At 35.6% G+C, this 72,089-nt stretch overlaps 1 protein-coding gene across 1 annotated transcript; it reads left to right on the top strand.

The window, feature by feature from the left end:
• The first annotated feature begins 4,910 nt into the window (after positions 1 to 4,910).
• BHD (folliculin) lies at positions 4,911 to 52,876 on the top strand. Its single transcript, XM_089105947.1, has 9 exons — positions 4,911 to 4,990; positions 6,365 to 6,584; positions 10,572 to 10,721; positions 19,971 to 20,189; positions 23,624 to 23,796; positions 29,605 to 29,833; positions 42,992 to 43,118; positions 45,976 to 46,078; positions 52,479 to 52,876. Exons 2-9 carry the CDS (start codon positions 6,393 to 6,395, stop codon positions 52,570 to 52,572), a joined length of 1,287 nt encoding a protein of 428 aa, XP_088962073.1. The 5' UTR covers positions 4,911 to 4,990; positions 6,365 to 6,392; the 3' UTR covers positions 52,573 to 52,876.
• The last annotated feature ends 19,213 nt before the right edge of the window (positions 52,877 to 72,089 follow it).

Below are 72,089 nucleotides of genomic sequence, written 5' to 3' on the forward strand. Positions count from 1 at the left end.
AAAGAGTTATAGAAAAAGATTATTGTTTATTAAATAATGACTTATTCCATGTTGGACCAGTTTTAGGAAATAACAAGGACTCGCTACATAAGCCCTTTTGTATTAATACTCAACTTGGGTAGCAGGAGTAAATTATTCTTTTATAAGATTCATTAAAAAAAACTTTCCGAAAAATAAGTTTTTCAAAGAAAAGTAAAGGCCATTTTAATCTTAAGCTCAGCAGATACGAACTACCTGTTAAAATTCAAACTCAAAACGACCTGAAATTACTATTAAAGAATAAATGAATCCCAAAACGAACAGAAATTAAATAAACACTCATAGGAAAAAACATATAACAAGTTATTAATCAAGCTTGAAACGAACAAAAATCACTACAAACATGAGTATAGGTATCGCCCCTTTCTCTCACCGTAAAAGTCTAAAACATACTGCGTCATTAGTGCTTTACTGAAAACCAATTTTATTACAAATACTTTCATTTGTACTTAATATTGAAAATAAACATTAAAAAATAGTAAAATTTTGAACTGATGAGCTTTCAGCAATTAATATAATTATACATCAAATAGTCAGTTTAATTTATTAGTTCTTTCTAGAGTTGTTCAAGACGAATATAGTTTCACTGCTAACAAGAGTTTGGATTGAAAATAAAAATAAAATTAGTATTGAAAATAAGCATTGAAAATAAAAATAAAATTAGCATTGAAAATAAGCGTTGAAAATAAAAATAAAATTAGAGTGAAATAAATTCTTGAACTGATGGATCTTTCAACAAGTAATATCATTATATATCAAACGTTCAGTTTGATATTGTATATACTTTCCAAGACTGTTCAAGACGCATATAGTTTTCAGTAAAGTGCCAACGACGCAGTAGGTTTTAGACTATTACAGTGAGAGAAGGAGGCGATACCCAAACTCTTGTTTGTAGTGATTTTTGTTCGATTCAAGCTTGATTTTTGTATTCAACTTAAGTTTCACTCGTTTTGAGATTTACTTATTAATTTAAATTACTACCTACTATATGTTTGCTTGCATTGCTTGCGTATTTAATTTCTGTTTGTTTTGAGTTTCATTTATGCTTCAATAGCAAAATATTTTTTTACGTTTTAAGCTTGATTTTCGTATTCAATCTAAGCATTACTCGCTTTAAAATCTATTTATTCATTTATATTATTACCTGTTGTATGTTTTTTCCTCTGATTGTTTATTTAATTTCTGTTTGTTTTGGGTTTCATTTATTCTTTAATAGTAATTTCTGGTCTTTTTGAGTTGGAATTTCAACAGGTATTTGTATCTGCTGAGCTTAAGATTAAAATGACCTTTATTTTTTTTCAAATTATTATTTTTCGTAAAGTTTTTTTTTTGAAAAAATTATTTTTTGGAATTTTTTTAATTAATTCTTGTTCATTTTTTATTCCGAAAAGTTTCAAGTTTTTAAAAATTACTTATTTCAAAATCAAACTCCTGAAAAAAAAATAATCAAATCTTGATCAAAGTATCAAAACTTGTATCAAAGTAAGAATATCAAAACGAAAAAATTTTGTCCATTTTAAATGAGCCCCTTTTGAAGTTTATACGACGATCCCTTCTATATGAAATGCGCGTGGGAAAAAAATCAATGGAGTGTGGGGGGGGGGAGAATAGCTGCCCTCCGATCACTTTTTACTCTAAAAAGGTGAATTACAACTTTCAGTTTCCTCTTTTAAGTTTATACGATTATCCCTTCCATAACAACCATATATGCCCCCAGGGCAAAACTTACAATGCCTACCCTCGGGCTCTGGGGGGGGCTGTGTCGACACCGGAGTTTTTATTATATGAACTTTATACTATTTTTAACAAAATGTATATCTCAAAATTTTTATCTGATACATTTAGGGCGTGGAGGTGGGGGGGCTAGTTACCCTCCAATCTCTTGTGACTCTTAAAATGTGAACGAGAACTTTCAATTTCCAACCAAATGAACCCTCTCTGAAGTTTATACAAGCTTGCCTTCTACAAAAATGATATATGCCCCCAAAGCAATACTTACAACGCCTGCCTCCGGGCCATGGGGGTTCCGTCGACACAGGAGTTTTTCTTGTCTGAACTTTGAATTATTTTTAATCCAATGGCTATTTTTAAAATTTTATCGGATAGGCTTGGGAAAAAAAGGACAACACTTACAACGCCTACCCACTGGACCCTTGGGGGTTGTGTTGACACTGCAGTTTTGTTGCCTAATTTTGAGCAATTTAAAAAAAACTGGCTATCTCAAACTTTGTATCGGATGAGTTTGGGGTAAAAGGGCATGGGGGGGGGCTTGTTGCCCTTAAATCTCTTGACTCTTAAAAATTGAACTAGAACTTTCAATTTCCAATCAAATGAGCCCTCTATGAAGTTTATGCGAGCATCCCTTTCATAAGAACTATACATGCCCTTAGGGCATAACTCAGACCGTTTTCTTCCAGGCCCTGGGGGGTTGTATGGATACCGAAGTTTTTTTTATCCAACCTTTGAACTCTTTTTTATTAACAAAATGTCTACCTCAAAATTTTCATCAGATGGGTTTGGATAAAGAAGGCGTGGGGGAGGGTAGTCACCCTCGGATCTCTTTTGACTATTAAATAGTGAGCTCGATCTTTCAATTTCAAATCAAATGAGCCTTCTCTGAAGTTTATACGAGTATCCTTTTCATAAGAACCTGGGGGGTTTTATCGACACCCGAGTTTTTGTTATCTAACTTTTGAACAATTTTTAACTTAATGGCTATTTTCAAAATTTTTATCGGATGCAATTGGAAAAAAATGGGCATGGGGGGGCCTAGTTGCCCTCCAATCTCTTTTAAATCTCAAAAACTGAACTAGGACTTTCAATTTCCAATTAAATTAGCCGTCTCTGAAAAGTTTACCAGCATCCCTTCCACAAGAGCCATATATTCCCCCAGGGCATAACTTACAATGCCTACCTTCGGGCCCTGGGGGGCTGTGTCGACCCCCGAGGTTTTCGTTATATGGTCTTTGAACTATTTCTTAGAAAACTGCTATTTAAAAGTTCTTATCAGATATGTTTGAGAAAAAAATGATGAGGAGGGGGATTAGCTGTCCTCCAATCTCTTTTGACTCTTCAAAAGTGAACTAGAACTTTCACTTTCCAATCAAATGAGCCCTCTGTGAAGTATATACAAGCACCCCTTCCAAAAGACCAATATCTGCCCCCCGGGCACAACTTACCATGCCTGCCCTCAGGCCCTGGGGGGTTGTGTCAACACCTGAGTTTTTGTTATATGACCTTTCAACTATTTTTAACAAAATAGCTATTACAAAATTTTTATCGGCTGCATTTGGGAAAAAACGGCGTGGGGGCTGGTTACCCTCTAATATCTTTTGACACTTAAGAAGTGAACTAGAACTTTCAGTTTCCAATCATTTAAGGCCTCTCTAAAGTTTATACGAGCATTCCTTCCATAAGAGCCATATATGCCCCCAGGGCATAACTCATAACCCTGAAGACTTTTGGGGGAGTGTCATGCTCAAAGATATAATTTCCGGAACTTTCAACAACGCTGAACAAAATGGCTATCTCAAAATTTTCATTGGATGTGTTTGGGGAAATGGTGGGCGTGAAAGGGGCGTTAGGGGTGTTAGCCATCCAATCACTTTTGACTACTAAAAAGGGCACTAGCCATTTCAATTTCCGATCCAGTGAGCCCTTTTATAAGCTTCTATAACATTGTTATCTATAATAACCTAATATGCTCCCAGGATGTAACTTATAGCCACTGCCCTAACGGCTGTAGGGGGGTCGTCATTCTCAAAGACCTAATTTCCAGAATTTTCAACGACTTTGAAGAAAATGGCTATCTCAAAATGTTGATTGGATGTGTCTGGGAAAAATTTGGGCGTGAGGGGGGGGGGGGGTAGTTGCCCTCCAATCACTTCCAACTATTGAAAAAGGCACTAGCCCTTTGAATGTCCAATCGAATGAGTCCTTTTTGAAGTTTTGTACGACAAATCTTTCTATAAGAACCTTATAAGCCCCCAGGGCAGAACATGTGGGGGAGTCTCCTCCTCAAAAACATAGTTTCTATACGGAAATCAACTACGCTGAACAAAATGACAATCTCAAAATTTTGATTAGATGTGTTTGGGGAACAGGTGGTCGTGGTAGGGGTGTTAGTTGCCTTCCAATCACTTTTGACCCTAAAAAGTTCACTAGCCCCCTCTGAGGTTTCTAAGACGACCCCTTCCATATGAAGTGCCTCTGGGAAAATAAATAATAATAAAACATTGGAGCCGTATGGCATTTACCATAGGCAACGCTCTAGCGTTGCCTCTGACAAGAAAAGTTTACCTATTCATTGTTGATTTATTCGGAGGTTTAGATAATTCCTTAATAAAACATAGAGAGAGGGATGAGCTGGAATAAGGCTTCCTTGTTAAAATAGGCCTGTAGCAACTTTTTTGTGTTGGTTATAGATCAAAAAAAAGTTTCGCAAAAAGTTTCTATCGGGCTTGTTTCAACTGGACTCACGCTAAGTTGTTAGAATGTTAAACGGATTAGTCAAAACGGATTAGCTGAAGAAATAATAGAACTAGCGGTCTTCTTCTTCTATTTTAGCAGGCTTATATTCATGTTTAAATTTCCAACTTATTCTTTTTCAACTTTGTTTTCGGCTGACTTTCACATAAATGAACCAATGTACAAATAATGAGGATTTCCAATTAGTTTTTAGAATAAGTATTTCATAGTTTCTATATAGAGATTTTCTATCTAGCAGCATAAGGGTTGCAATTTCTTTTGCATCCTTTAAATTTCAGGCTAGTTATGTTGCAGGATAACAATTTGTAATTTGGGCCATTTTTACTAGATTTGACTGAAAGAATATTTTTATAGCGGTACAGCCCAATAAACGCAAAAGTTTTAAATTACAGGCATGCGAGTTTGCTTTCAGTGAAAATCACTAGTATTGTACTTAAGGATTTTTCTCTGAAATTTTATAATGGTAGTTTTCTTTGACCTAATTAGGAGGGAATCCTTCCTATTTGCCTGGTGATATTATGGTTAACCTGTTCTATTATTGGTAGAAGGCTAAGCCTAGACTAAGCTGTTTTTTTTTCTGTAAGTTGTAGGCAGCCTATTAGTGAACTGATAAAAGTTACTTGCATATAAACTGATATTATGTTTTGTACCCTTATAAATGAGAACTACAGCCTAAATATACAAATACATTAAGTTATTATTTTTGGGTAAATTTCTAGTGGGCTTACCTGTGAAATGTTTTTAACCACTTTTCAATAATTTAACTAGTGTTGATAACTTCTTTGTGTTGTTACAAAAATGAAATACTTTTGGGGCCTCTTTAAGGGTCCAAGGTGCAATTAGCCCCATAAGCAATTATTGAATTATGAAAGAGCATAAAAAAGGCTTCAAATGATGTTTTCACTTTCATCTTAGCTAAATTATAAGGCCCACTGCAAATTTTACCTTGTTTTTTTTTTACATGTTTCCTTATTTCCAGTGGGGCTCCTAGGCATATAATACTGGTTGGCTAATTTAAAGATTTGTTGTCTCTCCTAATGGCTGGCTATTGCTCTTTAGGCTATTTAGGCCTACAGAAATTTGCTATTTTTGGTCTACCAAAATTGTTTGAATTTTTTATTTTAATTTATTCCACATTTTTGACCAAAAGGTCCAAAGTATAACCTAACCTTAGTAAAAATTTTAATTAATAAAATGATCATTTAAAATCATCAAAATCATGCTAGAAGTAAAAACAACAATGGGGACTTTTTTTGAACTTGGTCTACCAAAATTGTTTGAAAATTCTTTTTTAAAATTTATTCCACATGTTTGACAAAAAGGTCTAAAGAGTAACTTAACCTTAGTCAAAAATTTTAATTAATAAAATGATCATTTAAAATCATCAAAATCATGCTAAAGAGTAACCTAAGGTTAGGTTACTCTTTAGACCTTTTGGTCAAAAATGTAGAATACATTTTTAAATAAATTTTCAAACAATTTTGGTAGACCAAGTTAAAATTAAGCTAAGTTTTCCTGGGTAGGTTCAAAAAGTGAAGATAGGGTATTTTTAGCCTCTTTTTTGGAGGGGGTTTTTCAGACAAATTTAATGATAAGGGGATTCTTTCCCTGTGCATATGGGTGTTTGATTGTTTATTTTTACTTTTAGCATTATTCTGATGATTTTAAATGATCATTTTATTGAATAAAATTTTTGAATAAGGTTAGGTTACTCTTTAGATCTTTTGGTCCAACATGTAGAAAAAATTTTAAAAAAGAATTTTCTAACAATTTTGGTAGACCAAGTTAAAAAAAAGTCCCCATCCTAGAGTTTAAGCTAAGTGAGCAGTAATTCCAGGGATCAAATTTTTAAGCAACTGCCTCATATGGTGGATACAGATTTTGTTGCATTATGTCACTTTTGTGATGCTCATGGTCCTGCAATTATTTGGTGCACACAAAGAACTGAAGAACATGAAGCCATAACCTATAAAGACCATTTGAGCCATCAAGCTCAGAACAGAGAATTACTGTCAAGCCAGTTTTTTGATTCAAAGGCTCCTAAGTATCCATGTAAGGTAATAAATCCATTATTCATATATTTTCTTAGTCCTTAGACTAAAAAATTAAAGAGTAAGAAAGAAAGTCCTTAGTCAAAAACTACCACAAAGAGTAACAGGAAAAAAAATTGACTGTTACAAAATTTGTGAATTTTTTTAGATTTCCTGTAAATTTCTTTTCAAAACCAAATGGTCAGTTAAATTTTAGTGGTATTTTCCAAAGCTTATCCTATAGCTTGGTGCTCAAAAGGGCTCTCCTCCACCCCCAAATATTTGCTTTTTTTTGTTTCTCTATAGTTGTCACTCAATTTTGAATTTGGGTAAATTTTGTCTATGTTCCTTCCCCACTCACAAAACCTTTTTGCACATGGGCTTGAATAGTTATTTTGCTACCCTGTCAATGTAAGCTTAAGACAGTTTATACTTATTAGTCTTTAATAAAATGGTAGGATTAAAATAAATTTATTCTTGGAAGGAGGAAAAAAGTAATTTTTTATTTGTCTTGTTAATCATCACATATACAAGCAATACCAAGGAAACTAGCTCTACTTGGTGAAAAGAAAAACATTTTTTTTTATATTTCAAAAAACAAATCTGGTTTCATTTTTGGAGAAAGTAAAACCATTGGAGTATTTGACATCTGTGTATTTGTGGGGTCATTCATTTGAAAAATGTCTTATCCAGAAACAAAGCCCTATATACTAATATAATATGATAATATATACTAATATAATAATTTTCTGTAAAAAATACAGATGAATAAAGAAAAAAAATACATATAAACAATTACTATTAAATTTGATCTTTTTTTGCAAAATAACTTTAATTTTATCTTATTTACTATGGAAAGTAAAGCCATTAGGATATTTGACATTTAGGTATTTGTGATATCAGTCTTATGAAAAATATTTTACTACAATTAAGGCCATAATTGCCAATTTTCTGAAATAATTTTCAAGTAAAAATTCACAGATAAATAAATAAAAATACATATATAGGCTACAATTATTAAAAAACAAAAATTAAACAATTTTTTACTCTCTTTTGCAAAACGACTTTCGTTTTATTTGTTCACTATGTAAAATAAAACCAAAAAGGGTATTTGATATCTGGGTATTTGTGTGGTCATTCATGTGAAAATGATTTTTTCCAACATTAAGGCAATTTTCCCAAAGTTGGTGACCTATCTAGATCATTCTTTACATCATGTAAATGGTAGTATGCTAATTAGGTAGACAGAAAAATAAATAATTACACAATTATTGTTAGTTTAATAACAATTAGGTAATAAATTGTTGTTGCTCCTATGAAGATAGTGACAAAGTTAATATATATTTTATTTATAATATATTTCACTGTGCCATGTGTCTGTGTCAGACACATCATTGGTGCCCAATTTGCTGTAAGTCCTAACTTAGTTAGGACTTGTAATTAATTAATTTAATATAATTTTTTTAATGTAATTGATTTATTTTGTTAATTAATTGTAATTAATTTAATGTAATTAATGAAATTTGATTAGGAATTTAAGTCCAAGGCTAATTGCTTGGTTTTGTGCATTTGTTGAACCTTCCTTAAAGGAATTGTCAAATGGCTTTGATGAAATAACCCCTTTCTAGGGATGACTTCACATCAATACGCACTGATGAACAAAGCTGCTTTTAAGTACCCTTTCTTGTGAGTTTCCAGTCTTTGTTGTCAGGATTGTTGTTGCTGTCTGTTGATGTTGTCTTTGTTGTTGTCTTTGATGTCAAGAGATATCAGTCTTTTAAACAGACATATGATAAAAAAAAAGACATAACTATCATCAAAGCTATACCCAGGATTTTTTTTTTGGAGGGGGTTTTTCTCAATATTTTTTTTTTTTTTGGGGGGGGGGTTACACAAAAAACCTCAACAAACGCATACAAAATTTGTTTGTTCCCATTTTGTTACGTTTTTACGAGTCAGACAAACATTGTTTTTTTTTGGGGGGGAGGGGGGGCAAACCCCCTAACACCCCTGGATACAGCCTTGAGTAACATAATAAATAAAGAAACATATATTAAATACTTTAACTAGAAAACTCAACACATATCAGTTAGCTTTGATGGTAGAGCCTGAGCTTGGCAGGCATTTTAAAGTTCCAGCTCCTGGCTAGAACTGCAAAACAGCAGTTGTAGCATAGGTGCATATAGGTCTGTTACTAAAGAAGGGAGGGTACTAAACAAGCAGTCTGGGTGGTAAAAAATCAAAATTCTGGGTTGTTCCTTGACATAACAACCTTTCCCTTTGATGTATCTTAATGCTTATACTACTAATAATACTACTACTAACAATTCACCTCAGTACCAAGTTACATGAGGCCAACACAGCTACGCACACTCCTCCATCCTAATCTATTGAAAGCCTCCCTTTTTACATCCTCCTACTAAGTTCCTATTTCCTTTAAATATTTCTTTATGACGTCCTCCCACCCCAGACGAGGACGACATGCTTTCTGTTTAGCCCTAGACGGTTGGCCAAAAAGAATAATCTTTGGCAATCCGTCAGGTTCATCTGCACAACATGCCACCTCAAACTTTCTTTCATTATAGCCATAGAGAGCAGTATTGAACCACATTTTTTGTACAGCCTATTGTTTGAAATACAGTCAGTCAGCCGGGTACCCAGAACAATCCTTAAGCAACTTCTCTGAAAAACGTCTAACAAATCTTCATCTGCTCCCATGCTTCAGAGCCATATTTGACCACTGTCATCACTGTAGTTTCTAATATTCTAATCTTGGTTTGCAGACTTATCTTACTATACTTCCAAACTTTTTTTTAACTGTGGAAAAGCACCCTGAACCTTGGCTATTCTACTTTTAATATCTTCACTGCTCTGTGCCTACTCTTGCCTACTCTTGTGCAAACATAAATCCAAACCATAAATTGCTGCACTTAAAAAAAGATGTCGTTTGAAGCCTACTCTTGTACAAACATAAATCCAAACCATAAATCGCTGCACTTAAAAAAAGCTGTCGTTTGAAGCCTACTCTTGTACAAACATTAATCTAAACCATAAGTCACTGCACTAAGAAAAAGCTGTCATTAGAAGCCTGCCCTTGGACAACCATAAATTTAAACCATAAATCGCTGCACTTAAAAAAGCTGTCGTTTGAGGCCTACTCTTTTAGAAACATAATTCCTAACCATAAATCGCTGCATTTAAAAAAAGCTGTCATTTTAAGCCTGCCCTGGTACAACCATAAATTGCTTTCATTTGAAACCTAAAAGTAGGTGCATAGCACTATACACTAACTAGCACTAGCAGTGCCAGCACTAGTACCAGCAGTATAGCACTAGCACTATACACTAGGCAAAACGCCTATATAACTGGTAACTATCTAATTAGTAAGGCAATTTTCCTATATTTTAGTAAACAAGAAATTTTGATACAAAAGATTATTTCTCTTATTCTTAACCAGCCAGTCCTAACATTAGCTGGATTGTCTTGAGAATCTGATTTTTTTGATAAGATTTTGTAGAAAAAATGCTAGTGAAGTAGTTATAGAACTCATTGCTTGTCAAGCTAGTGAAAGCCAAAACACACAAGGCCATAAAAGTATGCCAGAAAAAAAAATTGTTGACATCCAAAGACCATACAATGGTATAAACACCAAAGAACACTATTTGGAGCAATCTTCATCCAACTTTGCTTTATCAACAAAATCCACCCTAGATAGGCTTTAGAATACTAGATAGACCTTAAAAGAGCATAAAACAGTAAAACACCAATGTTGCCAACCATACACATTCTGCACATAGGAAATTGAAATTACCTCAATGTAATCTTGTCCACAGTCTAGTGAAAAATGGTTTTGGTGATGTTTTTTTCCTGTTATTTTTATAATTTCTATATTGCAATGTTTTTCTTGTGGAAACACTGATGTGATGAGTCCTTATTTAAATTTTACGAAAATTGTAAGATTTACATATGACAATCCTATTATGAATTTTTATGATCTTATCTTTGTTCTTTCAGGCATGTCTACCCAAACTAAAAGGGAAAGAAGACTGGCTGTCTTCAAAGGCAAGAGCTCAGGATGGTGGTGTTTACTTCTCTGCACAATTACCTTTTGGAATTGGCCAAAAACAAACAAAGGAACTCAGTATTAGATGCCTTAGCAATGATGTAAGCTGTAAAATCACTTCACTTTCTTTATGTATCTAAGTTTTGGGTAAAAAAATGAGCAAAAGCTAGGGTTATGACTATAATAACCAAAAGGGGAAAAACTAGGGTAGGCCAGGGTTGCTATTTTGTTTTTTCCGTTTTTTTTCTAGCTGAATGTTATTGCTCCATTTTCTTCTCTATTTAGCACAAAGTTCTTCTTTTCCTCATTTTTATTGTGAATGAAGGAAATATCCTTTCAAATTAATTCTTCCTCTTTATTTATCTAAATTTTGGCCAAAAAATGAGCAAAAGTTAGGGTTGTGACTACAATAACTGGGGAGAAATTATATAAGGCCAGGGTTGTCATTTTCTTTTTTCTGTTTTGTTTTTTAGCTTAACGCTATTGCTCCATTTTCTTCTCTATTTATCACAAAGTTCCCATAATTTTTATCGTGGATGAAGGAAGCATCCTTTCAAACTAATTCTCTCTCTTTATTGATTTAAAATTTAGCCAAAAATGAGCAAAAGTTAGGGTTGTGACTATAATAACTGAAAGGGGAGAAATTAGATATGGCCAGGGTTGTCATTTCTTTTTTCTGTTTTTTTTCAAATGAATGTAATTTCTTCGTTTTTTTTCTCTGTTTAGCACCAAGTTCCTCTTTTCATTATTTTTATCGTGAATAGAGGAAACATCCTTTCAAATTAATTCTCTCTCTTTATTTATCTAACTTTTGGCCAAAAAATGATAAAGAGTTGGGGTTGTGGCTATATTACCTGAAAGGGGAGAAATTAGATAGGCCTAAGGCCAGGGTTGTCATTTCTTTTTTCTGTTTTTTTCTGCTTAATGCTGTTGCTCCATTTTTTCTCTATTTAGCACAAAGTTCCCTTTTTATCATTTTTATCATAAATAAAGGAAACATCCTTACAAATTAATTCTTTCTCTTTATTCATCTAAATTTTGGCCAAAGAATGAGCAAAAGTTAGGGTTGTGACTGTAATAACTGAAAGGGGAGAAATTAGATAAGGCCAGGGTTGTCATTTGTTTTTGTTTTTTTTTGTTTTTTTTCAGCTCAATGCTATTGCTCCATTTTCTTCTCTATTTGAGCACAGAGTTCCTCTTTTCATCATAATTTTATCTCCAATAAATAGAACGTACTTTCAAATGTTAGAAACACTTTTTGATTCATGAAAGGATCTTAGAAAACTAAATACCCCCCAAAAAACTATTTTAAACGACATCCGGGCATTTTTTTTGTAGGGGGGGGGAATACACTTTATATATAAACATTAAAACAAATGAACAACGGAATATCCATATAATCCGCAGGAAATATAAGCTTGTTTGGAGTCACTAGTTTGGAATCACTATGTTATGTTGGTGTTGCTGATTATTTGATAGAGGATGGGGGTCAGTGGTGTTACTTTGCAATTTCCTTGCCTTTCTATTTTACACAAGTAGGTAACAATAAAACGAAAGAACATACAAAAATACTGTAAAATCCGAATTACAAAGAAAGTTTAAGAAAAATTTATCCGTAATGTAATCATTTAATGACGTGATGTTGTAAGACGTTGTTAAAGTTTAATATGGTAAAGTGTAAACGTCAACGTTTAATAACCTTCCTTAGAACACTGGATAAATTCTGTAGATTACCATAAAAGAGTTATTGCATAAACAATAATGCAAATAATTGAGCAACCTAAAGTTATAATAATGCTATTAGCGTTGAATAAACACGTAATCTTTAACAATTCAATTTCAGTTCAATCCGGTTCTATTAAAACAAATAGAAATAAATTAACATAAATAAACTTCTCTATGGAAAAAACGCACGTTGAGTCCCTTAAAAGAAAAAAGATTCCTCCTAATCACGCTTTACGACTCTCGCCTTACTCTTCAACACAACCACATCCCTCATCCATACAATTCATTATCTAAGAAATTCCACAAACAACAAAAGTACAAAGAACAATAGGGAAATCTTTTTGCAAGACAGTGGAAATAATTTGAATGAATATTTTGGCCCTATGTCCAAGGGCTGTCCTCAGCAAGACAAAAATATATTGAATAAAAAAGACTCACAACAACATGCGACCACTAAAACCAAAAAGTAAAAAATTTTCAAAGCAGTCCTAGCATCCTTACTTCAGCAAAGTTCAACCAGGACTGATAAAAAGTAACGTAAAACCAGGCTATTCAACGAGATGAAAGAAAAATAATTTAAAAAAATGTTCTTATTGCTAATCCACTGTTTTTGGCAGCTAACCTCAAAGTCTTTTTGTGATCTGTTCTATGTTAATGTCTATTGTTTTTTTTAAATATTTTATAATATCATTCTTAATTAAATTTGTGCAAAGAGCATTTAGTGTACATTCCCCTAGGTCGCTATTTATGAAAATATCATTAATCATCTTAAGTTTGATTTCAATTAATTCTTAGACTACCTGCTTTTTGCCTAGGTCATCGTTTTCAATAATAAGGGCGGAAAGAAATTCCACCCTTCCTCCCCGAAAGCATAGCCACCTTAACTTTACAAAATAATAATAAATGAATAAAAAACAAAAATAAACCGATATAATAATGATAATAATTTTTAAAACAAAACAAAAAAAAATGTCAATTATTAATTAACTCTACTATTTGAAATTCAATACGATTTTTTTTCAAGTTATTTTTAAAAGACCCAAGGGTCTTTACATCTCAGCTCTTGTGGAAGTACGTTCCACACTTTCGCCCTCGCCATAACCGAGGCAAAATCCAATCGTACTGTATGTGATCGTCTTACCAAAAGGTTTAAGGCAGATCTCGTGTTCCTAGGATGTTGTTCCGGTACCAACTCGAATAGAGTCTGGAATGCTGAAGGAAGTAATTCGAAAAAATTTTAAAGCTATAACTAAGTATGATAAATGATAAAGTGTTTCACGGGAAAGAAAATTGTCAATATTTCCGATTATTTTCAGGACCCGTTTGTGGATTGAATTAAGCCTTTTCAGGTGGGAGGTAAATGTTGACTGCCAAATTGACGCACAATACTGCAGATGAGGCTTGATAAGTCCATTATAAAGTAAACGAAGGGTTTTTTGAGAGAATGTGTGTTTCAGTTTCCTGATAACCCCAAGATTACGGGAGAGCTTCAGCTCCACAGCGTGGATGTGATGTACGAAGGATAAGTTTTCGTCAAGGAGTACGCCTAGGTACCTGGCATATCCAGTTTTTGGTCGTCTGATCATTCCTCGCGAAGTCGTTATCCCCAATACTTCTGGGCGAAGAGTTCCAATCCTTGAGAAGAAGAGAACTCAAGATTTGTCAACGTTTGTTACGAATCGATTGGCGTCCATCCAAATGTAAGTTTCTTCTAAGATGACCTCAAGTTTACTCTGGAGCGCTGACATGTCGATGTCACAGGAGGCCATTGTAGTGTTATCTGCGAACGCTACAAGTTCATCCGATTCGTTATCGTTGCTCGAAATTTCTTGGTCGCAACATAATTTACAGCACCGTGAAGTCCTGGAGTTAGGGTTCAGAACGTGACTTAGGTGATTCACATAAACCAGGAATAACATTGAGCCTAAAATTGAGCCTTGCGGCACACCGAAGTTGACAATGGTGTCATTCAGCGGATTTTCTCCTATATAAACACGTCGGCTACTAAGGTTTAAACCGGAACCATCGTATAGCCTCTCCTCTAACTCCAATGTGCTCTAGTTTACCTAATAGAATCCCATGATCCATACTGTCAAACTTTTATTTTATGTTAAGCAAAATAGCAGCTGGCACAAGTCCCAGGTCAAGTGATTTATTAATGAATAGGCTCAGTGATGCCAAAGCATCTTCCGTCGAATGTCCGGGTCTGAATTCAAATTGTCGTTGGTTAAGAAATCCCTTAGCTTCCAGAAAAAGAGTAAAGTTGGTACTTCATAGGGTTTTCAAATACTTTGGAAAATACCGAAAGAATAGATATGGGTCGAAATTTGGACGGGTCCTCCTGAGGGCCACCTTTGTGGAGGGGACTATTCTTGCCTTCTTGAGGAGTGATGGAAATACGCCCGTCTCTAAGGAGAGGTTTACCAAATGTGTTAAAGGATGTAGTACGGACGGCAATACTGCTTTCAACACTTTAGTATGGACGCGGTCCAAACCAGAGGCAAATGCTCCCCTCAAACCTTTGACAATCATTGAAAGGTCTGTCGAAGTTGCAGGAATGAATGCCATCGACTTGAAACAAGCTGGGCCCAAAAAGTCCTTGTAGGACTTTCTGGGGGGTAGCACCGTGTTAGCCGTTTTTTCTCCAATTTTGGCGAAGAAGGTACAAAGAGCTTTTGCAACTTGTGCTGGTTCAGTAAAGGTTTCCCCATCAACCGTAATTCTGGATGGTAGTTCAGGCCGTTGATTATTCGGTCGTAACACTGAATTAACTGTCTTCCACACTTTCCTTCCATCCTTCCCACTTTCGGCTAGCCTTTGATTAAAGTAATCCCTTTTAGCTTTTCTGAGAACTGACCGTAAGCATTTCTTATAAATTTCATTGGTCCGCAGGCTATATACACTTGGTAGATTACGATACTTCGCCCTAAGATTACTCTTTGGGTAATCTTTCGATCGATGTATCGAGCGAATGAGGTGTATTGATACACCTGAGTAAACTTTCTGTAACCCACGGGCAAATTGGTGCGTTTTTTTTTATTTTTTTCTTTAAAGAAACATGCCTCATATAGTGCTGTAAATGTAGTGTAAAAAATTTCAAATCCTTCATTCAGATCTTCCTTCTCCATAACGCTATCGCAGGTCATTTTTTTCTAATTCCTCGTTAAGTAACCGTAAGTTTTCTTCACTCAGATCTAAAACCGGAATATTATCTCTAGTTTTTGAAAATGACCTTGTTGCCTTTGATGTTTCGAAAACGGTACATAAGGGGAAGTGGTCCGACGTGTCACTGATGATTACTGAAGCCGAGAGTGGACGTAGCGTAGAGAAAATATTGTCTATTAGTGAATGAGTACTCTCAGTTACTCTCGTTGGGATAGTTGTCGACGGGTAAAGACTAGATCCAGACATAAGAGTGAGAAGTTCATTAGCGGTATTAGTTTGGGGATAGGCTAGGTTGATGTTGAAATCACCCATGATGACCACATCATGTTTCTGTTTTTCAAGCATTTGGAGTGTTTCCAATAAATATTCCATAGACGAAGAAACAGAACCTGACGGTGATCGGTACATTTTTCCAACGAATAACTTCCGTTGTGAAGGAAATGACATATCAAGAAAAAGTGACACAAAAATACCTTCTACATTTCGAGTCAATTGGCCATTAACATAGACTGGGTATTCGCTCTTCGTGTAGATTGCCAATTCTCCTCGTGCTGACTCTTTTCTATGTAAGAAATTCGATGTATACCCAGGGATATCTACCAGGATGTCAGTCTGCCTCGACAGGAATGTTTCACACAGTCCAAGAATGTAAGGTCGTGTTTGTCGGCACTTGGTCATTATGTCTGTCAGTGACAAACATAATCCTTGGCAGTTCAGCTGAACTATACTGAGCTGAGATTCGGAGCTGGGGCATACTCATTAACTGAATATATTTACTTCGAGGAAATTCAATTTCACTAAAAATCGAACAATCATTTTCATTACTAATTACTCTATCAAAATTTTTTTCCAAATTTAAAACGACTTTTCTAACTGTTCTAACTTCTTTGAGCTACTGGCAAGGTAGTGTTGGCCTCGGGGATGAAGAAAAGGAACTCAAAACTTACCCAAATCTCTCTGGGGAATGTGGTCACATCTTGGAGCAAAGCGAAGAGCCGTGAGAAATGCACACACCCGAATGAACTTCATCGAAACTGCAAAAAAAGCTGATGTAAACCACAAGAAACACAGAAAAATGGAAAATGAAACATTTCTGGAAAAACAAATCACTCATTTTGGCAAGCGGCAAAAAAACTAATTCATCAATGACAATCTTGCCCGTTTCCGCTACCTTAGCCCCAATAACAAATAAATAATAATGAAAAAAAAACAACAAAAAATTCTTAATTATTAACTAAAAACTCTTAACTATTTTTATCATATTTTTCCTTCATCTCTTCGACTACAGGAGGCGGAAATATCAACAACAACCAAGAAAAACAAATCACACTAATAACGTTTCAAGTATCAAAGTCGGTATCATCAGGTTCGGCGGACACTGCCAACTTTAGCGGGTCAAAGCAATCGTCTTGAAATTTATTTGATTGTGAATTTTGCGACTTTTTGACCTCTAACCATTGTCTTATTCCTCGCTGGACAACACGAGTTTCTGCAACCTTTTCTGCTTCCGAATAAGAACTTTTTAGCTTGTATCCGAGCGCTAGTAATTCTATTCTTCGTTTACCGAGCTCAGCTGGCAAGTCTGTCGACACACTGAAACCCGTTTTTTTCAGCTTTCGACATTCTTTCATAATAGCAGAGCGTTCAGTGTCAGAGGCTAATAAAGATAGACTCGATAGCTTTCTGCTTATTTGAATTACTTCGAAGGTTCAGCCCAGCTCCAGATTGGGAGGAGCCGTCTTTTTAGAAATACGGTACAATGTACCGATACTCAGCTGATTAGCATCTGCAATTCCAAGTTTAGAGTAAAAAAATGTCACTACAGATTCTCGATGATTTTCTGCTCCTTGCGGAGCTTCAACACCGTGAATAAGAATGCTATTTCTTCGAGCGTACATCTCCGATCGCAGAGCAGTAGTCTTGACATGAACTAGCTCAGTCCTTAGCAGTTTATTCTCTGCTCTCAGTATTTTATTTTCATTTTGAAGCTTTGAAATCAAACTTTGAAGCTCGTCCATACGGCGATCGAAATGGTCTTTCGTCACTGACATATTGCTACCAGTTAATACCGCTCTGCTTAAATCGAACTAGAAAGGCATTTAGTGAGACTTACTCGCAAGGACCTCTTTCATGGGATAAGTCCAGTTATCTCTCGGGGCCCACTTTCTTCAAAATGCAAATTCTAAAAAAACAAACAAAAAAAAAACAAAAAAAAACAGCCTGCAGTATCCTTTCAGTACAACACTGCGTCACTCAAAACACTGCGTCACTGGAAACCTTACTGTTTCTAAGAGTTACTTTTATCCCAGAAAGCTTCAGATTAGAACGCCATTTGGTTCTTTTTCTCTTAGTCAGTTAAAAACAGCACTTTCTATCAGAAATAATTGTTCTTTGTATTAGATGGCGTTAAAACAGAAAATTGTAAGATTTCTGCTTTCAACAAGGAAACTGAATCCAGAAAAGCAGCTTCAAACTCCTGCACAGTCTATTGAAAATATTAGAAAATGTAGGAATCTTCTTTCTGTCCCCCACAACTTATTTCTGGTACATTTAAAATCCTTGATTATTGTTGTCCTGTCTGGGGTCCCCAAGCACAAAACACTGCCTATACGTCAGAAGAACTAGAAGACTTTCAAAAATGTGCTACTAAAATAATTCTTGGACCCAGGTATGAGAGTTACGAGTATGCCCTTGTGGTTATGAGCGTGCCCACTGTGTTCGCCCGAAGACACGACTTGATAATGAGATTCGGGAAATCACTCTTGTCAAGCGAGAAACATTGCTCAATTCTTCCTCCAACCGCACCGACCCCCAAACTCACCAGGCATCAGAACAGACTACAACCCGTCAAGTGCCGAACGAACAGATTTGCAAATTCCTTCGTACCATATTTTGTTAGTGTATTAAATAAGTGATTTATTTTTTCTTAAATGATTGTAAAATGGCATAACTTAGCGTTCAGTTTTGTTTGCTACGAAAGCTGTTTCATTAAACGAATACGAATACGAAAAATCACTATGGATTTTCTATATTTTTAAGGGTTCATAGTTAGATAGATAGATGGCGAGGAACGTTTAATTACATCTATTAGAGTGTGATCCTGTACTAGAGTGTGATCGTGTATCATGTGGAGTCCTAAGAAACGTAATTTATTTTGTCTAATCATTAATTATTTTACTCATATAATTTACATTTTGATAATAAGCCTATCTGTCTGTCTATAAAGCAGATTTTGTTTTAGTTACTTAGCATTATTTAGATACTTGCTATGGTGGCGGAATTTTCAAGCATTCAAGGCTTTTCGGTAATTATTCAAAGCTTTTCGGTAATTATTCAAGGCTTTTCGGTAATTATTCAAGGCTTTTCGGTAATTATTCAAGGCTTTTCGGTAATTTATTTGGAATAAATGAAATATGTCACGCTTTATTTAATAAAGTTTTCACTAGTATGTTTCTCCAATGAAGAGCCAACGACTTTGTCGCTACCAGTTCAAAGTGATGATTATTAAGCTAGAAGCTATAAAAGTTTGATTTAATTCCTAATTATCTAGTTAATATAATTAATAACCTACTAATTATTAGCTTTAACTATTTGATATCTAAGCATTATAATTGTTGGATATTATCATTCTGGATAAATTTTGTACATCTGCCAAGAAAAAAAGGGAGTCATTCTGAAACACAAACTCCTTTCCTGCACTGATAGATTGTCCATCAATGGATGGACAAAAGGTATTGGCTATCAGCACTGTAATGTTTATAACCTAAGCATCAATTGTCTAGTTATTGTCAAAAGTTCGTAATTTTTCAATTGATAATCAATTAATCTTCATTTCTTAATTTAGTTAATAACAATTGAATTAATATAAATGATGATTTGATAATCATTAAATTTAAATATTTTTGCTTATTTATTTAAAATAAATTAGATAAACGCACACAGTCTTTCATGCGGTTGGTTCTTTCTAGGTTTCTCCAGTAAAAGATAAAGCAGTATTTTGCTCCATTGGGGAGTTAGCAGCTATATCCCTAATATTTAAGAATGAGCATCGTGAAGCTAAAGGCTTTAAAATATTTGATTAACACAAGTAATAGTTCAATAATCAATAGAATTAAATATGTATGTTTATTTCGTACAAATAAAAGTTTAAGTAGGAATAAATCCTTTTATTGGGCATTGAAAAACAGTGACAAAAATTCGGGATATTTCGATCACATATGCAGTGACTGTCATCAGCAGAACCATATCAGTAGGATAGAAGAATTTGAGTATTTCTGCTGACGTAACCGAAATATTTAGAATTTTTGTCATTGTTTTCCACTGTCCAATAAAAGGATGTATCCCTGTTTGAACTGTTATTTGTATATCATGGAAAGGCAATGTGGTCTTCGAAAATATTTATTCATTTGAAATAAATTAAATAAAGTCACGTTTCATCTCACATGATTTTTTTTTTCTAGGTTTCTCCAGTCAAAGACAAGCCAGTGTTTTTCTCTGATGGGGAGTTAACAGCTATGTCGTTAACATTTCAAATCAAAGATCGTGAAGCTAGGGGCTATAAAAGACTTTATGGCTTGATTGTTGTGTCTACAAATCAGAAGAATATTATGGATAATGCAGCTATCCTTATTGAGCTACTTGGAACAATAAGAAGAAAGTTAGTTAATTCTGCGGATGTGGTAAGTAGGCCACCAATGCAACGCTTACCATTGCGATTGAATAGGATTCACACACACATACATATATCAGCTCCCATAAACAACAATATTGTACTGAATAGGGCCGAAATTATTTTAGAACCATAAGAACAAATCTGATTAATGCTGCAGATGTGTTAAGTAGGCCAGTGATGATGACAATGCTTACCATTGTTATTGAATAGCATTCGCAGTGACAAACATGTATGAGCTCCCATAAACAACAATATTGTACCGAATAGGGCCGAAATTATTTAGAACCATAAGAACAAATTTGATTGATGCTGCAGATGTGGTAAGTAGGCTAATTATGCTGCAAATGCTTACCATTGCGACTGAATGGGATTAACACCCACGTACGTATATGAGCTCCCATAAACAACAATATAGTAATGAATAGGGCCGAAATTATTTAGAACCATAAGAACAAATTTGATTTATGCTGCAGATGTGGTAAGTAGGCCCATTATGATGAAAATGCTTACCATTGCGATTGAATAGGATTCACACACACATACATATATCAGCTCCCATAAACACCAATTTTGGAATGAATAGGGCCGAAATTATTTAGAACGATAAGAACAAATTTGAATGATGCTGCAGATGTTGTAAGTAGGCCCATGATGATGACAACGCTTACCATTGCGATTGAATAGGATTCGCTCCCACATACATGTATGAGCTCCCATAAACAACAATATTGTACCGAATAGGGCCGAAATTATTTAGAACAATAAGAACAAATTTGATTGATGCTGCAGATGTGGTAAGTAGGCCACTGATGATGAAAACGCTTCAAATTGTTATTGAATAGGATTCGCTCCCACATGTATGAGCTCACATAAACAACAATATTGTACCGTCTCGGGCCGAAATTATTTAGAACAATAAGAACATATCTGATTGAGGCTGCAGATGTTGTAAGTAGGCCACTGATGATGAAAACGCTTACCATTGCTATTTAATAATATTAAGACACACGTACAGATATGGAAAAAATGAAGGAGATATAAGGCTCACAGACAACTTCTGTAAAAAAAACAAACGAAAATGTGAAATATATTAATCACTATTTCAGAAAAAATTTAAAGAGGCGCAAGATTTTACTGTAAAATTTAAAGGGGCAGAGGAAAAGGTTGAGAGCTTGTGAATAAGATGCAAATGATGGTATATATTGTATTATGAACTGGAATGTGTTGAAAGGAATCATCTAATAGTCAGGCCGATTGGGGAAGATATTACATCCTTTATATTTTTTCCCTGTCACATATATTTTTATATATTTTTTCTATCATTTACAATATATTTATTTAGATTTGAACACGGTGTATTGGAGGTTATTATGAACTGGAATGTGTCAAAAAGAATCATCTAATAGTCAGGCCGAGAAGCGAAAAATATTGCATCCTTTATATTTTTTCCCTCTCACATATATTTTTACATATATTTTTTCTATCCTATATAAAATAGTTATTTAGATTTGAAGACGATGGATTGGAGGTGTCGGCTGAAATATACCATAGTTTTCTACTATATAGCTATAATATAGTTATTGAGATTTGAAGACGGTAGGTTGGATGTGTCGGCCGAAATAGCATAGTTTTCTACTATATAGTTATAATATAGCTATTTAGATTTGAAGAGGTTCGATTGGAGGTGTCGGTCGAAATATAGCATAGTTTTCTACTATATAGTTATAATATAGTTGTTTAGATTTGAAGACGGTTGATTTGAGGTGTCGATGGAAATATAGCACAGTTTAGTACTATATAGTCATAATATAGTTATTTAGATTCGAAGACTGTCGATTGAAGGTGTCGACCGAAATGTTTGCATAGTTTTCTATTATTTTTCACTGGCTGACATTGTCCTCATTTTTTTTTCGACTATTCTTCCGACTTTTATCTTTGTGTTCTATTGTTTTTACATTGAAGACGGTGGAACAGAGGTCCCGATCGGAATAGTTGCATAGTTCTCTTGGATTTTTCACTGGCAGTTTTATGCTTGTTTTCTCTTCTTTACGATTTTTCTCGTTTCATTTAGGCTACTACTCGAATTCCTCATTTTTTTTCTTTCGACTATTCTTCCGACTTTTATCTATGTGTTCTATTAGTTCTACGTTTAAGACGGTGGAACAGAGGTCTTGATTGGAATATTTGCATAGTTCGCTTGGATTTTTCACTGGTAGTTTTATGCTTGTTTTCTCTTCTTTATGATGGTTTTTCGTTTCATTTAGGCTACTACTCGAATTCCTCATTTTTTTCTTTCGACTATTCTTCCGACTTTTATCTATTTTTTCTGTTAGTTCTACATTTAAGACGGTGGAACAGAGGTCTCTATCGGAATATTTGCATAGTTCTCTTGGATTTTTCACTGGCAGTCTTATGCTTGTTTTCTCTTCTTTACGATTTTTTTTCGTTTCATATAGGCTACTACCCGAATTCTAGATTTACACCTATTTAACAATTCGTTCTGGAGAGGTCAACTACTTAAATAATTTCCAAGTCGAGATACATAAAGAGAAACTCACAAGATCATTCCTACTGCTCTATTTCTATCTCTCTCTTTGGAAGACACAAAAATTGAACTGACAGATGGTTCCAACGACGCACCTCCTCTTTTCATATGCAAATAAGATTTGCCAAGCTCCGCCTATTATGAAATAAAATTGGCCAATGGACCAATCGTTTTTTTCTGGTTTCGTCATAATTTTTTATTTTACCCCCAAGTGTGACTATGATTCTGACTTTAGTGTCGTGACTAAACAGGTTCGGCTGAAACTGGCTAAATTTGTTTCGAGTCAGCAAAATTACTTCTTATCACAGTTAGTTTACTATACGTAACAACTGCACTGACTAACAAACAACTTTCTAAATGAAAACCTAGGTATAATTTAAAACGAACTTCCTGCTAAGATTTCAGAAAAGATTGAAATCACATACCTATCTAGATATGTGATACCTACCATTGTTATACATACCTATCCATTGTTATACATACCATTGTTATACATACCATTGAATACATACCATTGTTATACATACCTATCCATTGTTATACATACCATTGTTATACATACCTATCCATTGTTATACATACCATTGTATACATACCATTGTTATACATACCTATGTTATACATACCTATCTAGAATCACATACAAATTTTGTAAGCAGGAATATCCTACGGTGCACGATTGATTCAGAAACAAAGATCTTAATTTTCGCCAGATTTCTTTTTTTTTGTCAAGACTTTTGCGCCCAAGTAGGGGATATACGAAGTTGGAAATACTCCGAACCGAGCATCTGCCGAGCTTATACTGTATTTATGCATCTTAGCTTTGCTTTGATATTTTTTTTTTCCACGTTTTATATTTTGATTTTATGTACTCGTATTTTTGTTTTGCTTTCTAGGTATTTTTGCGACAGTCAGATGATAATCTAAAACTCAAAACGTCTGGTAACACGTTATGCTTGCACTGTCCTACGTCCTCTACAATTTCAAATCCACGTTTATCCTACAATGATAGTCAACGTTTGTCCAAGGGTCTCTGCGATGTCCTGGAAGATGAAAGCATATTTGAAAAGTAAGAATGTGTACACATTGCTGTATAATTTTTTTGGGGTGGGAGGGGGTGGGCTGGCTAAGAAAGCCATTAGGACCAAAGGAGTTAGTTGGAAACTCGATATTTCAGAATGGCTACATTTTTAATTATAAAAGGCGTTTTCAGCCTTTTCCAAAAGGCGTTTCCTGATACCTAGAGAAAAACCGATAAATTAACGATTTTGTTATATTGTATTTTTTTTATATTCTATATTTCTATATTCCCATAAATTTTGGATAAAATATCGTCAATAAGTTTTTTTTTTGGGGGGGGAGAGGGGGTATGGAGGGAGGACCAGGCGTCAGCTCTCTTAAGCTTTGGAATAAAATATCGTTAATAATTATTTTTTTAGTGTGGGAATGTCGTATTTGTTCGAACACGATGGCATTTTTTACTTTGTATGCGTTATGGTTTCCTGATAAAGAGCTATCGTCTGCCTTCTCTTGTGATCGCCCGTGATTTGACGACCTTGCTTAATTTTGGGCAAAAAAAGGGGAAATTGTGTCATAATATGGAATATATTTGTGAAAAAAAGCCTAGAGCTCCCATGAGAGTGCCCTCAGATGATCGTGGAGAGAGGCTTTAATCCTTAGCCTATAGTCTAAGAGGACTGCCGATATATTTGGACTTTTCGTGCAATAGTGGTGTAAAGGGGGTACCAGCTCCCCTCTCATTATGAAAAATGTTTTACGTTAAATTTGGAGATGAAACTCCCCGAAAATTTGAAAAATGAAGGACTCAAAAATATACCTTTTCCAAGTTTAATGGCTTTACCCAAAGGACTGTTTAATGATTTCATTTCACAAAATCGGAACTTATTTGGAGATTGCTGTAACGCTACACATGCCAGGAAAGTGAAGAAATGAGTAAAAATACTTAGAAGAAAAAAACGAGCTTAGTGTTCTGTCAGTGAAAATAATGAAGAAATGAAGCAGATATTTTGGAATAGACTTCCGCCAAGCCGTCCTCAGTGCGAAAGAAAAGAAGATTAAAGAAAAACTACCTTGAAGTTAACAAAACGTAAAACGTTGAAACGTTAACTTCAAACGTTTGAAGCTAACCAAAAGACAAAACGACTGCATAGTTTTGCTCGAACGAAGTGTTCGCTGGCGCATTGGAACTTTGGGGAGGGGGCAGATACTGACTCCGGCTCCCAGTTAAAAGTGCGTCTAAGGCTGTAGCCGATAAATCTTTCTAGCATGTTAGTCGATCCTACTTCTAATAATGATAGATAATTCTATCTCTTTAAAGCATCTCACCTCGTCAACAACTTATGGGCAAAATTCCAACTTTCTTCCACTTCTTTTCTAATATTCCCCGTAATTATAGACGTAGTTGTTCCATAATTTCATTCTTAAATTTCTGTTGAAATTGGTCCACGTAGATTATTTTTAAAGTGGAGGGAGGAGCCATAAATTTGAGGGAGGAGAGATATACGTCTTTAAACGACAGGTCCCTTATGTTAATAACCTTTGACTATCCCCTCAGCCACCGTAAATGGTCAATCATTATGGTCAACCACCGTAAATGGCCACCGTAAATGGTTACATTTGCATGTAGGACAAAAAAAGTACGAATTTAAATTTCGTGAAAATTTCTAAAAATACAGCTTAGAAACTAAAACACGTTTTCTTTCTTCTTAATAAAGATAATTAGACTTGTATGGTGTTTGCCACATATGCCACCGCCATATTTGCCACCGCCATATTTAACTACCGCCATATTTGCCACCGAGCTTTGCTCCCCTCGTATCAAGCACTCCGTAATTCATATCTAATGCTTGTGTTTTATGGACTAGCAAACTATATATGAATTTTAAACGTGCTCTGATATTACAGAATAAGGCTATGCGCTTGATTGTTGGTTAAAAATGTAAGTAATGTATTAAAATATTACATATGATAATAATGTAATATAAAATATATAAATTAACGTATAATATAAAAGCATATAAATACATTACAATGCATGAATTATTATATTTGAAAATAGTATAATAATAATAGTAAAAAATAATAAAATAAAATATGATAAATACAATAAAAATATAATAAAGTAATCGCATGTTTTAGGAAGTTAAAAGTATAGGACGGGGGAAAACTCAGTGATTACCAGGCTGCTGTGTTCATATACCACTCGCTTAATGAGTTGTCTGTTTTAGTGTTTTAAGATCATTTAATAATATGAAACAATTCTCTGCATGTTTTTTATACAATGTATGTTACTAAAAATTTTACAAACTTGGTGACAGGGTAAAGGAGGGGCTATCTAGAATGACAGCTACCAGTATCAAATATGTGGGGTAGGATGTGGGGTACCCTCCCAGATACCTAATACCCTCCTAGATAGAGGCAGAGCACCGTCAATTATTTAAAAACGATTATTAAACGATTAAAGCGGGGCTCCCACGACGTCAATATAGTTAATAAATCTGTCCGCAAAGTTAATAAACCGTTTTCCTCGCATAACTTTGTTGACTTTATTGCAGTCGGAAAGAAGTTAAACTTTATTTAACTTTGTCAAGAAAATCCGCAAAGTTCAACCAATAGCAGAAGACTTGTGGAAAATTTCAAATAAACAACATAAAAATTAGTTTCTACAAATATATTCGTGTATACTTGTTTAAATATTTTGCTTGGTAAAAGAAACAAAACATTATTTTCATCTATTATTAAAACGAAAAAATGCTTAAAAAGATATTTTTCTCAGCTCCATGTCTGACTATTTCAGTTACTTTCTTTGAAAAATTGCTGTTAAGTCAAAAAGGTGAAATCCTTGTGTGAGGGGGACAAACTTTATGGTTCGTACTTTCATGACAAACTTTATTAACTTTATTCAGGCCGTGGGAGCCCCGCATAAATGATAAAATTATTTTTGTTAGAAGGGGAACTACAGTTTAGAGACGAAAGAGAATTTGTTTGGTTATTTATTTTTTTATTATCTAATTTGTTTATATTTTGCTAAATACTTCTTTCGTTTTTATTATTGGTTATTCGTGATATAATTTGTTTGTCTTGCCTTTTCAAGTTTTTTGATTTCTTGATATTTTTTTATTTTTTCTGAATATTATTGTTTTAAAGGTTGCATTACCCAGTTCTTTTGAGTCGTAAGATAGCATTCTATTATTAATAAGTTCCCAACCTAAACAAGACTTGGCAGCTTCCTTATTCATCATGAATCTTTCTCCCTGCCTAGCACCTCGTCTTTCCGGCCTGAGAAATAAATTCTATATACCCTAATTTCATGTTTCCCACCCCTGGCAAATCAAAGCGTCTTAATTCGTCGGTCAAATTGTCAGTGCGATAGTTGTTTTTTAGCCTTTTTATAATTGTAGTAGTCTAGTTTCAGTTCATTTTGTGTCTTTTCATTGGCGGCTACTTATAACAATTCAAGTTTTTGTTTATAATTACTAAATCAATTTAAGTGTCGTGTTTCAAAGCAAAGTATGATGCTCGGATCATTTACCGCTTGGCTCAAGCAAAGACTCAAGACTCAGGTGACATAGACAGTGTGCAGGAATTAAGGACTTTATTCTGCCTTTGTCTATTTGTTAAAAAAAAAAAAAAAAAAAAAAAAAAAAAAAAAAAAAACACAGGCAGTAAGAAAGCCCGAACAGTAATTTGGATCTTTTTTAGTTGCCGCGGGTCTTCCTTTAGCACAGAAATAGACATAGTCTAGCTTGCGAGCTTTTATTAAAAATGTGAATAATCGCCCGAGTTCTTAATCTCCAGTGTCTGTCAGATAGCAATGCCGTGAATTTCATTCATATGCCTAGAATCACTCTTTGGTCCGTTAACGTTTGAAAGACTACCCACATGTAGAAATAAGAGTTTTATTTAAGTAGAGGGAAACAGAAGATATTGTTCTAAGGATGATTTACTACTACTACTACTACTACTAGCAATTCACCTCAGCAACAAGCCGCCTGAGGCTAACACAGGCACGCACGCTCCTCCTCCATCCCAGTCTATTCAAAGCTTCTCTCTTTACACCCTCCCAGGATGTTCCCATTTCCCTTAAATCTTTTTTTACGGCAGCCTATAAAACTTAGAAATTTAGTTGTTTTTGTTTTACACGAGGGGGAAAATTCAGTAAATGTTACTATAGAGACATGGGACGGATTTCTAGGAAAGATCTTTATCGTTTAAATCACCTGTAACTAAGCCAAGAATTGTTTATCCCATGCGTAAATAACAAAACAAATCTCGGATTTTACAGTTTTTGGAAAGGGAGCTTGGAAGGGAGTTTAGAAGAGACCTGTTGAAGGAAAAAAGAAAAAAATTAAGTCATAATAGTTACTCAAATATGTACTTAAAATCAGTAAATCAGTGGTTTTTCCAACATTTTTCTTACCAAACGATAAAAAAAGATTAAACGTATCAAAATAATAAACTTTCCACAGTGTTTAGGATATCTTTTTTAAATAAAGGACCACGGGAGGGCTGTGGGTTAAGGTCTTTGGCCCCATTTTGGGTGGGCTTAATAAAATATGTGTTAGATATCTAGTTAATATGTATTTTACTTTTACTGCATTTTGGGTTATTCGACTACTAAGAACTAAATGTTATAGCTAGGATTGGTTTTTATTCGCTTTCAACGTTCGTAAGAAATAACTATATATCAGTAGGGAGGAGGAAATCCTGATTATTTGAAGATTTTCGTAATAACCTACTTTCTGTGATTTATGCAATTAACACTATGTTTTGTGTAATTTTAAATCACGAATCTTTGAATAGAGGTAAATAAAAGCCACTATAATTGTCATAGTTATCAAAATAGTATATCTGCAATATTTTGGAAAAGGCTTGGGGGAGTGAGAGAGGATTTAGTGGAAATTTTCAGAGTATATCTTTCAATAGAGGTAACTGAAAAGCCACTATAAGCGTACAAGTTATCAAAATAGTATATCTACAATATTTTGGAAACAGCTTGAGAGATGTGAGGGGATTTAGTGGAAACTATCTGACTGTTTTAGTACTATCTCCCAAATATTTCGTGAGTGTGAGAAAAGAGGGAAGTTTTGGAAAGAATAAAATTTCAGGATGGTTTAAAAATAAAATAACATAGGAAAAAGCAGATTAAACTAATAGACAAAACCTGCTTAATTTGAGGGAGAAAAGTCACAAAAAAACTGTGACATAACGCTTTTTGAACTGCCTTGCTGATTGCAGCTTTTCCTACCTTTTTAAAGGTATTAAGCCCAATTTTTTTTACGTAATAGAGATTTTCGTAATAATCGACAGAGTCTGCTGAACTTGAGGAACGTAATTTAAAATATAGCTGAACCTATTTGAATCACCCCCTATTGAATACCTTGCAGTTTTGCTACTTGCTTTTATACTTTTGTTCTTTTTTAGGTTATTTATTCAATTTTCGTGAGTTTTTGAGGGACATGGGTTTTGAAAAAAAGAATCTAGCACTTAATATTTTTTCCTTCTATTCAAGGCAATATACCGTATGGGGGTACAGAATGTCGTATGTTTTTCTGAGGGATATAAGCTTAAAAAATCGACTAAATACTATTTTTTCTGTATTTCAGGCCATATGGCCGCGCAGGGGGGGAGGGGGGTATAGAATGTTGTTGTTGTATGGGCGGGGGTATAGAATATATTATGTTATATGTAGAATTTTTCTGAGAGATATAAGTTTTTAAACTTATATCACGTGACGCCTTTTGAATTACAACCCACCCCCCTGCGAAATACCAGATTGTTTGCAGCTTCTGCTATTTAGCTGTTCGCACAAATCATTGATTTATATTTATTTGTGCTTATATATATATTTTTTTAGGTTACATGTGCAGTTTTCATACCTGTTGGATATTTGTCTAGTCAAACCAACATTATCCTGTCACAAGTCAAGTCTGTTCCATCAAGATGACATAGACCAGGTTAAAGAACTTGTAGATCAACTTGGACTTCAAGCCTTTAATAAACTTCTATTTTTTATATTGAAATCTGCTGGACCGAAGGAAAGAATCCTTTTCGATACTGAAAATCGAATTTTCCAACGTTGGCCGGTATGGACATTAGTCCTTTGTCATTTCTAGCTCGTAATTTTTTTCTTTTTTTTGGGGGGGGGGGGATAATAGTTTTAGCCAGAAAAAGGATAGACGAATAAACTACAAACACGGTTACTGCAATCACACAGAAACACGGTACAGCACAGTATGAATATTAAACAGTAGCGAAAGTTCCTATTCTCTCCATTAAAGATTTTTGGGACACATCAGTCACACACCTTTATTTATGACTCCGCCTTCGCCCACGCGCAATGAGAAATTTTCAGCTCATTGCGATGGGATTATGGGAGACCTATTGCTCTGAAGCTATTGCTCTGACGTATTGGAAACTTCCCTTTCCCTGTGCACTGATGTGTACCGTTTCTGAACCAAATTTTCACTACTGTTTAATATGTATAATGTGCGGTACAGATAGATCCCCTTCACGAAAAGACATCCAACACTCTTTACTTAATTAAACATGATTTAAACCGCTGATTTACTATCAAAATGGTTTTTCAGTTCTTAAGTAAAAATATAGGAAAAATGTGAAATTACGTAGTAATACTGATTTTGACTGGTAATATTAAAAATAATATTGAGTGGTAACGCCGAGTTTTGCTAGGTTCGACCATTTTTTATCTTTCGAAAACCGTCGATAATTCTTTTTGACTTCGGCTTGAGGGTCGAAGAATTTGCTTTTTATCATTTCTTTCGGGATGCTAGAAAGATAAGGTGAAAATATAGTAACAATTAGAAAAAAAAATGAAATTTCAGAACTGAAGGTTTGAATGAATAAATAAAGCTACAACAATATAAAATAACCTTTATCTTTTCAAGCGTTGCCCTACGTCAACACCCGGCGTTGGCCTTGGTATTTTTATTTAACCGTTTAAATACGTAGATTTTGTTTAATCAGGAATAACTTATTAGTCAAAAATAAACATATTTAAAATTTAATTAAAATGAATCATAATTAAAAATTTAATAATGAAAACTAATTAAAAATGTAATAAATTTTAAATACGTAGATTTTTTTTTAAGCAGGAATAACTTATTAGTCAACAATAAACATATTGAAAATTTAATGAAAATGAAACATAATGAAAAATGTAATAATTAAACATAATGAAAAATGTAATAAATTTTAAATAATTAGATTTTTTTTTAATCATGAATAAATTATTAGTAAAAAATAAACATCTTTAAAAAATAATTAAAATGAAACATAATGAAAAATTTAATAATTAAAACTTATGAAAAATGTAATACAGTTTAAATTCGTAGATTTTTTTTTAAGCAGAAATAACTTATTAGTCAACAATAAACATAATGAAAATCTAATGAAAATGAAACATAATGAAAAATTTAATAATTAAACATAATGAAAAATGTAATACCGTTTAAATTCGTAGATTTTTTTTAAAGCAGGAAGAACTTATTAGTCAACAATAAACATATTGAAAATTTGGAAATGGGGAAAAACATATTTTGCTGCAATTTTGATTAGTTCATTTTCAGCTTTGGTAAGTTCGTGTAACTGGCCTGAAGAGTGGGGTTTGTCAGTTATGATGCCATTATTTAAGAAGGGGGATAGGTATCATCATAATAATTATCTGGGAATTCATTTAGGGAATAGTTTACCGAAGTTATTTTGTAAGGTGTTAGACTTGGTTCAAGCGGGTTTTAGAGAAGGCTTTGGGACGACTGATCATGTATTTAGTCTACTGCTCTAGGTAGAGACCCTCTAGAGAAGAAGAAATAATTTGTGCCTCCGTTTTGGTAAGTTGGCACTTTTGAACCCCCGTAATGCGAACCCTTCCCCTGAATACTATGTACCTGATAGAAATCGTCCTCCACGAACTGTGTCACAGCCTATTCCCACCTTATCTCCCATTCTCTGTACTACCTCGCGGTATAAGGAATCTTTTATCCCTTTTTTTTTACTGATATAATAAATAGTTGTTAATTTGTACTTAAATTTTATCACTCTTACATGATAAAAGAAACAGCTCGTTTTTCTTTTTATTCTTTTTTTTTGCATTGTTTGCCAATTTTTTAGTTGTTTTGCTTTTTTATGATTTTCTTGTTTTTTTTTATGGACTTCGAAATTTAAATTTGGCCCTTCAGGGCTTGTGATAGTAATTTCTCAAAATAAATATCGATCTATCTAGTTAATAAATATACTAGTTCTAAAAAAAGGAAGGTTATACCGGCATTTATAAATAGTAAAGGAGCTTTCGATAATGTTTGGAGGTTTTTATTAATGGAAAGTTTGTTAGAGATAGGTCTCCCGATCCCATTTGTGTTAGTTTTAGTTCAAATGTATAGGTTTACTAGAGTAGTTGTGAGAGCTGGTAGGCAAGTTTCAAGGGTAGTTAGAGGATATAAAGGTGTTAAACAGGGTTGTACGTTGTCTCCTAAATTATCCGCCCTGTTTATAAGTTCTGTAGTGCCGTTTATGGAAAGAAGGAAACACCGATGGTGAGTTTGGATATTTTATCCATTTGCATGATGCTGATCGCAGACGATATTGTTTTGGTTGGTGATTCACAAAGGAAACTTCAGAAATTACTTGATATTTTAGGTGATTATTTGGATTGGGAAAAGTTAGAACTTAATATGGATTAAACAGTAGTGTTAGTATTCCGTAAATGTGGTAGACTTGAGGAGGATGTTAAACTTAGTTTTAAGGGTAGAAGGGATAGATTAGTGGAAGAATTGTCATATTTAGGTGTTAAGTTTAAGGCAAAATGAATTTTATTTAGTAGCCATATAGAAAGTAGAATCGAAAAAGGTGGGGTATGTTGTAATATGGTATTAAGAAGTTAGCTTAGGGATATTAAAAAGATCTAAGTAGTTAAATAGGTTTTCAGGGCTGAAATATTAGGTGTAATGCACCATGGATCTGAGGTTTGGGGGTATGCAAAGGGAGATAGGCTAGAAACAGTGCAATTAGGATATTATAAGAGGTGGTTAGGGATAAGTAAGAATACAAATAGTTCAGTAGTTAGAGGTGATTTACGTTTGTTTTCTTTAAGAAATCGTAGATTAATTAACATTGTTAGGCTTTGGGAAAAAATTTTAGGGATGCCTAGGTTGCGGGTGATGAAGGTGGCTTATTTAGAAATGTTGAAGGGCAGCTCAGATAGGGGGTATCCGTACCAAATTAAGAGTGTATTTGAGCAGTGTGGACTAAGCCATATGTAGGGGGATGGTTTAGGGATGGAGGATATGGGGGGCCAAGTAAGTGGATTAGTTGAAAGGATTTTACCGGACCAAGAAATTCAGGCATGGCAGGCCCAGCGTTTGCTTTCGAATTTCCAGGGTCTTTATTGTCGGTCGAAGGAGGTTTGGGGTGAAGTTTTATTTTTTAGGTTGGCTTTGAATAAAAATGAAATAAAGTTATTAATTCAAATGAGGGCTCATAGTTTTCCGCTTGGCCAAAGAAGAAAGTTTATCGGGAGGGAAAGGTCAAAGGTTGGTCCTTATTTTTGTCCTGCGTGTGGAGGTTTAGATGAGAGCATATATCACTTGATATATAAATGTGAGGAGCAGAGTTATTGGAAACTTGAAGTGTTTGGTAAGTGGGAAATTTTATTTTGAGTGGTGGGCGAGAGTGTGTGCAGATGAGTGTTTTATGGGTATCAGAAGCTTGGCACGATTCCTTCGTCTTCTGATGAATCATAGAAGTTGATTTCTGTAGGATTATGTTAGGATTTGCGCAATTTTTTTGTAATTGTTCTTTGTTTATATTTTTGCCATGGCCTATGGGCTTTCAGCGCAAATAAGTTCTATTCTATCTTAAAAAATTGACAAAAATTGACAATTCGATTGTTAGTAAAAAAAACTTCCATTCGCAGGTATGCAGTTTTTGGCAGTAGCGCGTTGCAAATTTAAAAACAAGAAACGTGGGTGAAAAATGAGAAAAAAGTAAACTAAAAACACACGGCATTAAACAGCTGCTGATGGTGCAAAATTTTTGACGAACGTGTAGTTATCTTCGGGAATCAACTAATCGTTATCTTTTGATATTTTAAAGATGAATCGCATTGCCAAATTGAAGTATTAGTTATGCTTGTTTGTTTATACGGCTCTACATGGCAACACTGGTGGAAACGTGATGCTGTTGTAAAACCTTCATTACTTAGGTATTTTCGAAGACCACTCTGCCTTTCCATGATGTACAAACAACAGTTTAATTAGGGATAAATCCTTTTATTAGACAGTGAAAAACAATAACAAAAACTCTGAAAAATTCGATTACATATACAGAGACCGTCATCAGCAGATAAACTGACGGTCACTGTATTTTGTGATCGAAATAATCAGATTTTGTTGTCATTGTTTTTCACTGTCTAATAAAAGGATTTATCCCTATTTGAACTGTTATTTAAACTTAATAGTTTTGAAGCAATCAAAAGGAACACTTTAGAAAAACGTGGGTTTCAGGTATGAATAGACCAAGAAGGTCTTTTTTTATAGTGTATTACAGGTAATTACTTGGTAAAAAAAAAAAAAAATGTCTTCCTAATTTAGTAACTGAGATAAATGAGCACTTGAACAAGGTCCCTAACTCATCCATCCAATCATCTAGGACAAAACATTACAACCAACCCAATAATCCGAAAATTAAGTCCAAAATAGAGCAAAATTAGCATTAATAAGTGTAAATCATTGTCCCAAAACCAATCCATAGCACCTTATGTCTACAAAATTTAACATTCCCCAAGTAATCACCACATATCAGGGCTCCTCAGAGGAAAACTCATTGCCTATACAGGTTTCGGCACTTAAATTTCCTTACCCAGGCAAAATGAGCGCGCCATGCCATCGAACCATATGGCATAGCCCTATGTAGTGACACCTGTGGAATATCTATGAACAAAACAATACCCAAATATATAAAAATATTCCCAACAAATTTTCCAATCTTCCTTCAACATCCCTCACCTAGAACTAAATCAAAGTAAAAACATCGCAACTCTGGAAGAATGACCCTTCACCCAATTTAACTCCCATATTTGCATAATCTCAACTGTTAATTAAAGCCTCTTCACTTTCGACATAAATTTCTACAAACTAATTTCTTGTGACCTCCACCATAACTCAGCACCTGCAAATGTCGAATCAAACCCTAAATTCTAAAATTATAGTTTTGGGAAGAGATAAAAATTTTCATCCAATGATAATGTACTTGGTACTTAGGGGACCATGTGTATATGTCAAGGGCTTAGAAATCTAAAACCCTCTTCTGAAAGATCGATATAAAGGTTAGACTGAACTTCGAAACAAAAAATTCAAGTTTGGTGTGAAGTCTACTTCTCCTAGACTGATGTGTCTGGTAGGCATAAAATGGATGCAGTTAGGAGGTCGATTAGTACTTCCCAGGGCAGTAACTTTAGCTTTATATCCATGTAGTTTGGCAATTTTGGTATTTACTACAAGTTAGTCTTCTAGAGAAGGAGGGGATTAGTATAGATAAGAACTGAAAATACTTTACCGTAACCTAATTGGGCTTAGAATTTATTCCTAAAATATCCATTGACCTAGGACAACAGTAACGGCACTTGAAGGCCTCATTTCTCATCTATTTTGATTATAATTTCTGGGAAAACGGATAAATTAAAAATGGTTGTAAACTTCAATTTTTTCTGCCACTCTTATTATAGTCAGGGTTCTTTAATTTTTTTTTATACTCTTCTATAGTCGCGTAATTTAAATCTGAAATAAAACCAATTACTTATACTAATTATGCTTATTACTTACGCTAAATATAAAAAATAAATTACATCCACTTACGGTTTTAATCCCACTTTAGAATACTCCCTACCAATAACCCTACTCATCAACTGATCGTGTCAATTATAGAAATTTTTTTTTTTTTTTCAAAGATATGCCAAATTTTTCAAATTACCGAATATTTGCCATCAAGTCCTATGTCAATATAATAATTTAAGTTTATTTTAATGACCATGCCAAGGTCATTAAATGCTAATTTTCAAATAATATAAATGTGAAGGAAAATAACTTATTTATAAGAATTTGCCACTGAATAAGATGACACTATCCAGCAACTAGCGTTTACGATTGTGGTGTAAATTGCCATTGAGTAAGATTACTATTACCAACTTACTATTATTACTAATAACTCACCGCAGCACCAAGCCACCTGAGGCCAACACAGCTACGCACGCTCCTCCTCCATCCCAATCTATTCAAAGCCTCCCTTATTACACCCGCCCACGAAGTTCTGATTTCCTTTAAATCTTTCTTTATAATGACCTCCCAACCCAGACAGAGACGACCTGCTTTCCATTTAACACAAGACGGTTGGCCGAAAAGAACAATCTTCGGCAACTTATCATCCTTCATCCGCATAACGTGCCCCTAGTTACCTTAGCCTCTCTTTTAGTATAGCCCTAGAGAGCGGTATTGAACCACACTTTTCGTATAGTCTATTGTTTGAAATACGGTCAGTCAGTCGGGTACCCAGAAGAATCCTTAAGCAATTTCTCTGGAAAACATTTAGAAAATCTTCATCCGCTTTTCGGAGCGCCCATGCTTTAGAGCCATATTTGACAATTGTCATCACTGTAGCTTCTAATATTCTAATCTTGGTTTGCGGACATATCTTCCTATTCTTCCAAACTTTTTTTAACTGAAAAAACACACTGAGCCTTGGCTATTCTACTTTTAACATCTTCACGGCTCCCACCATCTTTACTAATAATACTACCAAGGTAAGTGAAGCTGCCCTCCTGATCAGTCTTTTCATTACCCAACGTCACCATTTCATCTTCACTTAGTCCTAGCCTTAGTGACTTAAGTCTTATTAACAATAATTTTCAAACCTATTCTAGCACCCTGAACTCACAAAACCTCTAAAACTTTTTTCATTTTGCTCACACTTTCATCTAGGATTCTTAAATCATCAGTACAATCTAAGTCCAGGAGACTTTTTCCTCCCTATTTGATTCCGTGGTCTCCCATTGCATTTTCTGTGCTCCTTAAGACAAAGTCCATCAAAATAATCCATATAAAGGGGGATAGAACACAACCCTGCTTAACTCCTGATTTAATACAAAACCAGCTGCTAACCTTATTACCAACTTACCATTGTAAGTTCCCTTAAATAATAAGACACTATCCAGCAACTAGTTTATGCGATTTTAGCCTACATTGTCATTGAATAAGATTACCATTACCATCTTATTACCAATTTACCAGTTTAGGTTGCCATTGAATAAGAATACCATTACCATCTTATTACCAATTAACCAGTGTAGGTTGCCATTGATTAAGATGACACTATATAGCAACTAGTTTATGCGATTGTTGCGTAAATTGTCATTGAATAAGATTACCATTACCGTCTTATTACCAATTTATCAGTGTAGGTTGCCATTGCATAAGATAACATTATTCAGCAACTAGTTTATGCGATTTTAGCGTAAATTGTCATTGAATAAGATTACCATTACCATCTTATTACCAATTTACCAGTGTAGGTTGCCATTGAATAAGATGGCACTATACAGCAACTAGTTTATGCGATTTTTGCGTAAATTGTCATTGAATAAGATTACCATTACCATCTTATTACCAATTTACCAGTGTAGGTTGCCATTGAATAAGATTACCATTAACATCTTATTACCAATTAACCAGTGTAGGTTGCCATTGATTAAGATGGCACTATATAGCAACTAGTTTATGCGATTGTTGCGTAAATTGTCATTGAATAAGATTACCATTACCATCTTATTACCAATTTACCAGTGTAGGTTGCCATTGCATAAGATAACATTATTCAGCAGCTAGTTTATTCGATTTTAGCGTAAATTGTCATTGAATAAGATTACCATTAACATCTTATTACCAATTTACCAGTGTAGGTTGCCATTGAATAAGATGGCACTATACAGCAACTAGTTTATGCGATTGTCGCGTAAATTGTCATTGAATAAGATTACCATTACCATCTTATTACCAATTTACCAGTTTAGGTTGCCATTGAATAAGAATACCATTACCATCTTATTACCAATTAACCAGTGTAGGTTGCCATTGATTAAGATGACACTATATAGCAACTAGTTTATGCGATTGTTGCGTAAATTGTCATTGAATAAGATTACCATTACCATCTTATTACCAATTTACCAGTGTAGGTTGCCATTGCATAAGATAACATTATTCAGCAACTAGTTTATGCGATTTTAGCGTAAATTGTCATTGAATAAGATTACCATTACCATCTTATTACTAATTTACCAGTGTAGGTTGCCATTGAATAAGATGGCACTATACAGCAACTAGTTTATACGATTTTAGTGTAAATTTGCTGACCAGTCGGTATTAAGGCCCATTTTACTATGGGATGGGCCTTATTTGTTTGATTCAATCGCATTTTCTCTGAATTGTCTTATCGGCTGAAAACCTCTACAACAAATTTCGATTGGCTCAAAGTAGGGGTAGTTAATTCTCGGTATTAGTAAAATAACTTTGTGAATCGATTTTTAGAGACTTGCTAAACTTGTCAATTTTGTCTACTTTACTGCTTTTTTTTCTACTTTATTTTTGTCTACTTTACGCTTTTTGAACTTGTCAAAAATTTGTCTACTTTATCCTCCGTCACAATAGTAACTCATGCCTGGTTTGCTACCAAGCCGAGGTAAGTCATTCCAATGTTAAGCGTCCAGTCCGAGAATTTGTTTAAGGGTATATGGTATAATGTATAATAACTACATAGCGTAAATACAGTTAGACTGGTTTCTATTTGAAAGGTTTTAAAAATGTGAAATGTCAAGGTTTTTTAAATGGGAAGGGACTAAATAAATTTTATGGACCCACTTACAAATTTGCTAATGAATTAGCTAACCTTGCCAAGCAAATCCTTAGTATAATTTTACATATTAGTACTCAATAATATCTGCAAATCGTACTCATCAAATATTCGTGCAAATTTTAAAATAATCAGTATATTTAGATATTGCCAAATTGTCAAAAAGTTGCCAAATCTGTCCTCTCTCGCCATAATAACTAGCATAATTCAACGAGCAAGCTAAGATGATTTATAATTTATTCTTCAATTGTTGCTATAAAAGAAAAAGAAAATAGGTATAGTTTTAATTTAGTTTATATTAATTTGAATTTTTAATTCAGTATTTGTTTGTTCTGATTAATTCATATTTTAAGATTGTGTTTATAATAGGCTGCCGTGTCACATTTCCTGGGTCAGGCGAGAGGGGGGGGAGTCCCCACCTCGCTGTATTGTTTTCATTCAGTATAACTATATTGTATATTGAAATATGTATATGTATAAACAAGGCCGTACCCTGGATTTTTTTTCGGGGGGGGGGGGAGGGGTACTCAAATATTATTCTTCGGGGGGGGGGGTTACACAAAAAAACGCATAAAAATTTGTTTGTATCCATTTTTGTTATGTGTTTATGAGTCAGACAAACATTTGGGGGGGGGGGCAAACCCCCCTGACCACCACCCCACTGGGTACGGCCTTGTGTATACATATGTATATTGATAGCTGTATTGTTTTCATTCCTTTGCTCAAGGAATGTTGACGTTTCCCTGAGATCGCTCTAGAGCTATTTTTTTCCTGTTTTTGGCTATTTTTACACCCCCCCCATTTTTTTCTACATAAGTTGTGTGTTTTTCTTTTTAAAATGCTCCAAGTTGTTTTTCTCAAACGTTTTTTAGTCATTGAGAATTCAGAATTATATATTAATAAGATAAGATTATATATTAATAAGATTAGAATAAGATTGCTTGGATTTTGTGAAGCAAAAGTTCCCTAAATCAGGTATAATAATCCAAGGAGACTTCAACATTCATCATGGTCACTGGCTGAAAAGTCGTATGACTGATGCGGAGGGCTTAGCTCTGCTAGACCTGAGTCTTGCTTACGCCCTAGAACAACTTATTGAATTTGACACTTACATCGGCCCTCATAGGTCATCCAGGCTTGATATTGTCTTTTCTGATCATTCGCATTCCTTTAGTGTTGAAAGCTATTCTTTTGCCAACGACCATGTGGCACTTGTAGATCGTGGAAATCTCAAAATATCTCCACATGTAAAGCACGAGCGGATCATCAGGCAGTATCACCGCACAGACTGGGATGGTCTGCGAAACTTCTTATCGGCAAAGCCTGGGAGTAAATTTTTAAAAGAAGTTCCACATAAAGCAGCGGTACTTTACGAAAAAGCGGTAACAGATGCTATTGAGCAATTCATCCCATCAAAAACAGTAAAAGTCTCATCTCGAGTTAAGCCATGGTTCAATGCTGGCTGTAGAAAGACAATCAGGGCCAGAAAGAAGGCTCACAAGAAATGGCGTTCAACTGAACCTGACGAGGACCGGGCTGCTTTTATTAGCGCTTGAAACGAGTCTATTAAAGCTTTACGTCAAGCTAGATCTGATTACAAGCACAAGTTTGTAGACAAACTGAAAAGTGCCCCTGCAAAGTGGTCGTGAAGGGTCGTCAAAGAAGCCCTACCGTCATCTAAGTCAACATCAATTCCCTCCCTTCATGTTGAAGGGACAATCATCCAGTCAGGCCAGGAAAAGGCAGATGCTCTTGCACAAGCTTTTTCAAAGGTCTCCCAACTTGACGAGGACGGAGTCTCCCCTCCCCCCTTTCCGCCACGAACAGATGCAAAAATCACCAGCGTTAACATAACTATTAGGAAGGTGCTCTGAACGGTAAGCCAGCTGAATGTCACCAAAGCTTCCGGACCTGACAAGATTCCCAATCTCATCCTTAAAAGATGTGCCCTTGAACTTGCTGGTCCTCTCCGCTCTCTCTATAGAAAATACTTTGCAGCGGGATTATTCCCGAAAGCCTTGAAAACTGCTCATGGGGTCCCTGTTCCAAAGGCAGAGTCTGACCTTACTAATGTAGGATAATATCGTCCAATAAGTCTGCTAACATGCGTAGGTAAAGTTTATGAAAGCATCATTATTAAGACCCTTACGAATACCTTGAGTATCTGTTGTTGACAGACACGCAATACGGTTTTCCCAGAAAACGGTCTAAGTTAGACTCTCTGATTGCACACTATCAAGAGTGGGTTGAGCTCCTTTCTCAGGGGAACAATATTTTTCTTGTCTCCTTTGACATTGCAAAAGCCTTTGATCAAGTATGGCACGAGGGACTTCTTTGTAAACTGAAAGGCTATGGAATTCACGGTCGACTATTTAACGTGCTTGCTGACTTTCTTCATCAACGATCGTTTCAAGTTGTCCTCGATGGCTTCATATCAAGAGAACACTCAGTTTTATCAGGAGTACCACAAGGAAGTTTTCTTGGGCCAACTCTTTTCTTGGGGTTCATAAACGACCTAGGGGACAACCTTGTGAAAAAACCTCACCACTTTCCGGATGACACAACAACAAAAACATCAATTGCAAGACGAAGATCCCAGTGAGCCCCACAAGGAGCTTCAGCCTGACCTTTGGAAAATTGAGGCGTGGGCAGATGCATAGCTTGTAAGTTTTAACACATCGAAAACGAAAAGGCTTCTAATTTCTAAGGCACGTAATATGGGGGCTCATCCTGATTTCGTCTTCAAAGGAGAGGTAATAACGTGAGTTAATAACTCTTCGGATCTCTCATGGACCAAGCATCTCAGAAAAATTAGATCCTCTTGCAAAGAGAAGTTAGGAGTTATTTTAAGATGCAAAAATCTTCTCCCTGATGAATTCTATTCTGCCAATTTTCAATCCGTGCATCAGACCTGTAATGGAATATGCATGTCCTCTCTTCGCTGGTGCACCAAAAAGCCACATTGCTCCACTCTGATATATTCAAAATAGAGCAGTGCGTTCAGCAATCTCTGGCAACACGAAAGCTAAAATCCCACAGCTGATCCAGGAACGTTTCGATGTGGCGTCCATGTTGGTTTCCTATAAGTACTTGTATAACCCTCCATCAGAGGAGCTATCGAAGCTCGTTCCTGATAAAGCAAAGCCTTTGCGATCAACTCGCTGAAGTACAGCTTGTCAGAACTAGCTTGAGCAGAGTACTTCCCGCCACCAATATCTGAAAACGAGTTTTGCCCGGCGATCAGTTGCCACATGGAATAGATTTCCGGCAGAGGTAATCCCGAAAACTCCTTCCCTTGACGCGTTCAAGAGAAGGTATAACAAGTACCTCAGTGTTAGAAAATGAGGTAACTACCAGGACTAGTGGCAAATCATCATCTGTGATGGAGCCGTGAAGATTATAATAAAAAAAAAACAAAAAAACGAATGGTTTTGTGTAAATTCGACAATTGGAAAAACACAAGAAAAAACCGACATGAAAAGGCACAAATCAGAAGCCAAAGAGTAAAGCGTCGACATGAGGCTCGATAGTCTGTCGACTCTGTGGTGCTGTTTTTCAAACATCGCTTCAGCTGCTGCTGCACCAAAGTAAAAAAAACAAAACAAGCAATAAAAAAAATTAACCAGGTATCAATGAAGTTAGCATTTCATCATTCAGAGCATTCAATAAAACAGTGAGTAATTCTTCAGCATCCTGTTGACGTCCCATTTCTTTAAAAGCATTAAAGGTCTGCATCAGGCTATACACTATAGATGGCTTAAATGGCAAGCCATGATTGAATTCAGCTGATGGCTGATACAAGATGAATATAAAAATGAATCCACCTAAACTATTGCAAAGAACATAAACGAAATAAGAATTAACAAAAATATTAAAAAAAAACAACACATCTCGATACTTCACCTTCGCAATTAAGCGGAAAGTCAACAATACTCCACGGCGCATGTGTAACCTATCCACAAGTTGGCATGTTGGCATGTGGACATATTTTCGACATGAGGTTCGACAGTCTGTCGACTTAGTAGTGCTGAATTCAAACGTGGTTTCAACTGCTGCTGCACTAAACTAAAAAAAAAGAAAAAAAGACAAGGAATAAGAAAAATTAACCAGGTATCAATGAAGTTAGCAGATTTTACCTTTTTTCAATTTTTTATGGCTGAAACATTTTTTGGTTAGTTACACTATTAAATTTTTTCTTTCTACTACTCTTTCCCTCTTGTACTCTTTTCTTTTTCTTTTTGTCAAAAATTGTGATATTGTTGATATTGTGATATTGTGATAATTGTGATATTGTGATATTGTGATATTGTGAAATTGTTCAATTTCAGGAATTACTGGTCCATAAATTATTGGGCCAAAAACTTGGTCAGTTAAGTAAGAATTACTGGGAAACATCCAGCATTCTTTTAACTACGAAAGGTCTAAAGGAAAGGATGTCAACAATAAAAACTGACGGTAATTATAGCTTTTTTTAGGAGCTTGTTTATTTCTAATTCTTGATTTAACAACCATTTATTACTCCTTTCGAAAAAGTGCATAATTACTAACTAGTAGCTGTTGACCTGTTGGCATAAAAACGCATACTCTCTTATAAGGATCGGAAAGCTACTGACTGACTCTGATTGTATAATGGAAAATAGTCGTTTCAGGTACCCGTTGCTTAAAGCTGCAAAGTTCTCTCAGATTAGTGATTGGCAGGGAGCTACTAACTTTACCACTTATATAAATATTAATAGTGGTATTAATATCATTGTGTTGATGATCAGATTAGCAGTTAAATAGGAAAGTTGTAATTATCATGTATAGCTTTGAGTCAACGGGTCTGAGTAGCCTGACCTCTACAAATCTAAGGCTGAACTTCATTCGATCTGATGCCCATGTTGAATTCTCGTCCTCTGTAAGAATTACTATGGGACGTGATCATCTCTTACAAGGTTGCGGCTACCGCAGCAACCCTGGTAGGAAATTATAATACCATCCGATCACGTCGCATAAAAAAATGTTAAGGGAATAGTTAAAGGACATGATAGGGGGAATATGTTAACAAAAATATTTTTGTATAATATACAACAAAAATATTGTATGGTAAGAGCAATTGCTCAATCTTCATCTTCAATCTTTAATCTTCATCAAGTGATTATTGTAGGTAAGAGCAATTGCTTATGGCAACTGAGATTCGAATCCTAGATAAGGCAAATATTGTATATATAACAAAAATATTTTGTATAACAAAAACATTTTTGCATATAAATATTTCCCAAAAATATTTTGGGAAGCTGTTGTAGTTTGTCTGCAACAATTTTGCAGCTTATCCGTTAACGTCTTGCAGCTTATTAACAAGTTTATCTTGCAGCTTATCCGCAGTTTGTCTAGCCGACAAATGAATGAATAGACGAAGAATAGACTGAGTGAATAGACGAGCCAATTTAAAGCAATAGATAATAGAAAGGGCTGCGTCGGATGATGACAAGTGGCGTATTAGGCGTGGAAAAAGCGCACTCGAAATTGTTAGAAAACAGTCCTTTCAGGCTGAATAAGCAACACACTAGCAATATCAGATGAAGACAGTGCAGGGATTATTGTGTTTATACACTAACGATGATTCGCTCTTTATAATAAGATTAAAGGTTGTTAGATAGTAAGGGATTCGAATCTAATGGGGACAGATTGTGATTTGTAAAACATTATATTCTTTTTTTATTCGTTTTCTCCAAATCACCGACGTGTTTGTCACATAAATTCGTTAAATTTGGTGTTCATTTTCTACCACTTTCAAATTTTATCAGTATATGCACATCTGATGACAGTGAAACAATGCAGCATTAAGATTCTCCCCTCTTCTATAATCCCCCTTGCTTAAGTAAAACAACATAAACGAGTTTTTGGGCACGGAATTTTTTTTTAAACAAATCCCATATTTTATGGGACTTGACGGTGCAGGTAAGAGCAATTGCTTGTGGCAACTAAGGTTCGAATCCTAGATAAGGCAAATTTTTTTCTTAGAAAACACTAAAAACTTTTGATCTTAGAGAAGACTAAAACAATAAATATAAGAAAATAACTTGTTTTCAAAATGGACTAAAACTAGAAAATAATTTATTTTTTGTTGAGAATCTGTGAATATTTATAAGAACGAAAGGTGCAAAGCGGATTCAACCGCACATAAATACATTTTTAAACTTGCTTTGCTCAACTTACCGACTTTTTTCATTTATGCATTTATAGCATTGATCAATTTGATTTCTTTTTTTGTGCAAAGCCAAATCGGTTTTGCGCCCCTCGTTTTCAAACATATTAATAGCTCTCCGAGAAAAACATTTGTTCTATTTTTAAGTCCATTTTAAAAACAAGTTTTTTTTAAATGTTTTTTTTTAATAAAATATTGTTTTGCGTATAAGTTAATGCCAAATATATGCTATTCTAAATCCAGTTAAATTATTCTTATTCCCGTTTTTGTCAGATGGCTCTTACTGGGAATGGGCCAATTTTAGGCTCGGTTCTAACTTTCTCCTAAAAGCGGCTGTGGGAACATAATGGCCACTTTCTGTAGCTGCTAGTGTTTTTATCATCTAATGTGGAAGTTCTTTGGGAATATTGGAACTGGGGTTTCAGACATGCTGATAATGGCGAAAATAGTGTTCAGATAATATTATTTTCATGCGTTAAGCGGTTTTCACATATAGATCCAGCTGGAATTCTATGCCTAAACATGGATGTCAGGTGAGGCTTAGCCATAGAAGTCTATTCAATTATTCATGTAAACATCACTTTAAATATAGATGGTGAATATAGTGATAGTAGCTTCCATACTGGTAGAATTCCAAGGCCTGTAGCTCTACACTCACAAACTGTATACTAGGATGTAATTTGTGCATTCAAGTACAAAATTTTATGCATGAACTTTTGCTGCCTGAAAATTAGATGTAAGTGCATACGCATGTAAAGGCAAGGACGTTTATCTACAAATGTATTTGAATGCCGCTTTAAACCGTTTCCTAATACGAAGTATTACTTACGAATTCTCTTTTCTGTGTGTTTCTGCTAGTTTCTGTCTAATTGATAATTTTGTATCTATTTTTTTTTATTATACTTACTATGTGTATTCATCTACCATTTATCTATTATGTTTCATTTCAGTAATTTTTTTTTCAGTGATTCGTTTAAAAAAAAATTCAGAAAGCCACTCTTTCTCTTTCGTACTGCCTTAATGTATATTATCTTATTTTTGTACTGATTTTATCTATATTTTTTGTTTTCGCACTACTATTTACTATAATTATTATAATTTGATAATTATTTTTGCTATTTCCAGATTCGGTTATTGTTTCCCGTTTAGTGGTGATATTTACAGCGGATCCGGCAACTTATGACATTGTTGATCTGCAACTTGAAGTTTTATCAAACTATATACAAAAGTAGGTTTCCTTTGTTTCATATTTTTTTTAGTTATATATCGTCATATTAGGACGTACCCAGGATTTTTTTCAGGGGGGGGGAGGTTTACAAAAAAAAATTGCAAAAAAAATTGGTTTATATTCGGTTTTTTTACGTTTTTGCGAGTCGGGAACACATTTCTGGGGGGGGGGGCTCAAATCCTATAACCCCCCCTGGATACGACCTTGACGTCATATGGCGTCACTTTTGGTTATTGGATTTAAGATAAGATATTTATTTCAAAAAATGACTATCACAAGCCCCGAAGGGCCGAATTTTTATTTCGGGGTCATATAATAAAAAAAGACATAGAAATATCACAGCAACTAAAAACCTGGATGAACAATGCCAAAAACAACAATATCAGAAAGGCAAAGACATTCATTAGTCTAAAAAAACAAAAAGTGTCAAATGTAAGAAAGTTAAAAAGGCTGAAACTAAAACAAAACCAAAAAAATTATATAAAAATATTGTTAAAAAGGTTTAAAAGAGAGTATATAAAAAGGGGAGGGAACGGATGAACCAAACGGACACCAGCATGGGTACCACCAGTAAAAAAAAAAAAAAAAAAAAACTAGTGGTTTATTTGATCAGTAATGAGGGGGACAAAAGTTTTTTCATATCTGGAGGTTAAACAACGGATGGGGGACAAAATAGGGATGGGTTCAGAAACAGTACGTGGCAGGTGGTGTCTGGATGGGGAGTGTCTATTGGGGAAAATGTTTTCCGTAGGAGGGTTTATTATTGTATTTGTTGCAAAACGGAGGCACAATCTTCCTCTCATGTGCTCAATAGTTTCCAGCTTGGACTTTTTTAGAAGGAGTGAATATGGTACCAAAGCTTCTTTAAAAATTATTCTTAGGGCTCTTTTTTACATAGATTCAATTTTATCTGATTCATCGCGGGATATGCCACGGTGTCAAACCGGACAAGCATACTCAAGATGTGGGCGGACAAAGGAAGCATAGATCCTTAAAGAATGGGATGGGGGGACGTTAAATTTATTCAAGAGCTTAAGGAGAGACATGGACGCATTAGCTCTACGGACAATATCTTTCACGTGGATGTCCCACTTTAAATTAGACCCCAAATTGTAACCCCAAGTAATTTAAAGGAAGACACAGAAATATCTGGGGGGATAGGGTCAAGGAAGGCGGGAATAGATTTCAAGAAATTTATCGTCATTATATTTGATTTAGTGGAATTTACTTTCATATTTAGGTTCTTAGCTTCATCCGAAATGTGGGTTAGAATTTCAAGGGGGTCACTTTTAACATTCCTGTGACATACTTCGAGGATCGACAAGTCATTCACGTAATTCCACCTTTGGGGGAAATCCTTACCAATATCGTTAATCATAACTAGAAATAAAAGTAGTCCCAATAAGGTGCCTTGAGGAATTCCACAATATATAGGGAGGGGTTAGAGAAAATATTTTTGTATTTTACAACTTAAGATCTATTTGAAAGAAACGATATAACAATATTTACTAACAGAGGATCAAGTTTAAAGTTAACCAGTAGTGAGCGAATTAGGGTGGTGTGGTCAACCAGGTCAAAAGCTTTTTGGAAATCAACTAAGACAAGGTTCAGCCAGACATTTGCTTTATCAAGGTTACTTACGATGGTATGCATTAAGTGCATAAGGTGATGGGTGGTGGAAGTTTTCTTTAAGTTACCAAACTGCCGGGTGTCAATACGCGGACAAATTTTATCCTTAAGCCAGTCACAAAGGAAACCTTCATAAAGTTTGGAAAAAACAGAAGTGAGTGTAATGTGGCGAATGTTGGCGAAAGTCAAACTGGTGCATTTTTTAGGGACAGGTGTTATAAAACCTTCTTTCCAACAGCTTGGGAATTTACCAAATTTTATGATGTGGTTGAAAATATTTGGTAAAGGCTCGGCAATTTTGTCCGAAAAGGCTTTAACTAAGTCAACTGGGATGTCCAAGGGTCAAATACTTGATTTTCTAAGCTTAAGAATTTTATTTATAACATCAGAGGGAGAAATAAAGGGGAAGGAAGTATTGGGAAGAATAGTTGGACTTGAGCCAGTGAAAGGGGGGAGACTTTGCACGATGGAAGCAAGGTACAAGTTCAGATCGTTGGCGGTCTTATTAGGGGGTTTAGTGAGATGAAAATTAATTTCGCAAGGACTTTCTCCGCATGTCTCTTTAATTTTCTGTACCATTGCTTGGGCTTGTTAGTATATAGATCTTTGACTTCACTATTATAATAATCAGAAGCTTCTTTTCTCAATTTTTTCTTTAGGAACTTCTTTAGACTATTGGCCTCACTAATACGACCTGCTTTGAAAAAATTTGATTTTTTTTCTTATAAGTTTTTGAAAAGACTCAGCAATATAAGCTTATCTGCAGAACACATTTTAAATTTGTTCTCAGATAAAGTGGATTCATAATCACTCTTCAATAGGTTATGGCGGGAAAGATTCATGCAGTCAACTTCTTTTGTGTTATACACCGAGGACCAATTTTTATTATTAATCCAATTGCAAACACGAAAAAGTCTCGGGTTCGTGAGAGGTTTATAGGTGGTTTCAGTTATAGAAAACGACTGTTTAACTTTAGCCAGTGGAGATAGGAAAATGCTAAAGTGGTAACTACCCCACAGAGGGGGCAAAGTGGAGAACGGGTTTGTAAAACATCGAAAGATTAGAGCAAATTAAATCAAGAGTGGTATTGCCTTTTGTAAAAGGGATATTAACGATATGTTTTAAATTAAAACCATTACATGTAGAATCAAGTCTTATATCGTTTGCGTCACCCATCAGGAAAATTCCTGCATTTGGGTATTTTGATAGTACAAAGTCAGCACTTGCAAGTAATTTTTCGATAAAATTTATTTTGTCAGCGGATCTCTGATTAGGGAGTAATAAAAACAACAAAGGACAATTAAATTAAAAGGACGCGGCAAGACTTTAGGTCGAACACACCCACATAACTTCATCAAAGGGAGTAAGACACGGAATTGGGATTTCATTTGGGTTTAAATCATTACGGACAAAGAACAGAATTCCACCACCTTTCTTACCCAGAGGGTGGTTTTCTGGTCTGAGTTTAATGAATTGAGAAAAATTGTTAACATGTGCAAATTTGAGCTTGAACTTAAGTAATAGCGATTACATCTAATCTATATATTTTAGAGAGGGTGTCTAATTCATTCAGTTTTTCAAAGTTAAGGCTTTCAGCGTTGCTCAACAAAAGTTTGGGGAATCGAAAGCGACTTGTGAATGTACCATTTTTACACTTTACTTTTTTACATCACAGATGGGGTCAGGGGTTCTAGTGGCATTCTTGACGGAGGCTAAAGTTGGATATTGAGAACAAGGGACAGCGGGATCAAATCCATCTTTTTCAAATACAATTGCATTTAATTGAGCAGTTACTAGCGAAGACTAAACAGCGGTAATTATTTAAAGTTTTAGAAACTCTGCATGGAGGTGTTAAAAGAGGATCGTTCTGCCTGCTTACTCTTAAACCAGAGTCATACTGGTAGGGTAGCCAGGGGGGATAAAGTGCAAGGGAAGGGAGAAAGGTTTCCTGGTGATCTGAGAATAAGTCAAGTTGGGAGTGTTTTTTAAATGGGGGGTCGGGGACAAGATGATGCTGAGGGAGGGAAGTACGGTGGGGGGTGTCTGAGAGGGGGGGGGGGTTGTTTCGGCAAATAACGGGTGGAGTCCAGAACCGGCCGGTAACTTCTTGGACGCACGCAGTCGAAAGGAGTCGAAAGGAAGTGGATTTTTGAGAAGAATATGAGTGTGGGGGGGTTTGGGGATGGTCCGAATTGAGTAAAGTGATTGTGGGGGTTGGACTGACTGGGTACGCGTAAGTACTTGGGGTGGAGGATTGTTTCGAGGGATGGATTCCTGTTGTATACTGCTTTGTATCGGGTATGCAGGGGGATAAGACTGAAAGTCGAATGGAACATGAACAAGGGGAGGGGGATGGGGGTCGTGAATACTGGCGGTGTCAATACAAAGACTTTTTGTTTTCGAAACTACGCTGCCACACTGGAGTTTCACGAGCAAAATTAAACCAACAATAAAAAAAATACCAAACGGAAAACATATCGGTATGTTCAAAATACACATATAAGAAGCATTACCTCACGAAATAGAATGACGACAAATACACAGAAACTTGTATTGTTTACAAAACTTGCAGAAACCACTATCAAAATGTTTGCAGATCACATTTTCCTTTCTGCTTATATTTATATTTATTTCACTTTTATCCTTCACTTTCGTAATTTTTTCAAAAATAATAAAAATGTCATCGTCTGGTAATGACTTCTCCATAACCTTTTTGTTTAGTTCATTATCACCTGATAATTTATGTAAAAACCGGAAGTCACTGGACTATTCACGAACTCAAGGGCGTCATCAGTAGTCATACTACACGTAGGTATTTGTATGCTCTCATAGGATACTCTGCAATTAATGCTGGATTTGCTGAAATCTGATAATTGATTCCCTAGTGTAGTAATAATTGCTTCGTTGTTTTTTAAGTCCTCTTGTAATTTGGTGATTTTTGATTTAAGGGTCACTTGATTGTTTTCTAGACTGCAGAGTTCATCTTCCATAAGGAGGCGTTGGGAATTATGAGAGTTGATATTTTCACTTAATTTTTTAATTTCAAGATCGCGTTCATGGAGTATATCGTTACCAATTTTTTGGTCATTGAGAAAAATATCAACTTGTTTTTTCAAATCTTCTATGGCTACTTCATGCTCTGAATTCTTCTCTAATTGGGAATTGTATTTAGCTCGGAGATCAGCCAGCTGTTTAATATGTTTAACACAGTCAACACAAGGGGGGGACTTGAAGTTTGATTTTTTGAAACTGATTTTGGGGTTGTAGGTTTTGTGGCAGACTTGGGTGTAGAGCGTGGTTTAGAGCCAGGGGGGAGATAAAGTGGTGTGACAGTTGAGTCGGGGTCCTTATTCAACGAACGGGGGGACTGGCCGTTTAAATAGAACCACTCACCACATTGTTTTCTCTCCTCAAAAGCAATGCCTGCACATTGCGGATGAAACCACTGTTGACACCGACTGCACTGCACTGTTCCACTGGCGGGACGAAGTCTCCACTCACGGTATGTGTATTTCATGGGCCTTGACATGATAGCGAAACAATAAATCCAGTTAATATAGCTCGAAACTGGTCAATGACTGAAACTTGGATTATAATAACTTCCAAAAACGGGTTTCAAAAATTTAACCCAACATAGGTGTTAACAGGTCAAATGCCAGAAAGTGACTGAAAGATCACTTCTGTCTAGGCTAGGTTTCAATGTATGTGCACTTTGATTTATTCCAAGTGGCTTCTGTTTTGACGCCACTAAGGGAAAGGAGTTGTTACCTTCCTGTGTAGCTTCAACTGCTCTGTTCTTCTCCCTTTGAAGACAACTCTAATGCAAGTACAGGAAAGTTGTTTTTTTTTTTTGTGTCACCATTTTTGTAAGTTTTAATGATGTGTGGTTAGGAATCTAGATCTGATAGTGCTCATCATTTTTGTAAGTGCAATTAGCAAGTTCTTGACAACGCTGTCAGGAAAAGTCAGGAATTATGTGCAGTTAGGAAGCTAGATCTGATAGTGCTCATCATGTTTTTCTTTTCTCTCTCGGTACCTTATTCTCTTTCACATTCTAAGTTCAAACTTCTTATCTAGGTCGAAAAACAGAAAATACTGCTGATGGCATCATTGATTATAAAAATTAGGTGATATATCCTTTGGAACACAAAATTTTCATTGTTCCCGCCTACATTCGTTTTCAGCAACCAATTTCGCCCTTGATAAATTCCTCAAACCTTCTTTAGCTCGTTGAAGCCTATGTTAGAATTTCGATGGCTGGGTCCCTGACTATCTGCACTTCTCCAGTCCCGGTGATCCAGCCATCGTCATGTGTTTCTTGGTCGACTTCTATTGTGCCTCCTTTGGGGGCGCCAATCACACAATGTATTTGGTAGTCAATCCTCTTTCATAGGAAGGACGTGACCAAAGTACGCCCATCTCTAATATTTTACAACTGTAGGAACTAATGGCTGACCGGTTCGCCGGTAAATATCCAAGTTATCGACCTTTTCCTGTCACAATATGCACAAAAGAAAATCGATATGCACAATATTGGTAGGCGCTAGTACAATACATGCACATGTACAATCGATATGCACCTGTACGATACTCACAATATTGATATCAAAATCGATTTGCACATGTTTTTAAAGGTCAATAAAGATTACCCAATAGTAGGTAGAAGCATTCCCTCTCAATACAGAATTCATAGTTACATCCATATCTGTATCATTTTACTGTTTTAGAGAAATTTTTTACACCATAAACTTATTCCTTTCTTTTTTTCTAGTCTGTTTGAAGTATGCACTTTTGCCAAAGATTTCAAAGAATATCCAGGATTGAGGAAAGGAGACATGGAAATTATGAAAGCGTTCTTGAACTAGTTTTTTAGTCCTCGTCTTGATTGACGTCATTCACCCTGTCAGCAGCACGGCCAGTTTTTACAGGAAAGCCAATCATAGGAGTCGGAAAACTTGAAAGCTATCCAGTTATATTAACTGTCCAATCATAGCCACCTGTTCAAAAATGATCCATCTTTAAACAATGTTGCTGGCAGGGTAAATTACATCACCATAGACTTTACCATAGAACACACAAGGTTTTGAGATGTAATTCAACCTAACTTGTTAAAATTCCAGTCAGCCTAGTCAACATTTTGTTATGTTTTCCTTTTCAATAAATATTTTAAATTTATTCAATTCTGCCGATATAGTTATTGCAGTCGGTGAGTATTTTATACAATGGAATATATCTCAATTATTTATAAATCTAAATTATTTTAAAGCCAGCACATCAAAATAATTTATAGAAAATGGCCGCAAATTGACAGTGGCGACTGGAAAGGCATTATGTGACTTCCACACCGTCACGTTTTGCCACACCGAGGTTTATAGCTTACGCTTAAAAGCAATAATAGAATAATAAAATTAAGGATATCAAAAAAGGATAAGGAAAACTATAACAATAAAGATGAAGATAACAGTAAAAAACCAATAACAAATATAATTATTTCGCAGTTTTAGATTAGTATTCGGTGAACAGGAAAAGAGCTGACACCTTTTGAATTACTGTAGTGAAATTGATGATTGACAACACTGGTTTTAAAGGTAAAATGATAGAGATATCTAGAAGCATGAGTTTCTGATATTGAAATTGCTCTTGGTGTATCTTTGTTGCCCAAGAACGTCAATTAGTACAGCAGGGGAAAGGGCGTCAATTAGTGTTGCAGGAGGAGGGGCATTTTCTCCCTTAAAATATTCCCCCTCCCAGATTTTTCAAAATATTTTTCGGGGGGGTATTTTCATTGAAAAATCGCTTCTAGGAATTCTCATTGAAAAAAAGGAAAAACTTAATTGCGCCCCATCCCTTAAATTTAGAAAAATCCATCACCCCTCCCTCTCTCCAACTACATTTCAGTGAATCGGCACCACTGGTGTTACCAAAGTGGTTAAGGTTTCATGTAGTCAGTCCCAAGCTGGGAAAAAGGAGGATGGTTTGGCTGTGGGGTTGTATCTTTTACCTGGGTCCTTGAGGATACCTCATGGGGGGGGGGGGGGGCAAATCGCAAATGAAACATCTAGGAAAAGTGGTTAGCAGCTGGTTTTTTAAATAAATCAGGAGTTAAGCAGGGTTGTGTTCTATCCTCCTTTGTATGGATTATTTTGATGGACTTTGTATTAAGGAGCACAGGAAAGGCAATGTGAGACCACGGAATCAAATGGGAAGGAAAAACTCTCCTGGACTTAGATTATGCTGATGATTTAAGCATCCTAGAGGAAAGTGTGAGATAAATGAATAAACTTTTACAGGTTTTGCGAGTTCGGGGTGCTAGAATAGGTTTGAAAATTAATGCTAAGAAAACTAAGTCACTAAGGCTAGGAATAAGTGAAGATGAAAAGGTGACGTTGAGTAATGAAAAGATTGATCAAGTGGGCAGCCTCAGTTACCTTGGTAGTAATACTAGTAAAGATGATGGGAGCAGTGAAGATGTTAAAAATAGAATAGCCAAGGCTCAGGGTGTTTTTTCACAATTAAAAAAAGTTTGGAAGAATAGGAAGATAAGTCTCCAAACCAAGATTAGAATATTAGAAGCTACAATGATGACAGTAGTCAAATATGGCTCTGAAGCATGGGCGCTTCGAAAAGCGGATGAAGATTTGCTAGTTGTTTTCCAAAAGAAATTGCTTAAGGATTGTTCTGGGTACCCGGCTGACTGACCGTATTTCAAACAATAGGTTGTACGAAAAATATGGTTCAATACCGCTCTCTAGGGCTATAATGAAAGAAAGGTTGAGATGACTGGGGTATGTTGTACGGATGAAGGATGACAGATAGCCGAAGATTGTTCTTTTCGGCCAACCTTCTAGGACTAAACGGAAAGCAGGTCGTCCTCGTCTAGGGTGGGTGGACGTCATAAAGAAAGATTTAAAGTAAATGAGAGCTTCGTGGGAGGGTGTAAAAAGGGAGGCTTTGAATAGATTGGGATGGAGGCGAAGCGTGCGTAGCTGTGTTAGCCTCAGGCGGCTTGGTGCTGCGTTGAGTTGTTAGTAGTTGTAGTAGTAGTTTGATTTTTAGAATATACGAACAATGTCTCAATTGTCTGAAACTGACTAAATGTAGAAATTGATGCAATATTACCTCATAGACATTAGTATTGTCGGTAGTGTCATGGCCTGGTTCAGAAATAATGAGGTCAGATGTTGACCTAACAATCATATAAAACAGACCAATAAATTTGGAAGAAGCCGGAGTGGCAGTGATGATATCCAAAGTGGACACACAAGTCTGTCCAGGAATGGACACCTGTATCCCCAAGAATATTAATTGCAAGATATCTGGGGGCACATGCTAGTTTTTCGGTCATTGTCAGCTACGCCCCTGCAAATGAAGCCCCTGATGAAGAAAAGACGAATTCTACAGATTACTTCGTACGATCACTTTTAGATCACTAAGTAGCCCTAGTCAAAGACATTCTGACCTATGGCGTTGTATGCTTCCTTGGAGAATTTAACGCTAAAGAAGGAAATGACCAATTCCTCAGTTCACAGGTTTTCAGCCAACATGGTCTGGGTCAAAGAAGCAAAAATAGGGACTTCCTGATAGATTTCGCCCTTATAAATAACCTTGTAATTGGTAGATCGTTGTTCCCTCACTGAGAGGTGTATAAGTACTATGGGACATCGTCAGATAAAATGAACAAATCAGAACGGTCACTACCTCTTAACCAAAAAGTGGCGATCGATCCCATACGATGTTCGTGTCTATAGAAGAGCAAACGGAACAGATCATATGTTATGGTAGCATTTTTTTTCTAAAGTTGAAGAAGATCTTCAATAAAAAGTCAGTCCCTGGCCCTGTTTTTTACTCTAAAACTCCAAGATAAGATATTAGAACAAGTCTTTAAAATAGGGTTATACAATAGTTTTTAGCTATACGTTCAAGAGGAGGCTAAGTTTGACACACTGAAGAAAGCCCTGAAGAAATGCTACCATAATGCACCTAATCAACCGTACGAAAGACAAAAAGACCATTGACTATCAGAAAGAAATGGCATTTAATAGAAGAACGAAAAGGAGATGAGAGCGTCTATCCTCCAGCAACAAGTCCCTGATCGTCTCTCCTTCTAAAAAGCAGTCCAGAGTTCTTGACAACGCTGTCAAGGAAAGTTCCGAAGTTAATAAATGAATGTTTTTAGACTGTAAAGCCTTGCTGGCTTTACAGTCTAAAAACAGCAAAAATAGGAGACTCCAGAGTCGTGTACACACCAACGATACTGCAAGAAAATGAAGGACAAATATTAATAGCCCTGCAAGGGATCCACAGGGGTTGCTGATGATGGAGCAGATTTCAGGCACTAAAGTATGGATAAATCTCTAAAATGTAATAAATAGACAACCTCCAGAGGAGCCCATGGACACTTCCGATATTACCATCTTCTACCTAAAAATCAGCACACATCCACCTCAGGTCAGTGAAACCAAGAGGACACTTAAAAACAGAAAATCTCTGGGACTGAATCGTATTTCTGCGGAGATGTGTAAGGCATCAATATCCTCAAGCGTCTCTCTTTGGTCTTTATTTTTCACTCAGATTTAGACAACAGTCAAAGTACCATGGGGCTGGAGACGTATCATACTCATCAGGATGTTCAAAAAAAGAAGATGCTACCGTGCTAGGCAACTGGTGGGGCATAAGTCTATTGTCAGTTCTGGGAAGATTAACTCTTGAGGAACACAGTGCCAAAAGGCATCAAAATAAGCCAAGAAGTCCGATCAGTGACATAATTTTTGCAAACGACTTAGAAGGGCTTGAGCTAAGCAAAAAACAGCTTCAAGAGCTACGGAATGAGATTACGGAAAGACCAACCACCTCGATCTACGGTTGAGTAAGGGGAAACCCAAGTGCATATTAACAAGAAACTCCCCTTTTTTGATTAAATGTGACAACCAAAATATTTAACAAGCTGTGCAGTTCAAATATCTGAAAGTATCATCGACACTGGCTCGAAAGTTAGAGAAGTGCTCAACAGTATAGGCCAGGCAAATGATTCCTCCTAAACATGTATACTTAAAACCGGGGGGAAGGATAATAGTAGAGTCCTGGATTACACTTCTACCGATCCCATACAGACTTAATACTACCGGTGCCATACAGAATTAATACTACCGGTGCTCTACACCTTTTCACAGAGAGCGAGTAGCCTCTCGCTTATCAAGGCAATGCTCTTTTGGTGGCTTAAATAAGAGTATTATATTATAACCAACTCTACAACCTTATTTAAGCCTCTCGATTAATTCCCAGTAGGTACGCTTAAGATAATTAGTCAGGCTAAGGCCCAAGGGGAACCTATCAAGATTTACTCAGGATCGTAATTATACACCGTACAGTAGATTAAAACACCAACCAAAACCTACGTTATAATAGCTGGTGGTAAAATAAACTTACTTTACTACATACGCCCAATATTTCCCCAAGGACTTCCCATCAAAATTTTGAGATATCCATTTTGTTCAACATAGTTGAAAGTTCTGGAAATTAGGTCTTTGAGGATGACAATCCTCCCCAGGCCTCAGGGCAGGGGTTATAAGTTATGCCCTGGGGGGATATAAGGTTTTTATAGAAAGTGTTGTCGTAGAAACTTAAAAAAGGGCTCATTTGATTGGAAATTGAAAGGACTGGTGCCTTTTTTTATAGTCGAAAGTGATTGAAGGACAACTTGCCCCCCTCTCTCGCCCATCATCTCCCCAAAGACATCCGATCAAAATTTTGAGATAGCCATTTCGTTCAACGTAGTTGAAATTCCTGGAAATAAAGTCTTTGTGGATGACAACCCCCAAAGCCCTCAGAGTAAGGGCTGTAAGTTACGCCCTGGGGGCATATAAGATTCTTATAGAAAGCGTTGTCGTAGAAACTTCAAAAAGGACACATTCAATTGAGAATTGAGAGGGATAATGCCCTTATTAATAGTCAAAAGCAATCGAAGGGCGAATGTCCCCCACGCCTATCATTTCCCCAAACCCTTCCGATCAACATTTTGATATAGCCATTTTGTTGAACCATAGTTGAAGGGTCTGGAAATTATGTCTATGTATGACAACCCCCCACCCCCTCAAAAAACCCTCAGGGCTAAGGTTGTAAGTTATGCCCTGGGGGCATAAGATAAGATAAGATTTATTGCTGAAAAACCGCTATCACAAGCCCAAAAGGGCCGAATTTGTGCTTTATCGTAAAACACGGCAAAAAAAGAACAACAAAAACAGACAATCGGACAACAACAGATAATTATAAAATGGTCAATTTCAAATACGTAAAAACGTTAAAAACAAAGTACAAAGTAAACTCATAAAATTAGAAGGCCAATGTCAAGTCAGCAAAAATGCCCCAAAAAAAACAAAAAAAATCTCGTAAAATTAACAAAGGGATAAAGTAGAATTAAAACAAAAACATAAGTTAGTTGGTGACTAACAGACATAAATATAAAACCTCCAACTTTGCAAAATAGCCATTAAAATTAATAACTTGCAGGTAAAGAGTGAGTGAGGGGGGGGAGCCCGCGGAAATTCAGGGGTTGAAAAAATCACAAAGGTCCGTGATACCCTGAAGTCTATATAGTTCCGCGCAACCGCGGAGGGGGGCACGACGGGGGAGTTTGGTTGAAATAGAAAACGGGTGGTGCGGTGGAAGGGGGGATTATTGACTAGGGAAATGGGGAGTTGCTCGAGGGTTATGAAGGGCATTGTTAGCAAAACGCAAGGTAATTTTTGCTCTCCTTTCCTTAAGGGTGACAAGGTTAGCTCTCCTAAGAAGGGAAATATAAGGTACTTTACCCTTATTGAAGATAATTCTTAGGCCCCTTTTTTGTACTGCTTCTATTCTGTCCGACAATTCAATGGAAATGCGAGGATGCCAAACAGGACAGGTGTACTCAAGTGTTGGGCGTACAAATGACAGGAAAATGTAAGGTTTTTATAGAAATGTCTTTGTAGAAACTTGAAAAAGGGCTCATTCTATTTGGAATTGAGAGGACTGGTTCCCTTATTAATAGTCCAAAGCGATCAGAGGGCGAATGGCCCCTCCCCCCCCTCACGCCCATTATTTCCTCAAGCATTTCTGATCAACAGTTTGATATAGCTATTTTGTTGAACGTATTTGAAGGGCCCGGATATTATGTCTCTGAGTATGACAACCCCCTTACAGCCCTCACGGTTAAGGTTGTAAGTTATGCCCTGGGGGCATATACGGTTTTTTATAGAAAACGTTGTCGTAAAAGCGTCAAAAAGAGCTCATTAGATAGGAAATTGAGAGGGCTATTGCCCTTTTTAATAGTCGAAAGTAATTTGAGGGAGAATCACCCTCCCTCCCCCCACGTCCATTATTTTCCCAAACATTTCCGATCAACATTTTGATTAGTTTAAATTAGTTTAAGGTCTGAAAATTATGTCTGAGGAAGATATCCCCCTCCCCCACAGCCCTCAGGACAAGGGTTGTGACTTATAACCTTGGGGCATATAAGGTTTTTATAGAAAGCGTCGTCGTAGAAACTTCGAAAAGGGCTCATTCGATTGGAAATTAAGAGGACTAGTGCCTTTTTTATTAGTTTAAAGTGATCAGTGGACAAATGACCCTTCCAACGCCCATCATTTCCCCAGACACATCCAATCAAATTTTGAGATAGCCATTTTGTTCAACGTAGTTGAACAGAATGGGTTGAAACAAAACCTGGAGTTTGCTTCAACGGGTTGAAACAAAGCCCAGAGATTAGGGGCAAGGGTTGTAAGTTGTGCTCAGGGGGCATTTCATGTTCTTATGGAAGGGATTGATGTTTAACTTTAGAAGAGACTCATTTGGTGGAAAACTGGAAGATCAAGTTCCTTTTTAAGCTTCAAAATTGATGAAGGACATTTAGCCCCCCCCCCCGCCTCGACAACCCCTCTTTTCACTAAACGCATCTGATTGAAATTATGAAATAGCAATTTTTTCAAAATAGTCCAAAGAACATATAATAATGTCTCTAGGGATGACACAACCCCCAGCGCCCTGAGGATAGGGGTTGTACAAGTAAGGCACAATATTCCATGAGTGCATATAACATTTTTATCGAATTGGTGGTCGTATAAACATCAGATGGGGCAAATTTTATTTAAAATTGGAAGATATAGTGCCTTTTTAAGACTGAAAGTGATTTGAGAACAAACACCCCCCTCCTCCACGCTCATCATTTGCATTAACACCTCCCATCAAAATTTGGAGATAATAATTTTATTCATCGTAGTTGAAGGTTTTGAAAAATTATGTGTTGTGAGGAAGACAACCCCTCCCCCCTTCAGCTCTCAGGGAAAGGGTTGTAAGTTATGCCTTGGGGGCATATAAGGCTCTTATAAAAAGACTTGTAGTATATGCTTTGGAGGGGACTCATTAGATTGGTAATCATAAATTCTAGTGCCCTTTTCAAGAGTCAAAGTGATCAATGCGTAGCCCCTTCCACCCACAAACTTACAAACAAGTCGTGTTTTCCTGAGATGTATCCAATAGATATTTTGAGACAGTCATTTTATTCAAAATAGTCCAAATATCTTATAACAAAGCTTTTGAGATTGATACAAGCTCAAAAGCTTTTGAAATTTTTTAAAAGGTTTTTGTAGTAAAGTAAGTTTATGGTGTGGTAAAGTAAGGTTATAGTTGGTACCCAGCTGTCACTAGCGAGTATAACGTATATTTTGGTTGGTACCTTATTACTCCCTTTATATGATTATAATTACGGTCCTAAGGTAAGTACACTTTGGTAGCGTGCCTTAGACCTTGGCCTGACTAATTATCTTGGGTGTACCGACTGGTGTTAATCGAGAGATTAAACTAACGTTGCCGAGAGGTTCGGTATAATACAATAACTTTTATTATGCATTAAAGGAGACAAGTAGACAAGTAAGGCACAATATCTAATACATATAATAATTAAATAATATGCACTTACAGTTCCCAAAACGATTCAGAGGTCATAAAAAGTAATTTAGAGAGAGAGAGCCCCCATTATCGCAAAACTGGCGTATATGTACTTTATGCCTCCACCGCACATCCTGTTTTAAAACAAGGAAGTGGTATTACAAATTTCCCGTAATCCCACCGCCATTCCGTCAGCTCTTAGTTTGGTGGTCAATTTCAAAACTTATCTAGAACCCACTTATAATTTGCGTTGTTACATTTTAAAATGCTTTTATTAAAATCAATTTCTTAAAGCTTGATTTATCAGGTAACTATATTTTTAAACAAAAAATTCTTTTAAATGTATTCACTTTCATAACTTTAAGAAATCTAAAATTAATTGAGATTTTAAGGAATAAATATCAACATATGTAACTGCCAATGCACATTCATTTGAATTTTTTCTGTAAAGTGCAAATTATATTCTGGCTTTTAGAAAGTATAAGGATTTTGAACCTTACTCATATTATTTTCTGCTCGTTTTGAGTTTGACTCTGTTATTGATTCTAATTTCTGTTTGTTTTGGGTTTCATTTATTTATTGAGGCTGATTTGTGGTAGTTGTATTCTTGGTAGATTATTTGGTTATATTTTTGTTCATTTTTAGTATAGTGGGGTTCTTTCCTTAAGAAAAAACTTATTTTGTGGAAAAAGTTTATTTAATTAATTTCTAATAAAATCAAAGATCAAATTGCAATTGATGCCCTTTTTTAAAATATAGGCTATTATGAAGTTCTCAAGTGATTATCACTAAGTTGAAAAATATTTAACTTCCATACTAAACTAAGTTATGTGAGTTAAGTGGAAGTATAATTTATATAAAATAAACTGAGTGGGTTTTCCTTGCCAATGGGAACAGGAAGAAACACTTACCCTTGGTTCACACAGATCTGGGTTTTTTCTCACGCAAAACGGCTCGGGCATAACGGATGCAGCAATAACGCAGAACTGTCCATATCAAATCGGTCCGGTGTACCCGTTGAAACGCAAATATGGGATTGAGCAGAAAGCAAAAAAAACTATTAGCTCTATATTTACTCAAGAAGAGAAGTTAAGTATTGTTTTTTGGCATTGCTTTTAATTTTGACCTTGTGCATAAATCTCAAGCTAAAATTGCATATTAGTTACTCCACCAGTATAGGGTGCAGAGACAATCTTTAGTAGCGACAATATATAAAATAAACCACACACTTTTTACCTATTCTGGTTCAGTTTGACTGTACCTAGGCACACTATAATGCATTAGCTGGTAACGTGCATATTAGCCAATCTAATAATTCCCTTTAAAATTTGGTCTATCCATTTTTTTTTTTTTTTGTGGGGTTGGGATTATTTTTATGATAATACATGTTAAAGAACAAAATTTTAATTATTATTTTCCGGTAATATTAAATGAAGGAAGGTTACATTAATGTATTAATAATTTATAACTGTCTATACTTCATCTTAGAATTTTGATCTTGATTTTTTTTTTTTTGAATTTTTGCTTATTTATTTACAACAAACACAAATTTGCCAAAAATATAAAAAATGACAAATAAATACAAAAAATGGCAAAACTCACAGCTAACTCACCATTGAATCTTGTTTTTCCACTAACTTATGAAAGAAGATCACTATTACTCAAACTATTAAAATACAATTTGTTTGTTTCCACACTTTTCCTCAAGTTTCACGGTTGCTTCGACAATCTCAATTTGATGTTACTTGAAGGTAGTCGCATTTTCTACCTGTCTATACTTCAGCTTAGAATTTTGATCTTGATTTTTTTTTTTTTTTTGAATTTGTGATTTTTTATTGACAACAAACACATATTTGCCAGCAATATCAAAAATGTAAAATAAATCTAAAAATGGCAAAACTCACAGCTAGATCACCATTGAATCTTGTTTTGTGTCTAACTTATGAAAGAAGATCATTATTACTGAAACTACTAAAATACAATCTGATAGTTTCCACACTTTTCCTCAGGTTTCATGGTTAGTTCAACAGTCTCAATTTGATGTTACCTGAAGGCATGGGCGCCCATATGGGGGGGGGGGCAGGGGGGGGCTCTTTCCCCCCTGGCTGAGTGATGCTGCCTTATTTTTATATTTTTGTTCTGAGATTTCTATTATATAGAATTAAAAGTAGCAATTAGACGACGTTTGCCCCCCCCCTAGAATTCAGCTTATGGGCGCCCATGCCTGAAGGTAGTCATACTTTCTACCTGTCTATACTTCAGCTTAGAATTTTGATCTTGATTTTATCTTATTTTTTTGAATTTGTACTTATTTATTGACAACAAACACATATTTGCCAAAAATATCAAAAATGACAAATAAATATAAAAAATGACAAAACTCACAGCTAGCTCACCATTAAATCTTGTTTTGCCTCAAACTTATGAAAAAGGATCATTATTACTGAAACTGCTAAAATATAATCTGATGTGAAATTTGTCTTCAAATTAAATAAATTGAATTAAACTTGACTTTCTTGATTTTCTTTTTTAATATACTTCTTATCCAACCAACAAAAATTCAACAAGTATCGCATGCTGCTTGAATGACATTAGTAGGAGTGATTTGAATCACCAGCATACCCTCTGTTGTAACAGCCATTGTCTACCCCTTCTCCACCGCAAATTCGATTGAACAGTAAATTTAGTATACAAAACTAAAATTGAATTGAATATTAATCTAGCAAAACAAATTTCAGAACTGTCCAATCAAAGTCATGGTTCGTGTACACATTGCGGAAATTCACGCGGATTTATGGTTTGTTTACACATTGCGGAAATCCATGCGGAAATCCGTCCGTATCTGTTCGAACTATGGCTAAAATAACACTGCGGTTTAAAGCAAAGATTTCAAATTAATGTAACAGCATGACCTCTGTTCTTACCCTCTTCTGAAAGTTGTTGAACAATAGAGAGCCAAATGATACCGTTTTTCTTAGTTTTCTTTTAGCCGGGGTACGCAAGATCATAGAAGCTGGGTGTAGCCTTGAATCAAGGTTATAAGATCGTGTAGTTTTTGATAATCCATACTCATGATTTTATTCATTTAAAAAATCTTGCAAAGATTCCGTCCTGATTTGACCAAAACCTTGCGGAAAGCAAGAGATTTTTTCTAGCACAAAAACGGACGGAATTTCCACACGGATTGCTAAATCTGCATGAATTTCCGCAATGTGTAAGCGAACCATTACCAATCCGTGCGGAAATTCCGTCCGTTTTGGTGCTAGAAAAAATGGTGCTAGAAAAAATGGGCAGCTCTATAGCAGGTTTACCGAGGAGCCTACACCACAAACGTCAAGTGAGCAAAAAACTAAACCGGAGCTAGGTTATTTTAATTCAAGAGTCTGTAAAGATAAAAGTGCAGACTAGTTCCCCCTGACAAAAACAACTTATTTTTAACTGTAAATTATTCAGTCCATTGGGCTGTGAAGTTGCATAGATACTTTTCAGTAGAATCAGAATAAAAATGACTTACTTTTTACTGCTTATCCTAGTTGTTTTGGAGGGTCTCTGCACCCTCCCACTAGAGGGGGAACAGTAAAGGTTCAGATTAGCTACCCTTGATAAAAACAACCTATTTCTTACTGTATATTATCCAGTAAAATAGGCTGTAAAGTTGCACAGATACTGTCCAGTAAAAGCACAACATAAACAAATTGGTAAAGGTGCAGAATGGCTACCCCTGTAGTGTAGGGTGCAGAGAATCTACCAATAGAATCAGGATATACAGTAGGAACTGATTTGTTTAAATTGTGCTTCTACTAGACAGTATCAGTGCAAGTTTACAGGCCAATTGGCTGAATAACATACAGTAAGAAATAGGTTGTTTTCATCAAGGGTAGCTAACCTGAACCTTTACCAACAAATCAGTTCCTATTGTATATCCTGATTCTTTTGGTAGAGCCTCTGTATCCTACACTACAGGGATGCCTAATCTGCACCTTTACTGGGGGAAATAATCTGCACTAATTCACCAAAAAGTCTAGCTAGGCTAGACTTGCCAAGGCCTAGTAAAAACTTCCTTCTTACCTTTTAGACCAGCTTCCTCTGAAACTTTTTCCCGAGCTGTAGTCAACAAATGACGCTTACAGTGGTCAGGATGCTTTTTATCATAGATAATTGGCTTACATCTTACTGCTAAGAAAAGTTTCTCTGTTCCAGTTCCATAATTTGTATGAGGGTATATGGACTACCATGAAGTCCTTTCACCCCTTTGATTTCGTATCTTCTTTCCTTTTTTTTCTTCAGCTCAGTTATGTTTTTGAAATGGTCAGCAGTATATCTATATCTTTGTAAAAGCAGCACCTGAAAATTAAAAATACACTCCACTAGGCATGTCATTTGAAGCCATAGTTTTGATGATGGGTTGTGGGAAGCGCGAGAACCTGAGCTACCTGTCCCCAGCAATTTAAAGCCAATAGGCCAGCCGGTAACAGTACGGCGCTTCCTACTTATTCTCGCTCTCTTCTGCACTGTAGAATTCTATCAATGTTCTCTTGTCGCCTTCATGATCTGGATCATCAAGTTATAAATTGGTCTTTCAGTCTAAAGATGATGTTTTAAATTGATGATGGAATCAAATGTATCTGGAACACCCATTTTCTGGCAGCTTAGTTGAATCTTTGTGATTTGTAGTGCCAGTACCGAACACTCAAAAAAGATATGTTGGGGGGTTTCCACTGATGTTTTACACCACCTACAGAGTGATGAATGATGGAGATTCCATTGGAATCGAAGAGAATTCAGCAGTAGGTATCCAGATTTTAACCTGTAATACCACACCGAATCCTCCCTTGATTGAAATGGGGAATTCAGGAATGGGGTGCACTTTGTTTTTCCACGGTGTTTTATAATGTCTCGAAGGTTTCCAAGTTTTGAGTCTGGAGGGGGGCACGCATTTGCACCTTCATTAGCTAGCCTATCAGCTGTCATGTTGTGGGTCAGTTCTTTATGGCTAGGGATATGGTGGAAGCAAACTGAAGTGTCTATATTCTTAAGGCTTAGGAAAGGATCTCTAATAGATTTGAAGTCTGAATCAGCAGCCTTATAATTTATTTTTTTGATTAGTTGGATGGCAGACGTAGAATCTGTGAGAATTAACACTTTTTTTGAAGCTGGTCTCTGTGAATTCTATCTTTAAAACTTTGAAACTTTGCCGTTTGCGTTTTGCCAGATGATGGTTCGTTTACACAGTGTGGAAATCCATGCGGGAATCCGTCCGTTTCTGTTCGAACTATGGCTAAAATAACGCTACATTTTAAGGCAAAGATTTCAAATTATTGCAAAAGCATGACCTATGTTCTTACCCTCTTCTGAAAGCTGTTGAGCAATAGAGAGCCAAATGAAACCGTTTTTTTTCTTAGTTTTCTTATAGCCTGGGTGCGCAGGATCTTACAAGCTAGGGTAGTTTTGAACCAAAGTTATAAGATCGTGTAGTTTTTGATAATCCATACTCATGATTTTATTCATTTAAAAATCTTGCCAAGATTCCGTCCTGATTTGACCAAAACTTTGCGGAAAGCTAGAGATTTTTTTCTAGCACGAAGACGGGCAGAATTTTCGCACGGATTGCTAAATCCGTATTAATTTCCGCAATGTGTAAACGAACCATGAGTTGGACTATTTTAATGCATGCGTCAAGCCGTCATAACGCAGAAATGGGCATCGGACAACGCATGGAACTTGACGGGTCGCACAAAAATGCGCATTTTGCTTAAAATCGCATCTGTGTGAACCTAGGGTTATATACATCCAGCATTACTCACCGAAAAGTCTAAAATACACTAAAATCAATGACAAATTACAGGTTCACCTCAGTAGAGTTTGACCGAACGTACCCTATTCAGATGCGGTCTGATTTATTTCATTGTTTTAGGTAGCAATTTATTAATTTTAGGGTACTTACTTTTTTGAAGGAGAGGCGGTGAACTGACGGCAACGCTGGTTAAAAATTCAAATTGTCTAAGCTTGTGCAGCTGATTATATTTTGATGGTAAATTCCTCACTTTCGTCCCTTTCCTCACCATGCCTAATGGATCCATGTAGCCCTAATAATTCAGCAAAGCAATGCAGTCACAGTTTCTAGGCTTATATTAAAACTATTAAGCCTATGTTCTCAGTTTGCATTTCATATCCACATCTGATTGCACATTAAAATTAAGTGTAAAATTCTACTTTAGCTACTTTTGGCTATCTTGGAAAGGGGTTAGGTTAGGAAAATAGAACTTTCATGGATGGGTCTACAGGCTAAAGTGTTTCCCAGGAAGGTATTTGAAGTACTTACCTCCGGACATCCACTATACAGCTAAATGAAAATAGTACAGTCTATATATAAAGAAAAAAACCTTAGCCAAGCATTATATATAGAAAAAAAAATTAAATTAGCCAACTGTTTGGCTATTAGATCTCACATATATATATACATTGCAGCCTTAGTTAGCCAACTAGTCAGCTAATATTAGAGTTCTATATACAATATAAGAATTAGCTAACTAGTTGGCGATTAATGTCCAATGTATACATAAACTTTAGTTTAAAATAGCCAACTAGTCAGCTATAAATAAGGTTTCTAATACATATTAGAGCCTAGAATTAGCTAACTAGTTTGCTTTTAAAGTCTCGGCTATATACACATTTAGATTAGCCAACCAGTTGGCTATTAGATCTCATTTACCATGAAGACCTAATGTAAGAGAAAGAAACTTTACCAATAATACGCTATATTCTCTTTTCAGGCCATGTGTTTACGCTACAAGCTGAATGGAAGAAGGCGAGCACAATATTTGCCGCGTTACTCTCAAACATGCTTTTGTTTGCAAGAAATTCAAGATATTGCTTGTTCTTGTTTTGTTTCAGTAAAAATTGCATTATCTCTTTTTATTAAATTTTCCCAAATAAATTTTTTAGTGTATACATATCTCAGCGTGATGGATTTGAATATAAATTATTGCTGAATTCATTCATTCAATTACTGAAAAGGGCTTATCAATGGAGATACCACCAGATATATATATATATATATATATATATATATATATATATATATATATATATATATATATATATATATATATATATATATATATATATATATATATATATATATATATATATATATATATATATATATATATGCTTTGTGTAGCTATATAGCTTATATAGCTGTATAGCTATATAGCTATATAGCTCTGTAGTGAATATCCATCTTGATATTAGCGAAATAGCCTTAATATTATGTAGATATGATGAGCGGAAAGCAAGATATTCCGTATCTCTGCCTAAGACCCGTCCCGGCCATCAAAGTAAAGTAAAGGAAAAGAGAAAATCTAAATTAATGGGCTCTCCAAATAAATTATCATTATCACTTTGCAAAAATACTAAAATTTTTATTAATCGAGGCAACTTATTATCTCTTGCCCTACCCCAACTTGTCCCCTCCACCCTTTTCTATAACAAAGGTCTACACCCGTGCCCCCCTGCGTATAAAATTACTTTTAGTTTCTTTTGACTCACCCTTTAATACCAAAATTTGTACTCTTCTAGAATATTTACATTTTTTGTTAATCGTTACGGGCTCTTTTATAACCTTATTTTTACCCCTTTTCACTAAATTAAGTCCAGTCAACACCATTAAACACCATTCTCCTTGCCCCCCCCCTCCTTAAAAATTACTTTTAGCTCTTTCTGGCAGAGAATCCTTGTTAGCTATTTTCTTGTCTTTATATACATAGACTCACCTCAGTAGCCAACCGGTTTGCTATTTTATATTTTTGTGTATACTTAGACTGTTTTTCGATAGCCAACTAGTTGGCTATATCAGTAGAGATGACCCTATAACTCCGAGACGACACCCCTGCTGCCACCTACAACTTTTTTTTGCATAATTTATTCAAGGATTATCGATCGAGTCTAATGGGGGTCAAGGTCAATCGATCTGTTGTTGTTTGGCCACGTGTAATGACATGAGGGTTATTTACATAATCGCTAGGGGAAATTATTGATTCACGAAGGGGGAATTAAGAAACAAACATGGCTTCATTGTTGTTTGGCTAACCTAACCTGAGACATTGATTTACATAATCGCTAGGGGAAAATATTGACTTAAAAAGGTTAATTAAGAAACAAACATGGATTCTTTGATCTTCTGGCGAACCTAAGCTTAGAAATTTATTTACATAATCGGTGGGGGAATTATTGGTTAACGAAATGGGAATACATAAAAAAACTTGGCTTCTTTGATGTTTTGCTAACCTAACCTGAGAAATTGATTTACATAATCGGCGGGGAAATTATTGATTCACGAAGGGGAATTAAGAAACAAACATGGCTTCTTTGATCTTTAGGCTAACCTAACCTGAGAACTTGATCAACATAATCGGCGGGGGAATTATTGATTCACGAAGGGGGAATTAAGAAACAAACATGGCTTCATTGTTGTTTGGCTAACCTAACCTGAGAACTTGATTTACATAATCGGTTGGGGAATGTATTGATTTACGAAAGGGGAATTAAGAAAATAACATGGCTTATTTGTTGTTTGGCTAACCTAAATTGAGAACTTGATTTACATAATCGGTGGGGGAACGTATTGATTTACGAAGGGGGAATTAAGAAACAAACATGGCTTTGATCTTTAGGCTAACCTAACCTGAGAACTTCATTTACATAATCGCTAGGGAAATTATTGATTCACGAAGGGGGAATTAAGAAACGTTATGGTTTCTTTGATCTTTAAGCTAACCTAACCTGAGAACTTGATTTACATAATCGGCGGGGGAATTATTGATTCACGAAGGGGAAATTAAGAAACAAACATGGTTTCTTTGTTGTTTGGTTAGCCTAACCTGAGAAATTGATTTACATAATCGCTAGGGGAATGTATTGATTCGCGAAAGGGGAATTAAGCAACAAACATGGCTTCATTGTTGTTTGGCTAACCTAACCTGAGAAATTGATTTACATAATCGGCGGGGAAATTATTGATTCACGAAGGGGAATTAAGAAACAAACATGGCTTCTTTGATCTTTAGGCTAACCTAACCTGAGAAATTGATTTACATTAGGTTTCTTAATATTTCGTAGGTGAATGTTGTCTGAAACTTATGATTTGAGGTGTATGGGTTGCTATTTTGACTTTTCTGAGTTGGATTTCTTAGTCTTTCTTAGGTGTGTGCTGTCAGAAAATTTTGATTTGGGATTTGTAGTTTTCGTTTTGGACTTTTCAGAGCTAGGGTTCTTAGTCCCTCATAGGTGTGTGGTGTCCGAAACCTATGATTTGGGATGTGTGGTTTGCTATTTTTTGACTTTTCTGAGCTAGATTTCTTAGCCTTTCATAGGTGTGTACTGTCAGAAAATTATGATTTGGGATTTGTAGTTTGCTTTTTGGACTTTTCAGAGCTAGGATTCTTAGTCCCTCATAGGTGTTTGTTGTCGGAAACCAATAGTTAGGGGTGAGTAGTTTGCTATTTCAGACTTTTCTGAGCTAAGGTTTCTTAGTATTTCATAGGTGTGTGTTGTCTGAAACTTATGATTTGAGGTGTGTAATTTGCTATTTCCGACTTTTCATAACCAGATTTCTTAGTCTTTCGTAGGTGTGTGGTGTCTGAAACCTATGATTTGGGGTGTGTGGGTTGCTATTTTTGACTTTTCTGAGCTAGATTTCTTAGCCTTTCATAAGTGTCTGCTGTCAGAAAATTATGATTTGGGATTTGTAGTTTGCTTTTTGGACTTTTCAGAGCTAGGGTTCTTAGTCCCTCATAGGTGTTTGTTGTCTGAAACGTATAGTTTGGGATGAATAGTTGGCTATTTCAGGCTTTTATGAGCTAGGTTTCATAGTATTTCGTAGGTGAATGTTGTCTGAAACTTATGATTTGGGATATGTAAATTACTATTTCGGGCTTTTCTGCGCTAGATTTCTTAGCCTTTCAGAGGTGTGTGTTGTCATAAAATTATGATTTGGGTATGTATAGCTTGCTTTTTGGACTTTTCAGAGCTAGGGTTCTTAGTCCCTCCTAGTTGTTTGTTGTCTGAAACCTATAGTTTGGGATGAATAGTTGGCTATTTCAGGCTTATATGAGCTAGGTTTCTTAGTATTTCGTAGGTGAATGCTGTCTGAAACTTATGATTTGGGATATGTAAATTACTATTTCGGGCTTTTCTGAGCTAGATTTCTTAGCCTTTCATAGGTATGTGTTGTCAGAACATTATGATTTGGGAATGTGTAGTTTACTATTTGGACTTTTCTGAGCTAGGATTCTTAGCATTTCATAGGTGTTTGTTGTCTGAAACCTATAGTTTGGGATGAGTAGTTTGCTATTTCAGGCTTTTATGAGCTAGGTTTTTTAGCCTTTCGTAGGTGTGTGTTGACTGAAACTTATGATTTGGGATATGTAAATTACTATTTCGGGCTTTTCTAAGCTAGATTTCTTAGTCTTTCGTTGGTGTGTGTTGTCTGAAACCTACGATTTGGGATATGTAAATTACTATTTCGGGCTTTTCTGAGTTGGATTTCTTAGTCTTTCGTTGATGTGTGCTGTCGGAAACCTATGATTTGGGATGAGTGGTTTGCTATTTTTGACTTTTCTGAGCTAGATTTCTTAGCCTTTCATAGGTGTGTATTGTCAGAAAATTATGATTTGGGGTGTGTAGTTTGCTTTTTGGACTTTTCAGAGCTAGGATTCATAGTCTCTCATATGCATTTGTTGTCTGAAACTTCTAGTTTAGGATGAATAGTTTGCTATTTCAGGCATTTCTGAGCTAAGGTTTCATAGTATTTTGTAGGTGAATGTTGTCTGAAACTTATGATTTGGGATATGTAAATTACTATTTCGGATTTTTCTAAGCTAGATTTCATAGTCTTTCGTTGCTGTGTGTTGTCTGAAACCCATGATTTGGGATGGATGGATTGCTATTTTTGACTTTTCTGAGCTGGATTTCATAGCCTTTCGTAGGTGAATTTTGTCTGAAACTTATGATTTGGGATATGTAAATTACTATTTCGGGCTTTTCTGAGCTGATTTCTTAGCCTTTCATAGGTGTGTGTTGTCAGAAAATTATGATTTGGGAATGTGTAGTCTACTATTTGGACTTTTCAGAGCTAGGATTCTTAGTCCATCATAGGTGTTTGTTGTCTGAAACCTATAGTTTTGGATGAGTAGTTTGTTATTTCAGGCTTTTATGAGCTAGGTTTCTTAGCCTTTCATAGGTGTGTGTTGACTGAAACTTATGATTTGGGATATGTAAATTACTATTTCGGGCTTTTCTAAGCTAGATTTCTTAGTCTTTCGTTGGTGTGTGCTGTCTGAAACCTATGATTTGGGATGTGTGGGCTGCTTTTTTTGACTTTTCTGAGCTGGGCTTCTTAGCCTTTCATAGGTGTGTGTTGACTGAAACCTATGATTTGGGATGAGTGATTTGATATTTT

This window comes from Artemia sp. Qi Xiang Cuo, chromosome 20 (assembly GCF_049724085.1).
Source record: "Artemia sp. Qi Xiang Cuo chromosome 20, ASM4972408v1, whole genome shotgun sequence".
Lineage (NCBI taxonomy): Eukaryota > Metazoa > Arthropoda > Branchiopoda > Anostraca > Artemiidae > Artemia > Artemia sp. Qi Xiang Cuo.

Excerpts from the sequence above, each read along its gene's own strand:
- BHD (XM_089105947.1), top strand. The coding sequence starts at position 6,393 with ATGGTGGATACAGATTTTGTTGCATTATGTCACTTTTGTGATGCTCAT. Across the intron at positions 6,585-10,571 it reads CTCCTAAGTATCCATGTAAG|GCATGTCTACCCAAACTAAA; the intron begins GTAATAAATCCA and ends TTGTTCTTTCAG. Across the intron at positions 46,079-52,478 it reads TTATCAAACTATATACAAAA|TCTGTTTGAAGTATGCACTT; the intron begins GTAGGTTTCCTT and ends CTTTTTTTCTAG.